Below are 69,194 nucleotides of genomic sequence, written 5' to 3'. Positions count from 1 at the left end.
GACTACCACGGGAGCTATGCGTATTGGCTTTGTAAGTGGGGAGGAGGGAAATAAAGCACAATAGGAGTATCACAGTAAAATGAGAATCGATCTTATTGGGGTTGTTGCTACTGTTGTTGGAGCCTCGAGTCCTTCCAATTTTCCACTAACAAGCTTACCATCTGTTCTCTTTACTAGTTCACCGATTATCATTTTTATGGATACCCCCACCGTGTTTCCTCTTCTGTGCCTGTCGTTAGAGAAGCGTCGATCAAGAGTAATGGATGTTTGTAGGAAAAGAATGTATTTGGCATGTTTTTGAGTGATCAAATATAATGAACTTTGATAGGTTTAGTTGAGAGTTTTGAAATAGGTACCAAACAATTCATTTTTACCAAAAATAGAATCCACGTCCAGACGAGTAATATTCCTTGTAACATTCCATAATTGGCCTAGACGACAAGACCAAGTCTAGAGAGCCACATCAATTGTTTTTTTCCAATTATAAAAGCTAATAATTAACAAACATAACACTTAATCCGAGAGTTATCATTTTAGAAAGTCGAATGTTTTGAAAATACCAAAAACAAACTAATAATTATAAAAGCTAATAATTAGGATGACTGAGCTTTTGAACCACAGACTCGATCAAGTCTGTAGACTACTGGAACGATGGAAATGTGCAAGTGTACACAATCGCAACAAGTAATAAAGTGACAAGTAAATGTCGAGTTATCGTACCCACAGGGACTATGAAAAAAACTATTTATGAATGCAATTTTAAAAACACGTTGGTGAAGAAAAATATTTTAATTTGAGAAGGTGATTAAAAACTAGGATTTTAACTAAGTAAAATAAATAAAAATAAAATAAAAGTTCCAATGCACGATTTCAAAATATGATTTTAATCAAGATGACATAATTGTGCTAGATCAATTACATTTTTTAACTTAGAATTATTAAACTCATGTTTATGTTACGAATGAATTCACGGCAACACTGTAATTTGCTAATTTATGAATATACTTACCTACCAAAATCCATTTATCTCTTGATTAGATCTCTATGTTAATTCAACCGATTAAACAAATTTTAATAAGAAAATATGTTAATGCACATACATACTTATTAAAATAATCTCTTGTACATATCTCTATGCAAATTCAAACAATTAATTCAATCCGATAAGCACATAAAAGATTACGTGAGGTAACAATATATTTCTACCTTGAAACAATTTAATCACAATAATCTTGCAAGTTATGCAAGGCTAATGTATCGTTATATACCGTTGCTAATTTAACCCTCAGCTACCTTAGATGTTTAAACATACATTGATTAAGTATCGTGTCAATTAATTACAATTTCAATCCGTTTAAATAATTAATTTATTAGTCACCTCACAATTGTAACGCAATAATAACTTAGTCATGGTTTTACTTAATCAAACATCTTACCAAGGCCTTATAACAACACAAACACAATTTTAATAAATTAAGTGGACCAAATGCAATCAACCTAACACGAATTAAATTTAAGCCAAATTAATTAAAGTAAATATATCAACATCACAAATATTCATAGACATGTTCATAACAACAACAGTAAAATTAAAAGGATAAGGAACAAAAATCAAATCTGGTGTTTCTCCGAGGCTTGCCTAGTTTGCTCCACTCCTCCTTCTCCCCTTGTTCTTGTTGAATTGAGGCTTCTATAAACACTTGAATGCTGCTCCAAATAGTGGTTGAATGACTCTTTTTAAAAAGATGAAATCGACAAAGGAATAGGGGAGGAAAATGAAGAACAATATAGGGAATGAAGAGAGAAAAGTGAGAGAGAAGTGAAGAAATAAATGGGTTTGAGATATGTTTGAAGTGAGCAGCCAAAGGGGTATTTATAGGTTGAGAATATTGCTAAAAATAGCCAAAATCAGCAGCCAAAGACTCCCCCCATGACTGGCCACACATGTGACATGCTTAAAGATTTCAAAAATGCTATTTTTAGTTACGGGCAAATCTTGAAAGGCATGAATAGTTGGGGGGTTTGAATGCAAATTGAAGGAGTTTTCAAGGGCAGTTTTGCAAGCCAAGTAATCAACCAAACAAGCTGATTGGGTCAGCATGTGGGACAATTTTGGGCTGCCCAGTGCTCGATTGGATCGGTTTTCTCGATTCAACTCAACTGGGCTCCTTTTTATAATTAATTAACCATGATTTATTTAACCCAAATTAAATTGAATTAAAATTGAAATTAATTTTATTATAAATTAATACATATAATTTGGACCGTTTTAGGTAAAAAATTAATTCGCCTTGATGTTTCAAAATTGCTTCTCGGTTTTATGCTTCTAGCAGTGTCTGCCGAGCCATTTTTAACCCTTTGTGCGAATCTATCTAAAATGATCAAAATTAATCAAAATTTATTATAAAATTAAATAAAATTCAACATGTTAATAATTGAAATACAATTTAATTATTTTATAATAATTAAATATTTTTCGACAAGAATTTTACCGAAATTGCATGAATTTGAGTTAAAAAGGCAATAAAAAAGTGTGTATATTTTCGCGTTTCCAACTACCTGCAATTTAAGCAACAGACAAATTGAGTTAGTGTAGCACTAAATGAAAGATTATATAAGTCCAAAAAGTTTATAAGTAACTAGTAAGTTTCCTCATTCAGTATTAAAACCAGACTCAGAGGACAATCCATTAACTTAATAGATCAGAATAAATCAAACTGGTAACCAGATATCTCTTTTTCAGATACATAACAGATCAGAATAAATACAATGTCATGGAGAGCGGATTAGAACAGACACAGTGTCATGCAGAATAGATAATAACAGATAGTGTCATACCCCCATTCGCTACACACTATCTCTGGCCAACCCAACATACCAAACAAGGTATTTAATACCTATTCAGCCCTACACACCACATAGTTTCGGTATTATACGTTTCAATTATCGCAGACTAACTGCCATATCAGATTACAGATATCAGTGGTTTAACCACTAGCTCAGAACATAATACTTCCACCTTTACTCAATTCCCACCCAATGTGGATGCAGATTTCCAATGACAGTTAATACAAAGGCCTATACGACTATTTAGATATAATTCATACTCGTACATAATAAATCAATATCATTAATGATTTTCACATATAATACACATATAGATTTTCAGTACTCAGTCTCAAATTATGGAATAACAATTTAATTCAGTTCATATGGACCCCATAGAAGGCTTGCATTTGTTTCAAACAACGATTGAGGCCTGAGGGTAAAATTCCAAATATTGGTCAACATGCCCATGTCGTTTTACACAGCCTAGACAACAAGCCCGTATGGTTCCACACGGCCTAGCACATGCCCGTGTCACTTGCCAGTGTGGCCCTAATGCACAAACAGTGAGTTACACAGCCTAAATACACACTCGTGTCCTTGGTTCGTGTGAACCCTATACAAAACATTCCCACATACAGTCTAGACACACACCTGTATCTTTAGCCCATGTGTCTTTAATTTGTGATCAATGAGTTACACGACTTGCCACACGGCCTACCATACAGCCATATGACGTCAACAACCATGTTTTTTGGCATCTAAAATTCACAGAAAGTTGGGTTTTTGATACACATATAGTATAGATTTGATGTAGGAACAACGCAGAATAACCCTGAAACCTACAAGAAACATCCAATAACCATATTAACAATTATCATCAACACACATAAACAATAACGCACAAAACTAACTTTCATGTTGAAACTTCTGACACAATCCTCCATTGAATTCCTACACCCACCTTGCTCAGAACGGTGAAAATAGCAGAACTAGCGCGTTAGTGAAATAATTCTTATAAAATCGTTGCCTAAATAGGAAACAAACGTATTCTTACTAAAGAGTTCAAGTTGGAACACCCCTAACCCGTACCCGTCGCCAGAACAGGGTTTCAGAGTATTACCAATACATTTTTCAATTAATTCATGCAAGTCACAATTCATTAATCGAGATTACTCATAACGTCCCTTAATTGGACCCTCGAGGTCTAATACGAGTATTAGAATCAAATCGAGACTTAATCAGGATCTCTAAAATTTTTTCGCGAAATTACAAAATTTTTCTAGGGTGCAAGGCTCACACGCCCGTGTGGTCTAAGGGACACGTTCTTATTAAAGGCCATGTTCGACCCCGTGTAACTCCCTAACTTGCACACACGGCCATGCCACACGCCCATATGCTAGGCTGTATGGTTAATTAATTTAATTCGAATTAGATATAGGTTTCACCCGGCCAAGACTCACGCCCGTGTTCTAGGTCATGTGGTACACACAGCTGAGACACACGCCCGTGTCTCTGTCCGTGTGCTCAATTTTGAACATTCTGTTTCTCAAAATTATGGTGCAAGTGACACACGGCCTAACCACATGCCCGTGTTACCAAGCCGTGTGTCACACACGTCCGTATGGACAAAATGAAGCTATTTCCTAACTTTATTTCTCACCCAAAAATCACCCAAAAACCTGCACTTGAAACTTACAACCAATACCAACCAATTCAAGCATTCCAATTGAACAAATCCTTCATTCATCAAGGCATACCATTTCATGCATACATGGTTTCAAACTCACCTTAACTTAACTTAGGCATTCACAATATTGGGTCACATGAACTTAGCATAACATATGTGGATATATATATACCATAATAGTTTACTAAATCATATCCAAAATGAACCACCACTAGCCATTCCAATGGCTAGGTTACAAAATGACATTTCAAGCCATATTGGCCAAGTTTCCCTATACATGCCATTACGCCAAAATGATTTCACTAAATATACCCAAAATATTAGTTGATAGTGTGACAATGCTTCACGGTCTTCCAACCTTCACGAGCTTCCGAGCACTATAAATAAGGAAAAAATAAAGGAGTAAGCATTACATGCTCAGTAAGTTCGTATAACAGAAACTGAACTTACCAATCTTGTTTATTAAAACCTAGGCATACAATGTTATGTTTCCATCCATTTGGCTAAATGGCCTAATCATATACATTTCATCAAACATGTTAGTCATCAACTATTCATATAAATCAAGTAACATAGATGAGCTCATCATGCAATGTTCTTTCAAGTCATTATCATTTTATCTCAAGATTTTCAAGCCAAGTCAAGAGTTATATGTCGATTGAACTATTGAAATTCCATTGAAGGCTCAAGTAGTACACTCGAGGTGTACGATTCATTAATCTGTCAATTCTTATCGAGGGTACCCCTGAGGGTACTTAACAAAGGAACACATTCATGAGCCACATGTCGTATAACAGGATTACCAGTTTAGGCTAAATCCTTTATTTAGCATATGCTCACAAGAGCTTAATTAGAGTTACAAGTCCAGGCTAAACCCTAATCATATTGTGTGCTCAAGAGGTATTATATCGGGATTACCTGTCTGAGCTAAATCCTTTTTATAACAAGGTCATTAGGATTACTCGTCTGAGCTAAATCCCATCCGCAACAAATACAGGACCTTATTAGTTTCGGGAAAGCATATACATTCATCGGAATTCAATATTCAATCGGGACTTAACCCTTTTTTCATCATTTCAAGCATGTATAAATTTTTCATCATAGCATACAAATAAGCATCAATATAAATCACATTACATACAAACACAATATTAACTTATCATAATTACATGCCCGATTAAGCTACACGAACTTACCTCGACACCTGTTCGCGTAATAATCTACTAATTCGAAATCTTTTCCTTTCCTCGATCTAACCTCGTGTTTGTGTTTTTCAGATCTATATAAATGAATTTAATCATCAATTTCATACATTTCATATTTAAACGGACTCAATATATGCCCTAGGCAAAATTACCATTTTGCTCCTAACTTTCCAAAAATTCTATTTTCGTCCCTAGGCCAAAAAATGAAACTTGTACAAATTACTCTCTATCCCAAGCCTAACCAAAACCCAATTACAAATTTTCCAACACATGTTTACATAAAGTTTCAGAATTTTTCCTTCAATTTTACAAGTTTACATTTTAGCCCCTACATCAAGTTTTCATCAAAAACCACATTGCAAAAGTTGTTTATCTATCAATAATCTTTCATTTTCTACCATAAATTTCTAATTTTCAGCATAATATATCCATGACCCATTTTCATACCTTGATAACTTTTCAAATTAATCCCTCAAACAGAGAGATTAAGCTATCTCGGTTTCAAAAATACCAAAATTACTAAAAACGAGATAAGAAAACTTACCTAATTAGGCCTTGAAAGCTTCTTTTCTCTCTCCTAGGGTTTCCATGTGTTTTTAGGTTGAAGATGATGAAAATAAGATGATATAATTTCTTTTCATCTTTTAATTAATTAAGTATTTTGGTATTTCTAATTTAGTCCATTGTCTTTTTCTATAATTCCATGGATAAGTCACCATAAAAATCTACATACTTTTATTAATAGTCTAATTACCATATAAGGACCTTAAGTTTTTGAATTCATAGCTATTTGATCCTCATGGCTACTTAGAATTTAACTTTCGTATTTTATGCGATTTAGTCATTCTCGTAATTAGGCACTAAATCGATAAAATTTTCATATCAAAATTTTCAAATGTCATTTCTATCATATTACGGGCCACATGGTAAAATAAAAATAAAATATATTTTGGATCGGATTTGTGGTCCCGAAACTACTATTCCGATTTCACTAAAAAATGGTCTATTGCACAAGTAATTTAAGCGGAAAAGTAATTTTGACAAAACAAGAAGAACAACAAGAATTCGTGGAAGCAAAAAGGAATTTTCAACATAACTTACCTGATAACCTTCCAAATTACACAGCGAACAACATACAACCCTCAATTAGTCTCGGTAGTCACTTCACGGACGTAATCAAAAAGAAAGGAAAAAGAATTAAGATAAAAAAATATGAAAAAAAAAAGAAAATAAAGGAAAGGAAAGTTGAATAAAGACGCCCACAAAACTGTTAATTTAAAAAAGGGAACTAAAATCCCCCTAAAAGTATAAAAATATTTCCTATTGTGCGTATAGAGACTCAAACACGAAACCAGAAGATACACAAAAACTTAACCATCAAACCAGCAAGCTCATTCTTGATACAAAATCGCACATAATTAAACTTAAGTCAATAGTTCAAGGATAGAGGTTAATTTAGGATAAAATGGCAAAACTTTCCAAAGAAGCGACTTGAACACCTGATCTCGAACACATAAACTAAGCACATAACCATAGATATAGAGACTTAACTAATATAGAATTTGACAATCAATATTTAAATTTTTTGGGCGTTACATTCCTCTTCGCAACGTTAGTCGATAGAGAGTCATGCCGCGGTGTCGAGTGGCTTGAGGTTACGACGTAATAGACTGTTTGGTGACATCACAATGAGAAGGAAGTGACGTCACAATGTTGACCCTAAATTTTCAAAACTTTACAATTTGGTTCTATTTTATGTTCGGGTCAACAAAAGAGCTTTCTTAAGCTCAATCAAGGCTCGGATTTATTTATGAATCATAATGTGAATGTTTTTATGACATGATTGCATGTTTGAATGATTTATTTACAATGTATTTGGCGGTAGTTGTTTCAGCGATGAATATGACATCTTATATCTCGGACCCAACAATCGGGTTAGAAAAGAGGTGTTACAACTCCCCTTAAGGATTTTAGGAAACAATGACAAAGTTTTGTGATGAAAACATTGCTAGTTTACCAATCAAACTAGAAAAATTGGTTGTTACCTTATAAAAGTTCAACAAGTTTACTTTTAGAACACCTTTCGTGCTAAAAGATTAACATTTGCCAAAATTAATCAAGATATTCAAAAGGTTTTATGCGACAAAGCCAACCTTTTCTTTTCAAAGCTTAAGAAAGAAATAAATATAAGAAAGTTACACATAAACTTTTAAGCATTAAGTGATGTTATGGTTCCAAAATCAAGGGAGAAACAAAAATAATCAGAAGATAGAAATATAAAATTTGCCTACACTTAGAAAAAGTAAAAAATAAGATTGGAGCATTAAAAGAATCAAACAACATTTGAATAGCATATACCTTTTACCTTAAGAAACTTGTGGTGGAACATTATAAGACCTTATTTACTTAAAATATGTCTAATATTGAAAGACCCAACATTACAGTCTATTTTACTAACCTTGACAACTTTCAAATGGATAAAATTCACCAATTAGTCATGGTTGAGGAAAACATGATTACTATGTTCAACATTGCCCTCTATAAAACCATTGGACTTGATAGATTTCAAGATTTTCTCTTTTTAAGAAAATTGGGATATTATGACGGTAGATATTTGTAAGGTTTTTCATGAAGCCTTATTTATACTTGAATTATACATATGGGACTCAACAAAACTCTTATCACCCTTGTCTTGAAAAGCTATTGGCCTAAAAATATGAATCATATTCGACCCACAAATAGTTGTAATATGAATTATAAAATCATCATAAATATTTTGATTGACAAGATTATGATGGTGCTTTTTATTCTCATTGGCCCCTGACAATGTTGTTTTGCTTCGACAAATAAATCATGTATAATATGGTTATTGTTTTGGAAATATTGCATTCTTGGAGGAAGAAAAATATCGGTCTTTTAATGAAAAATTGAGTTTGAAAAGGCAAACGATTAATTGAATTAGAAATTTATCAAAGAAACCTCATATAAATTGGCTCGACTAGCTCTTTTATTTCCTTCATTATGTCCTACATTACTTTAACATACTACTCACTTATTTGAAACGGAGGTAAAACTAAAGAGTTCATATCAATAGGATTGAGGCAAGGGGATCCTCAATCCTCTTATCTACTTGGCTTTGAAATGGAAAGATTATCTCATATCATCCACAACAAATTTGAACCTAAAGAATGGAAAATATAAAGACCTCTCGCAAAGGGTCCAAACATCTATCATTTTATGCTTTGTTGAGGACCATACCCTTTTCTCTTTTACAAAAGGGTGATCAAATTAAAGTTGTAACAACATATTTTTCAGTTGTATAAAAAATAGTGGGTTCAGGACCACAATTTCGATAAGTGAGTATGTAAATATTATTATTTAATATTTTACGGGGCATACATTATGATAAAATGAATTTTATTTGATAATTAGTTAAGTGCAAGTAGGTTATCTCTAAAGTCAAGTGGTTTTGGAAAATGGGGTATTGAGAACTTGTTTCCATAAATCGAGGCCATAATGAAGTTGTTACATAGGTGTATTATATTTTGGTTTAGAAATTTTAACGTTTGCATAATTAATTAAAGAAAAAATGACAAAATTGTAAAAGACGTAAAACTTAATCTCTACTGACTTATATTGATTAAATGGTTTAATTAGTAAATATAAAAGGACTTAGGAGACAATTAGGCCATTTTCATGGTGGGTGGACGGTTAGTGGGGTTTTTGGATTAAAATTATTTGAATAATAATAACATAATAACACTTCATCATCTTTTTCTTCTCCTTTGAAAACCGAATCACCATGGATGAGTATTCAAAAGCTTTCTATCATCTTTCATTACTTTTCATGGTATGAATTTTTAATTCGCTTCTTGTAATTTTTATGTTTTTGAGATCGTTGCAACTAGGTCTAGTTAACTTGTATTTCCGTTTTCAAAACTGTTAAAGTTTGTTAAAATTACCATTGATGATTTTTGGATGTTCTTGATATTAAATGGAAGATTTTGAAGCTTGGAAATTTTTAGGACTATTTTGTTAAGTTAATTTTTGTTAGTTTTGCATTTAAGGACTAATATGTAAATATGTTAAATTTAGCATGAAAGTATTGTAATTTTCAAGTGACGGAAGGCTGATTGTGGATGGAATTAGAATCAATTATGTGTATTAGGGCTTAAATGTGAATTTTAATAGTTTCGATTTTAGGGGTTAAATTGAATAAAATGTAAAATTTTAAGGGTAAATTCATAAAATGTGATTAAAAAGGCTTAAATGCACAAATTTGATTGTTTACGTGGTTTAGAATTGATTTAATTTAATTAAACTATACTTTAGATCAAGAATCTCATCAATTGGAGGACGTATGATGAAAAAGGAAAAAATTGTCGATTAGTCCCTGATAGTTAAATTACTTTGACAGGTAAGTTCATACTATTATATTTGGTTATAATTCGTTAGTAAATGATGTTAATGATATATATTTATGTATATTTAACACTACTGATATGAAATTGATTTATGTGAAAAATATTGAATCTCTAAAATAATTTTGATGGATCAAGTAAAAGTTTCATGCATGAGATTTCTCTCTGAATTGCTGTTCTGGACCGAGCTCCAGCATGTGTTGCAGACTCGGATGTACATGTGACTCGGATTTAGCCTGGACTAGTAATCTGTTGTTGTTTTAAATTTTAGCCTTGACTGGTAACCTTACATGTATACATAGCCCTGGCCAGGCTATTTTTCTATATTGTCATAGTTTAGCCCAGGCGGGTAACCTGACATATTTATTATGTATTTGATTAGCTCTTACGAGCGTTATTTGTTTCTGGACTTATGTATTGAATACTTTTACAAAGATCCATTGGAAGAATAAAAGTTATTTGATACGAAACTGTTTCAATGAAGTAAACAAATTACAAACTCTAAATATTTGTATGTTCATTACTTATTGACCCGAAATTTGTTGAACTATGTCATGATATGAATGAATATGACAAGGATATATGATGAAAGTTTAAATGATGAAAGTGTTGCAAATTGATAAATTAGAAAATTGATTCATGATAAATTTTGAGTTAAAGTTGGTATTTTACCATTTGAAACTATAATTGTGGTTGGGACTAATTCTCATATGGTTGATGTTTTGAATACTATGATAGGTGATTTTGTTTCGTATTGATTCATGTAATTATTGAATGGTTAAGGTAATCTATTTGTTTTTATTGTATGAACTTACTAAGTATTTTATATACTTACTCGTGTTACTACTTTTCTGTAAATTTTGGATGTCTGGAACGTGTTAACTGGATCAACGAAAAGCTCACATCTATCGTAATTTGATTTGGTAGACTTTTGAAATTGGAAAGTTGGTTACTTGTGGCATATATATAAGATGCTTATTTTGAAAATGCTGAACATGTTTTGGTAGTTTAGTTATAAGTATACTAGGATGCAATTTAATGTACACATTGCATATTTGGTATTTTGGTAATGTGTTCTTTATAGTCATGTTTGGATGATATTTTTGATGAATATATGGTAACAAGATATGTGTGTGAACATTCTTGGTACATGAGTCTAAAACAGACAAGTTGAATGAATTAGTTTGATGATTAACTTTGATTTATATGTGGTGTCAATAAGGGCACATTAGTTAGTCCTTTAGGTTGGATGATTTGGTTTATTTTGTCATATTTTCATGCATTTTGAATAGGTAAAAATGATTAGAAATTCTTTGGCTCGAAACATAAGATATGCTAGATGAAAAAGCTTAGACTTAAGGTTAATTCAAATGCACACAGCCTGAGACATGGGCTGTCACACGGCCATGTGCCATACACAGTCACTCACACGACTGTGTGGTTGTATGATTTTAGGTGCAAGATTTTTCACACGGGCACAGTGAGTTAAATGACCTGATGACACGGTCGTGTGACCTTGAGTTACATGTGCACAGTCTGTCACACGGCCTGGCCTTAAGGCCATGTGATCCCTGTTTACACTTTTTACCCAAATTTTCGTATAAGTTTCAATTTAGTCTAGAATTGATTCTTGTTTGTTTTAAATGTTCTATAAGCCCGATTAAGGTCCAAACATGATTAAATAACATGGAAATGATTGGAATTTGTTATGAATTGATCTTTTTGGTTCTGTTTGAGTGGTTGGAAACCTCTGTTTTGTATTTTACTTATTATTTTGTAAATGTTTAAGTTTGGTCCCGATTTAGTTTTGAACTTATTCAAAGGTTTTCTTAAGGCTGAATAAGACTCGATTTTGTTCGTAGTGTGTTTAACATGGAATTAACTTGTATTTATTGATTATTGAATAATAATGAATAAATTGGTTTCGAATGTTTTGATTTACTGTTATAGCATTTTATAGTTCAGGTTCGACGACTGGACTAAGTATAGGGTGTTACAAAAGTAGCTAAATGAACCTTTGAGATGTTTAACAAATGGTTCGGGTAAACGACCAACAACAAATGGTTCGAGTAAACAACCAACTCTGCCAAATCTAAAATCTTTTTTGTCATAGAATATCAAGAAAAGGTGCCAAAAGAACTAACTAGAGGTATAAGCATCATTAAAATTAATAACTTTAACAAATACTTAAGAGTCCTCATTATAAATGAGAGTGTCTCAAAAGTGAACTTACTAGAGCTTATAGGAAATAGTTTAGGCTCAGATCACAGTTTTGGAAGATTAATAACCATTCGTTGGCAGGTGGATTAGTACTTATCTAATTTGCTTATGTTTCCATTCCTACTTACACTATAAAGATGACGAAAGTTTCAAAATTTGTTTGTGCTTTTATTGATGAATTAAATAGGGAGTTCCTTTAAGGAAGCATAATTGAGAAAAGAAGAATCCATCATATAAATTAGGAAATAGTTTGCAAGCCTAGAGATTGGGATGGATTGGGGATAAGGAAAATAAATGAGATAAAGCTTGCTCTCCTTGCCATATTAGGTTGGAGATTGCCTATAAAAGATGGAGCCTTTTTTAGTGTAAATTTTAAGGGAAAAATATTTATGTATCTCAACTAAGCAAAACATTAGTACAACAAGTAGCAACTCTTATACACACAAAAATATCTCCATTGTAAACTAATACTCTAAAATAACCTTTAACTACTTGTTTTCTAATTTTTTTTATTGAAAAGGACAATTGGAGAAGGGGACAAGATTGGCTTTTAGAAGGGAAAATGGATTGATGAACAATAACCTTTAGCTACTCGTTTTCTAGTTGTCTTAGATTCACTTTCTAATAACAAATTAATGTTTAATTTAATTTGTAATGGTATATGGACTTAAAAAAACTTCCCAATCTTCTTCCACAAAATAATCATTAAGCAAATCTCAACCACCCAAATTGGTTTCAATTGCTTGCAACTTGATAAGATAATTTCAAGTTTTACTCCTAATGATAAATTCTCCACTAAATCAACTTATTGAAGTCTCCTTAAAGAAGACATTGCCAATCACACAATGCTAATAAGATATGAAAACTAAAAATCTCTCATCGCATCCAAACCTACATTTGGCTTACCTCAAATGATAGGTTAACAAACAAAAATATTAGGAAGAAAAAAAGATCGATTAATGACAATCAATGTAGAATCTATAATGCTATTATGGAACCAACACTACATATGTTAAGGAATTTTGTTGAATTAAGACACATCTGAAGTAACATGTTAAACCACAATCAACACCTTAACTTTTGGCAAGGGACACTCTCAAATTGGGTAAAGATGGATTGGTTGAATGCCTTCAACGAAAAATGAGCTTAAACAGGTTCTCTGAACACAAAATCAATGTAGCGAGAAAAAATATTCTCCCAATATTTCATCTTACCATTGATTATTTTGCATCCAAAGAAAGTTTAAACCGAATAATGTTGGTTAAGTTGATTAACTTGGTTTTAGCCTAATTTTTATCCCTCTTGGAGAATATAATTAGTTTGTATTTCACTAATCCCAATCTAAAAAAAAATCAAGCACGGGTCAAGAAAAAGCTTGTGATCGAGTGTAATTTAAGACATAAAGATAAAGATGTTGATATTATTTGCAATGATAATGTGACACAATACTTATATTTGATACATATTTAGACATATCAAATAAATAATATTTTCCCCCTAAACCTAGACTAAAAATGAGCTTCCAAATCGATTTAACTTCTCTTATAAAAAAATTAGTAGATGCCTTTATTCAATTTAAAAATAGGGTTAAAGTTTAAAACATACACATTAATGTATCAACTAGTAATTTTAAAAATACAAGCCTTGACTAAATCACATGTTAGTTGACATTTATTTTGGGTTAAATCATTTGATGATCTCTATCCCTACCTCCTATAAAAGAAATTATGTAAACATACATAACAACTTTATTTGTATTTAATTACTAATCATTTAGTGACATTAAATGAACCAAAAAAATTACATTCTCAAATAAAAATAAATTGCATAACATTATCTAAAAATACTTTTTAGTAAATTATATTCATAAATTTTGATCTTTCAGTATTCTTTAATATAGAAATGTTGAAGCTTGTAGTATTTTATTTTACTGATAAATGAATATATCATTCTAGTTATTTATTTTGATAAAATAAAGGAGTAAAACACTGTGTTTTCAATTTTGATCAAAGTGTTAAGGAAAATTAAAAAAGAAGAAAAATACAATGGTTTAAGGCCACCTTTAGCCAATACGTTTTTCTCAATTAATAATAAAAAATATAGTTTTCTTTAGATATAACCTTATTATATGTTTTGATTATTTATATATTTACACAATACCTAAAATTAATTATAACTCTTTTCTAACTCATAAATAGAAGAATAATATACTTTAATGTACTTAAATCCATTCATATTCTCATACATTAATAATAGTGCTCATAATAATCAAGTTAATACTCAATTAACTAGATATTAAGATTTAAATGAGAAAAAGGCGCACTTAAAAAATGCACCAACTTACACCCTCTTAGTTATTGCGATACAAATACAACGTATAAATTGGAAAAAAATAATTGAGAGAAAGATTAAGGCCTTGCCCCAATATGAAACTAAACTAAGTAGTAGACCAAATCCAAAATTCCACAGATCAAAAGAAAAAGTCCAAAATCAAACAAAATTCTACTCCAATAAAATGAAAAATACTCTATTTACCACTGGAACAAGGGAATCCGGATTTGGAGGTGGAGCCATGGAGTTATTTTGAATCACCGTTTTTCCATTTTGGTGATTTACCCAAAGGCCAAAAACAAGTCCATCTCTCTCTCTAAAGAAACCCTATAATTTCGTTGTTTTATTTAAATAATTAAAAAAAAAAAGAAGATTTTTAGTCTCCATTGTGTGTGTATTCTTAAACCCACCCCCTTAAGGCTTCTTGGGTTTTTGGCGGCTGTCCCTTCTCCACGCCTTCCTTCTTTTCTCTTCTTAAACTTTCCAACACTAGGGTTTTTTCTTCACCTTCTCTTTCTGCCTCTTACTTTCTCTCTCTAAATCTACACCCTTGATCTTTGGTTATGGCCACTCCTGATCGTATCCTTGCTAACTTTACTCCTCTGGGTATGCTTTGTTTTTTTGTAGATTTGCAGATTAATGTGTTTTTGATTGGTTTTTAGTGTTTTCTCTTTTGTTCTTAAGTGTTTGCTTCTTGTTTTGAAGTTTTTACTTATCAATATATTTTTTTCTGGAATTATCTTCAAAGGGTCCTTTTTTTTTAAGTTTATGCAGAAGTTTGTATCTTTTTTTCCCATTGATTTATGTTAAATTTCGTTTTTTTATGGATTTTATTTTGATGGTTATTGAAGTTCATGAATTTGAGTGTATTTTATAGTTGGATCTTTGCTGTTGAAATATGTCTTGTGATGTTTTAGTAGGGTTTACTTCTTTTTTAATGGTTTAGCTCAAAATTTTCATCTTCTACAGATCTGACTGAGATTGTTTTTGAAGCTTATGATTTTGAATGTGTTTTTTCCCTTTGGATCTTTGATTGTTTCCATCTCTACAAAGATAAATATTGATTGAGAGGTTTATGTCATATTGGTAGTTTGAAGTTATGGCTTCTTTGCTTGCTTTAAGTGACTGATATGCTTTGGATATATATGAACTTTTGTAGAGTTTAGTTTTTTATATTCACTATTTTTGTGTTCATCCTTTACTTCCTACAATTACAGAAGTTGCAGATTCACTTGAGAACTTGTCTTTGGATTCTCAATCCAAGACCACAAAAGCTCCTGAGCCTGTCAAGAAGGTAGTTCTAATATCTGGTTCTTGTACTGATAAAAGTTTTACTTTGTTATTAGTTAGATTAAATGGTTATTGAAGTTATTAGATTCTATCGATTTGCTTTTGGACCCAAAATGGTTATATGTTAGGATGAGTATGGATGTGTGTGTTTGATGTACTTAATTTCTATTGACAGGATTTTTACAGTGACAATGGCTCTTACATGTACCCGCAAACTTATGGTTACATGTCATATGCGCCGTATTCTATTCCCAGTCCACCTCTTCCTGCTATGGGACATGATGGTCAGCTACATGCCTTGCAAGAGTACTACTATCCAAGCCCTTATTACCAACCACCTCTGCAAACTAGTCAAGCCAATGCTTCTCAAGTTGATGTTTCGAGTTTCGGAGCAACTGATCAATCTTCCTTATCTGTTGATACAAATAAAGGAAATTCAAATGGTATAACAAGTGGTGGATCAGGGTCATTAAAACCAACCTTGAAGAGTTCCTCTCTAAATCCTAATGCTTTTTATAAAGGAGGAGGCTTGCCAACTGGTAATCTATCTCAAGGTTACCAGGATCCAAGGTTTAGCTATGATGGGAATCAGTCGCCAATACCTTGGTTAGATATGTCCATGTCTCCTAATGGGCAATCTGAACAAACTGCAAATGGTGGGTTCTCTTCATATACAAACAACCTCTCATCTGGGCGGAATCAGAACCTTCATCCCTTCCCTCATGTCATGGTATGTTTCAAATTGTTTAGTTTACTTGCATGAGCAAAGATGCAAAGTTGCATAAGTATATTGATAGTAACATAATTTCTTGCTTCTTTCATCGTTGATCGGCCTAATTGTTCTATTGATCTGAATGCAGAATATGCACAACGCAAGACCATCATCAGGTGTAGGCCAATCATATGGATACATGAACCACATGTACCCTAACAATGTGACCTATGGTCATTATGGGAATGCCATTAGAGGCGGTTCTGGGTTTGGATCATATGGATATGATGCCCGGAAGAAAGGTCTAGGGTGGTATAATGTTGGTAACAACAAATCTAGGTTCCGTGGTTATGGAAAAGAGAATATTGATGGTTTCAATGAGCTAAACAAAGGACCCAGAGTAAAAGGGTATAAGAATAAGGATGGTTCTGGAAATGCAACTCTAGCTGTCAAAGATCAGAACCTTCCATTGATCAAGAGCAATGATGAGGACATTGTTTCTCTTGTTCCAGATACAGAGCAGTACAATAGAGAAGATTTTCCCGAGAGTTATTCAGATGGTATGTTTTTCGTCATTAAATCCTATAGTGAGGATGATGTCCACAAAAGCATCAAATACAACGTATGGGCCAGTACATCTAATGGCAACAAGAAACTCGATGCTGCATTCCGGGAGGCCAAGGAGAAGCCTGATGGCTGTCCTGTATTTCTACTGTTTTCGGTGAGTATGATTACATCACAATCTTCTGTCTTGATTTGCCGAGTGTATGATTTGCTTGATTCTTACTAAGTCTGTACCACCTTTTCCAGGTTAATACCAGTGGACAATTTGTTGGATTAGCAGAAATGGTGGGTCCGGTTGATTTTAATAAAACTGTAGAGTATTGGCAGCAAGACAAGTGGACTGGTTGCTTCCCTGTGAAGTGGCACATCGTCAAGGATGTTCCAAATGCTTCATTGAGGCACATAACGCTTAAGAACAATGAGAACAAACCTGTCACCAATAGTAGAGACACCCAAGAGGTACTCTCTCTTTATATATATATGTGTATGTGTGAGTGTCATGTTTCTCCTTTTCGTGATTTTTATCCTTCATTGTAATTTATAAATTGGTTGTTGGTTGCTGTAGGTTAATTTTGAGCAAGGGATTCAAATTCTCAAAATCTTTAAGGATCATTCAAGTAAGACCTGCATTCTTGATGATTTTGAATTCTACGAGACTCGTCAAAAGATAATCCAAGAGAAAAAGGCTAAGCATCGGCTTTTACAGAAACAGGTACAGCTGACTATTACTGAAGATGTTTCCCCATAGCTTATACTATGCTGTTTAAATATTAACCACTTCAAATTCTTTCCAAACAGGTTTCGAATGGGGAGCCTAATGATGATGCTGTAACTGATAACAAACAAAATGCAGCCATAGCAAAGGAGGCTTCGGAAAAATCAACGGCTGCATCGACGGCGGAGGTAGCGAAGGCGAATGGAGATGTTAAACATATAGAAGAGAATGGATCAGTTGTTGTAAACGAAGATGGCCCCGTGAAACCGGTGTGTGCAGCCAGTGCTTGCTAAATTGGATTGGTAGATTTGGAACAGGGTTGTACTTCGGGTTTGTTATGAAGAAGTTAGATAAATTGGTATCAGGTATTGGGACTGGTCTTATAGCTTATTCCTTAGAATGTAGGAATAGGTAAAAGCACCTTTTACAGTGTTAAAAACCATTTCGCTACGGGCAGAATGTGACTGCTCATTAGTCTTTATAAGTTTTTTTCTTTTCTTTTTGTCATTTTTATCTGTTTTTATTTTTCTTTGTTTTTATTAATGAGAAAGAGTTGACAAGGAAAAAAAAAGCTTAAGCAGAAAAGTCTAGTCTTATATTTGCCTCCTGATTTGTCTTGTTCTCTCAGTCTGGCCGACTTTGTTTTATTACTTGGAGGTCAAGTTAATTTTATTTTTCTTACGTTTTCAGTATATAAAAAGCGTAAGTGAGATGGATGAGTGATTTATTGGTATGGGGTACCAATACATTTGCGAAGCAATGAAAACATGAACATGAAAAACAAGATGAATTTTGGCAGAGTTCGAAATTGCCAATTAATATACGAGTCATTTGTAGGGGCCAAAGTATCTCTTGCCTAATTTGTGACGGCGTTGTAAAATTTTGACGAATGGGTTGGAGTTTTAACATATACTTAGCCCTCTACCTTAAAAGAAACTTCTCGTTGGTTTTGATCAGCCAATGTTTTCATTCACTTCTGAGCATTCCTCAAATTATGTTTCAGTATCTCATCACGACCAAGCATGTAACTGTTAGCTAAGGAATTGCCAGTCGAATCTCGGATATAACTAGAGATTGTTGGGGGTTGACGGCCATGTAGAATCTTGAAGGGAGTCATTTGAGTGAAAGTTTGGTAAGATGTGTTACACATTTTCAAATACTTGTTGAAGGCTTCAGTTTGTCCGTCGATTTGGTGACGGTGATGTGTGCTAGCGGTAATGTGTGCTAGTGGTGTGAGTAGTTCCTTACAGTCGATGTTCAAGAGCATCAGAACCTGTCATAATCTCATTTGGAATTCCATGAAAACAAATAATTTGTATCACAAAAGTTGCAGCAGCAGGTTCACTAGTGATAATGGATGGCAAGCCAATGAAACCCCCATATTTGATAAACTGTCAACAAACACCATGATAACCAAGTTGGGAATTGGCAAGGGATGAAACAATCCACTTGGAGGCATAAATAAAGCTAGCAAACTTGACATTCATTGACGAATTGCTCGACATCTTTGCGCATGTTATTCAAGAAAAGAAAAATCGAAGAGAAGTGATGGAAAGTTCAGGCAACCCCTGAATGCCCGCCCACAGGAGAAGAATGAAATTCAACTATGTTAGATGCGAAATGGATGAGGGAATAAGACGACCTTGGAACAACATCAGCCTATCTTTGAAAACATGATCTCGCATATGAACAATTGAAATCTAGTAGATGAATATGAAGCCAGCATATGAACTGTCTCTGAGAGTGGATGTCGTGTTGAGTCCCTCACAATGCCCAATTGTGTAAAAAAAACCAAATGACATATGCTTTAATAGGCTCTAGCTTCCAATGAATCGTAGAATCAACCTTCAAATATTGCTGCCATCGTTTGCAGTGATCATACCAAGTACAACTTGTTACATTAAGGCCACACAGCTTGAGGAGAATGTCGCATAGGACTAGTAATCTACTTCGGTTTGAGTTCGTGTTAGAGAAGGATAGTTCAATTATTGCATAGTCTCCAAAATTGTTGACTGCAGAAGCTGACTAACCCCACTTCTTGGACAGTTTATTTGTGATTGCATCACAATCAAGCCACCATCTTCATTGACATTATTAGTAAAATGATTGTTTTTATTTAATTTTAGACAAACTAATGTGTAAATTGAGAAGATTAATTCTGATCTGACTAGCCTTATTTAATTTTAATTAATATTTTCATAAATTAGCCAGTTACTCTAACAAAACTACTATCCATAAATTTACTCTACCATTTGTTATCAAGGTTTTCTAAGAGTTTTGGACCATACACAACAACACTATATTATCCATTAAATGTGTCATATCTCAATATACTCTAAAAGTATTAGAGAAGCGCTTTATTTAGGAGCGAATTGTATTTCAATTTTTCTATTGAAAAAATAGATAAATTAACTCTTATACATTTCAAAATGTGCAAATTAACCTCTCCGTTAAAATTTATTTGTTAAATGATGACGTGGTATTTTAAACCCATGCTGGAAATTATTTTTTATAGGTAAATTATAAAAATGGTCATCCAACTATTAATTTTTTTCGATTTAATCACTAAATTTTTCGAAATTAAATATTTTAGTCATTCTAAGCTAATGTGGGCTTTTTTACTGATCTAGTAACAAAATTAGCCCTACAATGTTTACACGTTCTATCAACTTGATCCTAAATATAAAAAATTCAACAAATTTAACCCTCAATGTTTACAAAATTTGTCATTTTAGTTCTAATTCTAAATAATCAATAAATTTGGCCATCAACATTTATAAAATTCGTCAATTGAGTCTTAACTCTAAAAATTTAAAATATTTTTAAAAAATATTCATTTTAATTCTTTATAACCCATCAACTAACCCATATGAAATATTAAAATAACAAAAGAGTACCATCTTTTAAGCCACATTTAAAAATACTATAAAAAGTTGAGATAAAATATAAAAAAATCCAAAAGAAAACAAAGACATTAAATGTTCAATTACTTTTAGTTTAATTTATTTATCTAATTTTATTAATTTAAAATAATGAATTCCTTCTACACTGTTTTTTAAAATTCTTATTTTCTCGCTCAATATTAATTCATTAAGAATAGCTCAATACATAATTTTTAACACAAGTTTCCTCTATTAAAATTTTTAACACAGTTAGTGTTTTGGGGTAATTTATATATAATTTAACAAGTTTAAATACCAAATTAAACCTAAAAAGCTTAAGTACCAAATTAGTTTGAATATGAAATGTTATATTAAACCTTAAAAGTTTTATAAAATAATTTTTAAAATTGATTAATAATATACGAAGATAATTTATATTTTTTAGTATTTAAACTTTTTTTAATTTAAAATATGATAACATGACACTAATTCAGGATTGATATGAAAAGTTTTGGAGGTTCCGAATGTATTAACCCTAAAAAGAAAAGCAAATGATCTCTCTCACGTGAACCGCGGGCGCGTGAAATGCGTTCTTCCAGCTTCTAGGGCTTTCCTGGGACTAAAAACCCACTCAAGCACTTGCTACATACTTCGGTATCCCCTCTTCTTCCAAGCCAACAAGCGTAAAGGTTGAATCTTTTCCCCCATTTCTCCACTCCTAAAGTCAGGGTTTCGAGCAAAAATAGAACCAAAATGGGGTTCTCAATGCAGCCTTATGGCATACAATCCATGCTGAAGGAAGGTCACAAGCATCTCTCAGGTCTCGACGAAGCTGTTCTCAAAAACATTGATGCTTGCAAGCAACTCTCCACCATCACCCGCACTTCCCTCGGCCCCGAAGGTACCTCCTTTTCTCTTCTTTGGTTTGAAATCTGCCCAATTTTTTTTTTCGATTCTGTTTGAAATCCCCATCGACTGTTCGTTTTCAAATGCCGCCTCATTTGCTTCAATTGATCGATCTACTGTTTTTTCTTTCTGTAGGCATGAATAAGATGGTAATTAATCATTTAGACAAGCTCTTTGTTACCAATGATGCTGCTACTATTGTCAATGAGCTCGAGGTTCAACATCCTGCGGCCAAGATTTTAGTTCTAGCTGGTAAGGCTCAGCAAGAGGAGATCGGAGATGGCGCTAACTTGACGATTTCTTTTGCCGGTGAGCTTCTCCAAAATGCAGAGGAGCTTATTAGGATGGGCTTGCACCCCAGTGAGATCATTAGTGGATATACTAAATCCATTAGCAAGGTTTGCCCTTTGCTTTACTAAGAACTTGAATGACTTGAGTGTTGCTAATTATGATAAGGTGTTGGATTTGCCATTATAGTTTTTATGTTGTAACATTTGTAGGCAATTGAGGTGTTGGGGGAACTTGTGGAGAAAGGTTCTGAAACTATGGATGTTAGGAATAAAGAGCAAGTTGTTACTCGAATGAAAGCTGCTGTTGCTAGTAAACAACATGGACAGGAAGACATATTATGTTCCCTTATAGCTGATGTAACTTGCAACTTATTCTTTTTATTTATTTATTTATTTTTTTGTCTATGATTGATCCATTAGTCTATTAGCTCTTCACTTTTGAAGGATATCATGGCTACATTTTATTTGTTTCTTTTGCATCATAGGCATGCATCCAAGTCTGCCCCAAGAACCCTGCAAATTTTGATGTTGATAATGTCCGTGTGTCAAAGCTTGTTGGAGGGGGTTTGCATAATTGTACAATTGTTAGAGGGATGGTTTTAAAAGGTGATGCTGTGGGAAGTATAAAGCGTATGGAGAAGGCAAAGGTCTACAATCATTTTTCTCCCTCTTCCCATTTCTAGTTGATTGATTTCTATAACAGTTGTGATATAATCTTTAATTGAAAATATAAGTTTTACTGCCTTCTGATTTGTGCCTTTCTATTAACTTTGTCATAGGTGGCTGTGTTTGCCAGTGGCGTTGATTCATCTGCCACTGAAACAAAAGGAACTGTATTGATTCACTCAGCTGAGCAGGTAAATTAGGAGAATAATACACGTTTTTGTCATTGGCCCATGTCTATGGTGATAAGTAATTGGCATTAGGGGGTTTTCGTTGGTCAAATATGTCTAACCTTGGAAGGTTTTCTCATCTCGCAGCTAGAGAATTATTCTAAAACTGAAGAAGCTAAGGTTGAGGAACTCATCAAAGCAGTTGCTGATTCTGGTGCCAAAGTTATTGTCAGTGGAGGAGCTGTTGGTGAAATGGCATTACATTTCTGTGAACGTTACAAGTATATTAAGCTTCCTTTTTCACATTTTTAATTCTGCTTTTTTCTTTCTTGTTTTGGACCACTTTGTTAAAGTCGGATATATGCATAGTTGATTGATGTGTTGGTCTAGTTTCAGATTCATATATATTTTGCTTTGGAGCTTTTGCAGCCTTGTTTAACATGTCTAGTTTGGAATCCTTTTCTTGCAGGTTAATGGTCTTGAAAATCAGCTCAAAATTTGAACTGAGGCGTTTTTGCCGCACTACGGGAACTTCTGCTCTTGTAAGCATTCTGTCTAGATTATGTTAAAAGAAAAAAGGATCGTATCTTTTGGTTTGTAATCTAATGAACCTTTGATTCTTTCGACAGTTAAAACTCAGCCAACCAAAGCCGGATGATTTGGGATTTGTTGATTCAATTTCAGTCGAGGAAATTGGTGGTTCTCGGGTATGTTTGAAGAGTTTGCTTTACTCATATTTGTTTCTTGTCCTTTTCTCATCTTATGCTGTATTATCTATTGATTGTAGGTCACTGTTGTGAGAAGTGAAGAAGGTGGTAACAAGATTGCCACTGTGGTTTTACGAGGAAGTACTGATAGTATATTGGATGATCTTGAAAGAGCTGTTGATGATGGAGTGAACACATATAAGGTGATTGTTGCCTAATATTTTCCTTGTTTCTATATACTTTTTCATGTATTGTAGTGTTCTCCTCAACAAACCTTATTGAGTTCTGATTTTCTCACCTTCTGAGACAGTCTTTCTTGTTTGTTTTTAGATGTAAATTTCAAGAGAAGTATCATTATCACATTCTTAATGCCACCTTTTTTTTTTTTGGTCAGGCAATGTGCAGGGACAGTCGAATGGTACCTGGAGCTGCAGCTACTGAAATTGAGTTGGCTAGAAGATTGAAAGAGTTCTCCTTCAAGGAAACAGGGTGATCTATTTTTTTTTTCTACTTTTTACTTCCTTTATGTCGTTGGACATAGTAACACACATTGGTCTTATATTTTGCATTTATCATTTATGTTTCGTCTCTCTGTTAGGGATCTAATATAATTCTTGAAATTTATAGTAGACTTGGATAAGTATTAGAAGAGGCTCCTAGTTCTAAAATTGGATATTATGCAGATTGGATCAGTATGCCATTGCCAAGTTTGCTGAAAGTTTTGAAATGGTTCCAAGAACCCTAGCAGAGAATGCTGGTCTCAATCCAATGGATATCATATCTAAGCTGTATGAAAAACATGCATCCGGAAATACCAAAGTGGGTATTGACTTGGGGGGAGGTGACTCCGAGGATGGTGTTTGCAAAGATGTGTCAATCCTGAATATCTGGGATCTTTATGTCACCAAGTAAGTCGCTCTTTGTTCTCAACTTTTCTAGCTCATGAGTTCTCTGCGAAGGACACAGTACACTAAAAATACAATCTTTATCTTATTTTCTCATGTTTTTTCCCTTCTTCCCACAGGTTTTTCGCTCTCAAATATGCTGCTGATGCTGCCTGCACTGTTCTACGGGTTGATCAGGTAAATTAACTTGAAACGAGCTAGAAAATATATTTGGGTTTCAAAAGTTTTCATTCGCCAAGCTTACTATTCTATTCCTTCAATTTTGTAGATTATAATGGCAAAACCAGCTGGAGGTCCTGGAAGGAGAGAGCAGCCTGCAGGGATGGATGAGGACTAAGTCTTCTGATCTGCAACATTATATGCTATTCCTTTTCTCTTTTTTCTCATCAGGGCTGGTTCGGACTTTGTTAGGCATCTTCGGAGATGCTAAAAACACTTTGAAACAAAGTTTTGCTTTTGTTTTGAAAATTGTTATGGTTCTGTGTTTTTTGTTTTTTGCTAATCAATTCTGTAATTTTTCCATCAGTAAATGTGATGAATGTTGTTTCCTTTGACAATTGACATTCTGTTATATCCCGAGTTCTCATATTAATTTCATCATTTGCGCGAAATGTTTCATATTCAAAAGAAACATATATTTTGCTGAAAAACTGATAAATGGTCAATACAAACATTCTAGCTATCCTATTTTTTACTGTTGGGTATAGCACTGGAAACTTTTCAGCATTTTTGACCCAAAAAGTATTGTTCTTTTGTTGAGATGCGAAAGTCCCACTTCTTTATGCTTAGCTGAACTGAATCAGAAATTTTTATCATGAATTTTTGGTTTAGCTAAAATAAATCACATGATTTCTTCCTGATATTTTGAAGACGTAAAAATTAGAATTGATTTATGTCTAATATATTGTATTTTATACACTGTGTTATGGTTTGCTTCTTACTAGTGTATAAATTTATCCACTATCTGATGGTAGTTTGGATGAAAAAAAAGAAGAAAAGTGGGGAAACCTTAGACAAAAAAGTTGAGATAGGAGAGAAGTGCAAAAATATGAAAATCTAAGGCCGAAAAAGCATATCCAAACAAAACGGTTGCCAAAAGGATGAGCCTAACAGCTTAGTTACTCCACTGTTGTGTGGAAGCTAACAAGACTTTTCTTCCTTCAAACAATGACTTCCCTTCTTTCTTTCTCTCTTCCAAAACCAAACATAATCAAAGCTGTTTCTGCTTCTTCTGCAACTCCTACTACAACTACCTTTCCCACTTCAGAGGCTCTTGATGAAAAATTTGGTCGCAAAGGCATCAAATTCTCAGAGTCCAACAACGTCCCATTTGTTGAGCTGACGGTAAGAAATGGAAGCTCACTGAAACTAAGAATACCTGATGCTCATGTCACTTCTTACAAACCTAAAGTATATTGGAAAGACGACGGCTTAGAGGAGATCCTTTACACAGTTCCTGCTGGGGGAACTGACACTACCAAGTTCAAAGGAGGGATTGGTCTGGTCATCAATGATGCAACTGAAAAAAGTTCAAAAGGGTCGCTTCTATCAGGTTATGACTGGACTGTAAAGGATGCTGATAACGATGCCATTGATGCTCTTCAGGTATTTTTCTCACTTGCAACTTTCAAGTTTATTCAGTTTAGAAGTCTTTTTGTACAATACCATTTGTTATTTTGTTTAGAGCTGTAAATGAGCCGAGTTTGAGTGAAATTTGTTCATGATCGGTTCGTGTCCATATAATACATGAAAGTCTGATGCAAAACATTCTATAAATGCAGGCCTTGTATAAAATTTTTGAATGCTTTTTTTCCAGGTTGAGTTGAGCTGTACTGCTGGAACTCTAGATATCAGTTATGTCGTCTCCCTTTATCCAGTAAGCATAGCAACAGCAGTCATAGTAAGGAACAATGGCCGCAAAGATGCGAGTTTAGCCAGTGCAATACTTAGCCATTTGAACTTCAAGAAAAGAAGTCGAACAGCAATTGATGGACTCAGAGGCTGCTCTTACTGCTCGCATCCGCCATTGTCTTCACCTTTCGAGCTCTTATCCCCATCTGAAGCAATGAAAACTGAATCTTCAGGATGGTTTGGTTCTGATAATGAAGAGAAACCGGGTGTATGGACCAAACAAGATGTGCCAATCACTATTTTGAAGGATAAGCTGAGTAGAGTATATGCTGCTCCACCATCAGAGAGACTGAAGCCAATTTTTGACACCCCACCTTCAAAATATGAAACTCTAGATCAGGTAAATTAAACCCTTTAAACTGTTTGATCTGTTACACACATATTCATATACATATACAGACACTGAAGTTTCATCTATTTGTTGGTTATTTTTCGCAGGGTAGAGAACTGTCCTTCAGGGTAATAAGAATGGGGTTTCAAGATATATACTTATCAAGCCCTGGTTCATTAGCAGAGAAGTATGGGAAGGATTATTTTATCTGCACTGGACCGGCTTCAATGCTGGTGCCTGTTGTAATAAAACCTGGTGAAAATTGGAGAGGAGCTCAAGTCATTGAGCACGATAACTTGTAATTATATATAAATATATATATATTCCATTTTAATTGTTCACTTTTTCAATTAGCTGGTTTTTGGAAACCGTTATTGTAGTCTATATTCTATGTAACGTTGCTGCAATTCATTGACTCAGTGATCTATGCTTGCAATAATAAAGCAAATAGATAACAGTTTCTAAGTTTTGCACTGAAATTACTCCAACTTTGGAGTCTAGCAGCTACTTAATTAATGAAAGTGTTAGAAGTAAAAGGAAAGAAAATTGACTCCAACTAGGTTGGCTTGCTTTCTAAATGTTTGATTTTGAATTATATCAAAAGTGGGGCACACTAGGGAACTAAGAACCAAGAAAACCAGAAATCAATCTAAAGGTATAAGCTCATTTCCTACCATCAGAAAAAGATAAGGCTGGTTGCTGGTAAAAATACCATGGAGGTCCCTGTACTAGGAGTTAGATTGCTTTTTGCCCCTTTACTCCAAAAATGAGCAAATTAGTCCCTGTACGTTAAATAAAAGAGCAAACTAGTCCTTTTCGTTAAAATTTTCATCCATTTCTATTGTTGAAGTTTGGTGTGGTTGATGAAATAATCAGTTACATATGGTGTGCCACATGCATCTCATATCGACCCAGTTTGCTATTGGATCTATTGCACAGTAACTAATTTGCTCTTTTTTTCAGTAAAGGCTTCTGTACTTTTGCCGCTGGTTGCTTGACATAGGTAAATAGTAAAGGGGTGATTTCTGTCATAAGAAAACGAAAGAGAAAGCGAAACGATAAATATCTTTCCAGCCTTCAATTAGAACCAACCAAAGATATTTGTTGAATTATCCTAACGGAAATCAAAGGATAAGGGACCACCCTCTTTCTCTCTTGTCATGAAAACAATGAAAATCCACACCTAGCTGCAACTGAGTCTTGTTTCAGTATGGCTTACAGTTCACTTTTCTCGCCCAACTTCACTCATTTTTCATCTGCAAGACCAATTAGCCATCACTTGTATTATCATCCTTACCTTTCTTCTACATCTCTGCAGTACAACAATATCAGGAAAGAGCTTTCACTTCCATATGTAGCTTCGGTTCCTTACCAACCAATCAATGTGGACTATCTAGAAGGAGAATTCAGTGGCCATGGAGTTACCTTTGAAGGTATTGGTGACAATTGTGTTGCTAAAATGGGACTGGATAATGGCAGCACAGCTACTCTAATGCTTCCAAGTGGTTTGATCACATCTTACAAGGCTCCGATGTGGCATGGCAGCACAGTTGAGCTACTGCACACATCGGTTTCGGAGGGAGACGATGGTGAGGCTGTCATACAAGGTGGGGTGTCTTTAGCCCTCAACTATGAAGATGATAATGAAGTTCCATGGTCTCCAAGTACTTGGGTTCTTCGTGATATTAGAGGCAATTCAAAGGACTCTATTAAGGTCAGTTTAATATATTGTTTTGTTAAACATATGGTATTTACATTCAGGAAACTATTCAGAAACAGCATGTAATAAATGCAGGTTGAACTGATAAGCAGTGATACAGACAATATGGTTGAAACAAGACATATTGTGACACTGGGAGAAGACATCTTAACCTCAGAGATTTCAGTCACAAACTCGAATTCATCACCATTACAATGGACAGGGTCTATAATAAGCCACTTAACTGTTAGCAGCCCAGAAGCAACATACGCACTCGGATTAGAAGGATCAAATTTTCATAATGTGCCACCCTTTTTGTCCAATTTTGGTATAATTCCTTCAGATCTCGATGAGGAAAACGATTCCGAAATCGGCCAACTATGGAAGCAAATGGGACTTAAAGGGTTTTTCAGTGGTTTGGGACAAAAAAATAAAAAAAATGCTAGTGAAGAAGAAATGGAAGGTGAAGAAGATGATGGGTATAAGCAATTGAATGAGCAAATGTGCAGGATATACACCTGTGCACCTAGGTTCTTTACACTCATTGACAGGGTAATTTTCATGGAAAACTCAAATGTTGCTCCCATTTTCACAGTTATCAAAAGTATGAGGCTGACACTCATTTTGCTTTGCTTCTTTTTTGTTGGAACAGGGTAGAAGAAACTCTGTTGTTGTAGGAAGAGATGGATTTGATGAAGTGTATATGTACAGCCCTGGTTCAAGCCATGAAATCTATGGAGAGTATTCTTTTATATGTGTAGGTCAGTCAACCATGCTTAAACCCATAATGTTAGGTCCAGGAGAAGTGTGGAGAGGTTCACAACATTTACACAACCCAAATATGTAAATCATCCTTACCATGCTTTTTATATGCATCAAATAAACTTTCATGGTTTTCATGCCTGTGAAAAAAGAAAGGTGTTAGTTACTGTCGAGTATTGAATGCAACAAAAGCACATTTCCTCATTGTTCAAACTCTGAACAAATGAAGGAGATTAAAGTTAAAAAGTTCCACATCAGTGCGGTGTTATCCATAATGAAGATAAAAGAAAGCAGCTTACATTCTCCTTTGGGAAATATAAATGAGATACTATATTTTCAGCTGAAACTGAAACTTCAGACTATAAAATCAATAATTCACCTAACAAGCCATATGGAAACCATTAATGAGCTCATAAGAATGGTAGCGGATCAGATATTTACAATTTTTTGAATTATCTGAATCTGTATGTTACCCACAAATTATTCGAGTTTACCATCTAAATCCGAATCTGAATTAAATATTATTATCAGTTGAATATCTGAACCCACAAAAAGAAAACCAATTTCAAAATCAAAATTTAGATATGCTAAAATTTGCTTTATATATATATAATATCTATTTTGCAACCAATGCATTGAATATCCGAGTCCGAATTTGCTATCCAAATAAGCAATGCAGATTTATATAATGAATATCCGATATATCTATCCGCATTCAGTCTGAATCTGAAGTATCTATTCGCAATATCCGAATCTGCAAAAAATAATAAGATATCATCTATGGATATCCAAATCCACAATCTGAACAAGCTGATGTCAAGCATTGCAGGTAGGTAAAGCAGCGTTTAACACCCACAATAGAAGAGAAGATTTGGTTGTTTTTGTTGACACATTCCTTTTTTTTTCTATTCTTTCTAACTATCAAAATAATGGAAAATGGTTAATCTAATAGGGGAGGCAGCAGATCAAGCTCTTGCAACATCTGATCGTATACAATCCATCAAAAGTTAGATTTCTGCACATTTACTTCAAAGAATCTGAAGCTTTGTCAAATTTAATGGTTCAAAGCTTTGTAACAACACCTATATCCCTTGATTGAATTACAGTTAACTACTTCCTAAACTCTGAAAAGGTTTGCTTAGATTGCATAATGTGCAATTTTACTTAAACATCCCAGATCATGCAATACAGATATATGTCTTTATTGGCATTGTGGAAGCATCCTACAGGTCGGGCAGTACCACTTTCCCTTGAATCTTGTCTCCGGTGTCAGCCCAACACAAGCATAATGGAACCATTCACCTCCTTGGCACTGAAGGAATAGAAACGTTAAATTAATAAGTACCCACCAAATTGTTGATAGTCATAGTGTCAATCATGAGAATAAGTACATATCAAAATTTTGGGGTAACAGGGGAGGTTTGTGAACATCATTGTATTCCATCATGTGTTTGCGCTATATATGCAAATTACTGCCACACCACATTATCCGTTAATTCATTTTCATGATCCATTATGTTGACACTCAGATATGAGAAACTTTAATACCTAAAAGTGAAAATACATAGAAGCCAAGTAAATAAATACAAAACAACTACAATACTACTCGTAAATGATAATATTTAAATTTTAAAAAAGAAAAGGGCAGAGAGGAATGAACTCACATTTTCATTGTCACAAGCAATCATATCTCCAAATGACACCTACATAATATAAAACAAGCCTTCAATTTTGAAGTAAAGCTTTAAAATCAAGAAGGCAGTGAAAAATTATTTAAATAAATAGTTATATCTACAAAAATAATGAGGCAGAACCTGATGGCAGACACAATAAGTAGGTTCATTTGGATCAATGGGTTGATCAACATCAAGAGGGGTAGCAAAATCTCTCTTATGGCTTCCTGGAGGAGGCATCAGTTCAAAATCCCTATCACGCTCTCGATCCCAATCTCTATCCCTATAATCCAGTCTCTTTGATTGAGGTGTTCCATAAAAAAACTTGCGTTTCTCAACCTTTGGAGGAACAATAGGTAGTGGAGGGAGAATGGCAGGCTCATCCGGTGGAATTTTTCCTTCTGATATATTGCAGGAAGAAAAAGCAGGGTGACAAATTGATAATCAAGCAGAAGTTCATCCCTAAAAAAATGCTCAATTTTGATTGCAATTACTATACCTTGCTTTAGATCCTCTGCAAAGTAGGTCAAATCCTCATCAAGACGTTTTACGTGGCTATCTATCTGAAAGAAGTTTCAGGCATCATCATTTTGTGAGCTTTAATTATAATATGATTCATGAAATGAAAAAACTTCCTAAAGCTGAATATAAACACAAATCTGCACCTATAGTTTTAGTTTAGACTAAATTAAATCCATAAATGTGGTTGAACAAGATGCAAAAATTCTATTCTCTTTCTTACAAAGGGTAAGTAAACAAGAAAGCTATCATGTTAGACAGACAAATTGAATTAAATTGAGCACTATGCCTTTTCTTAGCTTGAACCAGATATCTATTGTTCTTCACTTTTCAATCAAACATTATAGTGATGGGAAAAAACACTTAGATGCTCTGCCATGCAAACAACCGCTTGGAGCTTGTGACCTATAATCACTTGAATACACACATGCTAGTTAAAAAGTGGCGCAGAAAATTAGCAATTTCGTAGCTTTCTACACAATCATACCACAAAAAACCTCAATTACAACATAATCAACAACAATGCAAGCTCAAATAAGGACATTAACAAACAAACAAACAATCAAAACTCACTAAATCATAAGCTTGCCGCGCCAGCAAAACCTTCTCAGTGCACAAACTCAGTGCATTTTCTTGACTGGCCTCTATATCCTTCCTCATTTTCTCAACGGTTTCCTCATCTTCATGACCATTATTCATATAACTATTTCCATTCCCTCTGTTCGCCGCAATTCCTAAACAATACTTAGTTTGCTGCCTCGTCTGATTAATCATAGCTTCCAAAGAAAAGAACAAATGGTGTAATTTTAATCAAAATCCCCAATTCAAAACCCTAATTTTAGAATACCAAAAATATGATAAGCTTACATTGGGACCGTTCATCGAGTTCTCGAATTGTATTGAGGAGTCTTTGAAGCTCAGCTGGCAAGGTGCTTGAGTCTATCGGAAATTAAAAAAAAAAAAAAAAATATTTCGAAACTTCAAATTAAACATGAAATTCAAGCTCGAAATCAATTATATAGAAAAATATAAAAAAAAATTTAAATTTTGATGTGATAAAGTGGAGCAATTGGGGACTGTTACACTCCAAATAATCGTCGACGTAGACGCCCGTTCTCGCGATTGCCATGGTAGGGGATTTGAGGGTTTTAGGGGTTTTGATTTGAGAGATCAATGCGATATTTGTTTTTCTAGGTTTTTGGATAGGGATTAAAAGAATAAGGAGAGCGGTAAACGAGGTCGTTTTAACACTGTAAATCGATGTGACCGTTGTGAAGGCGGGGGAGTTTCGGTCAATCGTATATCCCAATCGTTAACCCAACGAACGCCTCAATAAATTTTTGGCGAAATGGTAAATTTAATCTTTAAAGTTTATATATTTTATTAATTTGATTTTTATTTTTTAGTTAAATTTGACAATATCCTTCATATAACATTATTTATTTTACACACCACATCAATAAATAATTTAAAATATATAGAGATATTAAAAAATCACAAAAATTTAAAAAATGACATGAAATACACGTGAATTGTCATGTAAGCTGTCATGTTTAAAAATTTAACATTTTAATAAGTATTTTTGTCAAGAACAAGAATTAAACTCTTTTTGAAAGGTTGACGGTTCAATTCGATTTTCCTTTTAAGAGTTAAGGGCCAAATTTAACTCAAAAAAAGAATAATGAATAAATTGATAAAAATGTAAAATTTAAAGGCTAAACTTGTCATCATATTATTTTTAAATATATATTGATGTTTTAACTTTTATTTGATTTGAATTTAACATGTATCATAACTCTAAACCCTATTTAAAAAAACTTGATCAAATTTAAAACATGTACAACAATTAGATATGTGTTTAAATTTTGATCTACTTGTTTTAAATATGCTCTATGCCAAATTTAAGATGCCATTTAACTTTCAAGTTGACATTAGGATGATAGAAGCATTTGATTGATACAATATTGATATTTTGAGATCAATCAAAACGTTTTGAAGTTTAAGAAACATTTTAGAACCCAAGTCATAGTTTAAGGATGTTTGGTAACCCTAATTTAAATATGAACTTAAATATAAATTGTTATAGTTACACCTCACAAACCCGAGTCCAAGCCTTTGACCTATTTCGTGACTTGTCGAATCAACACAAGAGCAATACGTTCAAGTGGCTCCCTACCTTGTAGGTTGGACAACTAAACGAGCCCTTACTTTGAGAATCACCCTCTGACAAGCATTGGGCATTTGTTATTCGTACATAGCTCTTTGTCCACTGGGTGAACCACTATCAACTTATTGTTGCGAAAATGCCCAAAGACCAGTCATATGGTGATTGTAATAACAGCCTTTTACCTAACTTATTAACAAATGCATTGTTATTATTGTTTTAAGTAATTATTTCTATGTTTAAATAAATCATGTAATGATAATTTCCAAAGCATGATATGATCATTCTTAAATGCCCTTAGTCAAGTATTATTATGGGCTTAGACAACAATAAAGCATTGAGACTAATACATGTTTGATTGATGACAATTGTTGTTATTAATATGTATCAAATCAACACATAAGTATATGTTAGAGAACAATATACTGGACTGACCCGTCATGAGAATGTTCCTTGGATTATTATGTAATAGCCACAACATTTCTCTTAGTGATAATTTTATGTATGATCCTTATACTTGAGATTATCATTGTTCTAACATCGGGAGTCGTATGCTTTGACACAATCAAACGTCTTCCGTAGATGGTTGGACTATAAAGATTGATGTTGGGTATGCCACAATCTATATAGTGGAATGTAAGTGATAAAGATAGGATTTGTCCCTCCTACATAATGGGAGCAATATCTTAGACCTCTCGATTGAGTGAGACTAGAAATGCATAACCATGCTCAAATAAGTTGATATGAGATATTACACTTATTTGTTTATCTTAATATACTCAAGAAATCAAGAAACAAAAAATTGGGCTATACAAGGGTGATTGTTCCATGACTTGTGTTTAATCTAGATATCAAGGATAAATGGATATACTACAAGATGACATTATCGCAAAAATGTTATGTCGAACCATGACTTCTTGGATCTTGGGTAGATGTGATGCATTGCTAGATGACATTGTTTGTAACATTAGAAATATTCTAATATTACCGCCAAAATTGTAGGATCCTACAGGACCACACTCTATTTTTAAAACGATTGGAAAACGTAAAAAGATAGAGTTAAATTTAACTTGATGCTTGAATAATATTAATTATATAAATGTTCTCATAATTAATTTAATTCTATTAAGTTAAATATTAGACATGATTTGTGTGCATGCTTGATGCATATACATAGATGATCCAATTAAAATAAATATAAAATGGGTTTCATATAATTTTTATTGGGTATATGTTTGTCGTAATCATTAAAAAAGGGTTTTAAATAATTTTGGTCAAAAGATACATTCAAGGGAGGAAATAAACTGATATTGTTTTGGAAAAAAGATCACGTTTTATTCCAATCCCTTAAACCACTCTCTATGATTTAGCTATTGAATAAGGATTTCTGACTATAGAAAGTCTTGATTCTCCTTTTATCTTTTGCCCAAAAAATTTATCTAGTCTAGCAGAAAGGGTTTCTAAAAATTCTCTGAAAGGTTTTAAGGAGTTTTTTTTATCGTTTTCACTTGGCAGATACCTTAGAGGTCAAAACTAAACATTGTAGTTGTGGTTTGTTTTTTGCCCAGAATTGATTTTCCCTACTCAGATTAGGAAAGTATAATTTCAAACCTTCCTTACAACTCGAATTCATTCCTCGTACATGGATCCAAGGGTTGTGATCGTTAGAACTAATTTCCAGCTGCACCACGGGGTGTACCGGCATTCCAACACTGACATCATCTCAACATTGTATCAACAATTGGTGCGGTTAGTGTGGACTCACTCCCGACCTCCCTTGGTTTCTTTCCCGTCAAAGATTGGAATGATTATGCCACATTGGATTTTAAGTGTTCAAATAAGGATTACCACCCCTATTGCCCATATAGATAACATTGGCATAGGTTCCCTTTATATTACTACCCCAAACAATATTTGTAACACTCCTAACCTGTATCCGTTGCCGGAATAAGGTTATGAGGTATTACTTGACTGAACAAAACTTCTATAAGGTCAAAGATACTTACCAGACATAAATTATCAACAATGCAAACATGTCTCATTGATTTTCCATAAGAGCTCTTATAAATTTCCAAAATGACTCACTATCAAAACATAATCGAATATCTAATAACAAATGAACTACTATCAAGTTATAACTAAAACATTTCACCACATTAGTTCAATTATAAGGCTTCTCTAAACAAAATGAGCAAGCCATCTCCGCATGGCTATAATGTAGACAAAGTCGAAATATCATTCTACCTATAGTCTATCCTATACATGCCTTAAACCATGATGATATACAACCTTCTCAACTCACATAATGACTCGATAGTGTGATGATATCTCCGGCCCTTCCAACTCGAGCTAAAGTATATACCTATAAGAAATGGAAAAGAGAACACGGAGTAAGCTTCAATGCTTAGTAAGTTTTAAGCAATGCAAACAATTAATTTACTTATAGATCGATTATTCAAATTTTCAAGAAATCATTCCTAGATAATTGCCATTTTGGCCAAGTATCCATGAACATAATGCATATTTAGCAAATTCACCTCAATTGAATCTGAACTCAATTAAAACCAAATATTGAAATTACAAATAAGATCATAAGAACTCGAAAAGCATCTCATTAACAAGTTTTAACCATGTTTGCAACAAAATCACAAATTCACTACAAGCTGTCTTCCTCAGCAATAGTCACTAAATTATTTATAACTAGAGCTAAGAAACTCCAAATCAAGTGCCGTTAATTTTTCCTGAAAATAGACTCATATATCTTCCATCCATAAAATTTTCAGAATTTTTGGTTTGACCAATCAATACCAGATTTTTATTGAAGTTTCCCCTGTTTCACTGTTTGACTAATCTGACCACTCTTCACTACGAATAAAATTTCTCATTATACAGAATTCGAAATATGTTATCGTTTATTTCATTTGAAACTAGACTCATTAAGGAGTCTAATAATATAAATTTTATCTTATAACCATTTTTGTACCATTTATAATGATTTTCTGAAAACAGAACAGGGGATCTAGAAATCATTTTCACTCTGTTCCACGCCACTTCAAATATCTCATTATTGGCAATTCTTTTGCTTACACGGTTTCTTTTATAAGAAACTAGACTCATTAATATTTCATGACATAATTTATTCAACCTCTAGCTCAACTTCCACAATTTATGGTGATTTTCCGAAATCACATTACTGCTGCTGTCCCAAGCAGGTTTATTACCCATTCTTTGGATTCATATTATTTAACATGTATATCACCAAATCAATCTCATATAACCTTTCACCATAACCGAATACACACATACACATATGAGATTTTCACATATACTTCTCATTTCGCATTCATGATTCAATTCCGATCAATCTAACATATAAAAGTATATAATACATACCTGACCAACTTAATGTATTGAACATATTCAATGGTAATTTACTACGAACATTCGAAATCATAATCTTACTCCAATCATCGACATTAAGTCTGCTAGGTTTAAAACCCAAATCCAATCACCACCACAAAGCATGTGGGACTTTAAGCCCGGATATAATACCAACACAAAGCCTGCGGGACTTTAGCCCGGATATAACACCAGCACGAATGCCTTCGGGACTTAGCCCAGATATAACACCAGCTCGAATGCCTTCGGGACTTAGCCCAGCTATAATACCAGCACGAATGCCTTCGGGACTTAGCCCGGATATAACACCAGCACGAATGCCTTTGGGATTTAGCCCGGATATAACACCAGCACGAATGCCTTCAGGACTTAGCCCGGATATAATTCTCCATTATCATGCACACATATATATATATCATAACACATTAGCATTTCATTTACATTACTTGAACACAAGCACAACATGCTTATCAACCATTCCACTTTCGGCTCAATAGCCACATACAAAGAACACGATTTCATTTCGCTGTCCAACATGATTTCTATAACCATTCGGCTACAAGTCATATGCACAAATTATTTATCCCACTACGTAATTCAAGTAGAACCAATAGGTCACAATTTATTTATTATGCTTATATACCATGATTTTATCAAATCATAAGCTAAGTTTCATTACTCAAAGACTTACCTTGACTGTCGTCGAATGACTACGGATATGCTATTCGTTAGTTTAGCATTTTCCTTATCCAATTAGGCTCCTTAAGCTCTTGAGCTAGATTAAACAAATTCACTTGTCACTAATTCATTAATCATGCCTTTTATTCGGTTATATTATAATTCGCTCATAACAAGAATTTCAACTATTACTTAAAAATGCATTCGGCAGCACATACATTTCAAAACCAATATAATTCTTTCATTCATGAACACATTCGGCTATGTTAAAATAAATTTTTAACAATTTAAGCATCCTCTTCTATCAACTAATATGAGATTTCGTACATTAACATTTCATTCAATTGACATATTAAATATTTTAACCCTCCTTCACTACATGACAACAAAACCTCAACCATTTAACATATAACAACAATTTTCCTCAATTCATCTCCTAAGTTCACTTTCGGCTCTTACACAACAAATAAATAATTAACTTTTAATTTCAATATTTAGCAAACTCAAACATTATCTTTCATCCATTACTAATTCAAAACATTAAAATATTCAAGATCCAACACATAGTAGCCAAAACCGAATATCATAAGCTAATGACTTCACCTTAAACTAACTTATTAAGCCTTTAAATCAACTTCTAACCATCTCACATTTAAAATTATCCATCATCTAATCTTCATGCTTACATGCCATAACCATATGGTTCTTATCACGCTTGGACCACAAAATGCATAAATTTCACAAATTCTAATTACTATCATAAGCTCAATTTCGGCTAACACTCAATTAAATACTTACAATTTAGCACTAATTTAGCACTAATTTAGCATTTCAACATAGCCGATTGTCATTAAACAATTAAGCCACAAATATTAAATTTTATCAAACTCAACCAATTCAAGAATTAACAAGCTCAAACCTTATCCTTCTACCATATCTATTTCAAAACATTAACACACTATCCATGAAGTAGAAAACTTCCATGGCCGAATATACATGACAACACCAAACTTAAAATTTACACATGGGCTAAGTAAAAGACTTAGCAACTATCTCAAATTCACTAAAATTTTAAAAGCAAACTCATGGAACATACCTTAATTCAAGATATCTAAAGGACCGAATGCTTAGCTTCAACCTTTCTTTCACTTACGGCAAAGGAAGAAGGAAAATGGAAAACATTGTTTTTTTTTTTTGGTCACCCTTTTTCCTTTTATTTAATTTTGTTTTCATGTTTTAAATTCATTTCATTTAATAATGTATATATATAAAATACATATATTTAACTCAAGCAATCAACATGGTCGGCCACGAATTTGGAAATGGCAAAATTGACATGCAAATTCTCATCTATTAAATCATATAATGTTTGGCCATTAAAAAAAATTTAACCAAGCACATTTTCTAAGTTTCCAACTTAAGTCCTATTTAATGATTTCACATTCAAATGATAAAAATCATTGCATCAATTTTTCACACATGCATTATCTCATATAATAGACATGAAATTTAACATTTAATTATTTGCATGACTCGGTTTTGTGGTCCCGAAACCACTTCCCGACTAGGGTCAAATTAGGGCTATTACAATATTTTCATTTTCCCTGCTTACATGGCATCCCACAAAACAGTGTTGGTCGAGAATATGTGGTCTCTTCGATCTGATTTCGAGGTTCTTAAACCTCTCGACAATTTTTTAGAACTTATCCTCACCACTAACTGCATTCATAGTTGGTGGTTTAGCTCGATATTTGAATTGATCAATGGCCACATGTAAGAATTCATTGTCATGTCCTCAATGAGTTGGCAACCTTCAGCATATGTCTCAGACATGAACGCCCCTACGGACGCTTAATCTAAACTTAACCTCGATTTCTCATCCAAACCATTATAAAATGCTTGCAATTGTATCCAATCTTGAAGACCATGGTAAGGACACTTATGGAGTATAAGTTTGAAGCGTTCCTAAGCTTCGTAAAGTGATTCCCCTTTAACTACCGGAAGTTGGTGATGTCTATTTGTAACTTCATCGTTTTGCTTGGTGGGAAATACTGTGCAAAAAATCGGTGGGCTAGCTTAACTACAATATCTTAAAAGATAAAAAAAATTAATAATTATAAAATTAAATTAAACTATAAAATTAAAACACAATAAAAACAGTAGTAACATTGTAAAAAGATGAAAAAAAAACTTAAAAGATGAACTCGATGCCACGTTTGAAGGATAGATGTTGATAACAATAGTTGTTGATAACAGTAGTAAAATAGACTTATTTTTCACTAGTTAACAAATTGAATTTTAACCTAAATTATTCATATTTAATGTTAAATTAAAAAGTGGCCAATTATAATCCAAAAAAAGAAAGTTGTAATATATTATATAAATATTTAAAACTAAAAAGTTAACATATGTGATATGAAACCAAAAAAAGGAAACATTTTTTATTGTTCAAAGTTGGAAAGACGCCAAACATCAAATCAAAAGGGGACAAACTTTTCAACAGTTAAGGGGTTAACTAATAAATAAACAATTTTATAATTTTAAGGGGGTCATGGCCCTTGCCAGTCCACCAGATTCGCCACTATTTGTAATTAAGTTTTAGCTTTTCACTTATTAATTATAATATTATTCAGTCATGAAGTCAATCCACTAAAGTATTATGACTAGACTCTCTTGTTATATATCATTGCAAAAAATACTTAATAAATAATTGTCCAATGACCTTGTTATAAGTGTGTTACGCTCATAGGATATCATTAATCTCTTTGGGATAAATTTGTTCTCCCAATATAATCTTATATCTCATGGACCGTTACATTTTCCTTCAAGAAAAAGTTAATTACTACCAAAACTGATCTATGGATATGTTTGTTTTTCATCTATCATGTAATACGGATGAGAGGATATTATTTACTCTTTATTGGGTTACGAATTCCCTTGTTATAGAATGATGCTACATATCGTAGAAGTTGTATACCCAACTTACCAGCTTTTAGTTCTTTATCTATTTGAACTTAAGCTTTCATTTACATCAAAGTATACGAGTCAGCCATACATAGTCCATGATCTACTTAGGATTAAGGTATATCATACTATGAACATTACAAGTGAAAGGTTCTATACATCCACCCTTTCTCAACGCATTTCTTTAGACAAAGACTCTTTTTTTTCCGCTTTTCGGTTGGTAAATATTTCTCAGAATATAGAGTGTGAATCAAACCCATGTTTGAATTGAAATTGAGATACTGATGCAAATTCTTTTCTTCTGAATCAGATGGATTCATATCTGAAAGAGGTTGACAATAAGTTCTTTCAAAATTGACTATTTGTCCCTCTGTTAGAGGTGTTCCAGAAATGTCTGCAATCGAGTAAATAAATCCATAAACAAATCTAGGATTTATTCATCTTGGGTCCTGTTCGATTTATTATTAATCTTGTCGGTCACATCTAGTCTCTATCTTTTAAGAGTTATCCGCTTTGATACTTAAGACACTGTATCTCCCTAATTGGGCTTGATAGATGATATATCAATTTTTCAATCGATTTGTTCATTGTCGATTAAACTAAGGACGTGTTTAGATTGTCCACTAATATATACTGTTTTTCTGTATTATGATCAAACCACGCAATACTGTTTAGTGTTATTTAAATGTTAGATAATCAGTAAGTCAATATTTGTTTTCATTTTACTTTGCGTGCAAAAACAGTTGAGGACAATATACAAATATATTACTGAAATTGATGGATATTTTATTAAACCAATTTGTCCAAACCATTGAGGACAATATACGCAGAGTGTTCCCAATGACCTTAAGGAGCCATGCTAAAAGCTGGTACTTTTTTCTTCTAACATGATCTATAAAGTTTTATTAAGCTGAAGATATTATTCACTAGACATGTCAAGACAAAGCTTACCTCAATAACAACTTGCCTTTTCCTTCAATAAATAGGTTAGTGGAGTCATCAACAAGACATGAGTACATAGGTTTCATAGGTTTCATGGACACCTTCTCCGACTATTACCAATTTCGAGTGAATACCAAATATCAATAAAATAACCTCATTTATCATAGAGGACATTTTATTACAAGGTTATGTCCTTTGATTTGAAAAACATAAGAACAACTTATCAAAGATTGATGAACAAGGCTTTAAGAGAACAAATTGGACACAAGAGAAACTTATTTAAGTAAAAGCTTTGTTCATGTCCAACTCAAGCCCACTAAGTAAAAGCTTTGTTCATGTCCAACTCAAGCCCACCTAAAAAACTAAGTCCTTTTTCTTTTTCAATATTGTATGGAGAATATCAAAGCCAGTAGTCATTGAAAGTTAAGAGTCCACTTTTGACAAAGGCATTTTGGTGAGTATAGGCAAATTTAAAGGGGCGAGAAGGGGCCTTGGTCCCCTAAAAAATAAAACTTATTCAATTTAATCCCTCCTTAAATAATGAAAATTTAAATTAATATATGATAAAATTACACTTTGCCCCCTCAAAATGAAAACAAAAATCCATTTAATCTCTTTAAAAATGCTAAAATCATAAACTAATAAATCATAAAATTAAATTTTAACTTGTAAAAAAATTATATTTTAATTCCAACTAAAAAAATTATGAATTCACCTCATTTGTGAGGTGTGATAATATCCTCAATATTAGGTTGGAATTTCAAGTTATCAAAGGCTACTTTAATAATAATATTTCCCACTATTTTTTGGGTGTGATAAGATTCTTAATAATAAGTTGAAACTTCAAGTTAACAAAAGCTACTTTAATAGTAAAAAAATTTCACCCTTAGATGGGAGGGTTAATGTGTTTCATTGTACTTGGGCAATAATGTCGATGTCAATCAAGCTAACATTTAGTCAACATGAATTTTTTTTAATTTAATTAATTAATATTTTTAAATAGTTTATATATTATGATTTTCATCGAGGTAAAATGATGCCATTTTGAATTTGGTTCATAACATTGAACTTTTAAAAGATGAGCAAATTACATTAGTCACACAACTATATATTTTTTTGTTTTTGGTCACTTAATTATGAAAAATTATAAAATGATTATTCAACTATTAATAAATTTAATTTTTGATCATCCAACTATAAAAAGTTACAACATAGTCACTCAATTATTCAATTATCTTTTTTGGTCACCTAACTATCTTGGATTTTTGGGAGTTCCCATTTTTACGTTAGCTAGTTGGCAATAAAAAAAATAAAATTGAATAATTGGTGCTCGAAAAAGGAAAAAAAAAAGAAAATTTGAGTGACTACTAATGTAGTTTACCCTTAAAAAATTAACTTCCCAACCTTAAGTATCACTACGGTAAAATGAAGTTAGGTACCAATTTGAAAAATAATCAAATTTTAGGGGCCAACTAATATATTAAACATATAAATATTTATAAATGAAAAAAATTTGCATCTTTCGCGGAAAAAAAGACTTATATGTTAAATAGGTATTCAAACCATGCAACCTCCACCACTCAAGTACTTGAAAGTTTTTTCCGTAGCCAAAGTATTAAAGTTTTATTTTATTATCACTTTATATGCCAACCATTATCTCACTTAAAAAAAAAAACTCTCTGAACCAAGTAAATTACGACATGCGATGTTTTTAATAAAAGTTTTATTTAATAAATACTTTTAATATTATAATAATTTTGATAATTTTTAATAGAAGTTCACAATTGCTACAGTTTTTAATAATTTTTTTCATAACCATTAACTAAAGTTAAAAAAAAAAAAAAACTCTTAACCATTTTTAATTAAATATTTTATTTAACAATAGTTTTTAATAGGTGAAAAAAAATCTAAAAATAAACTATTTTTCCTATAAAAAACACCCGGAAAAAAACTATCTTTTATCTAATGTTTTCCATTTTCTTTGGCGCCAGTCGATAGAGGAATAAAACCATTAGCAGCAATCCTTAAAACATATACCCAATTCCTTAACTTGTTAAAATTTGATGCTCAATCCAATACTCAAAAACCAAACAACAATCCCATGTTTCTTAACCAAATTTCTCTTCATGGTTCCTCCACTTACTTCTTCTTTAATCACTTTCCTTTCCTTAAACTCAAACCCCACCAAATCTCTCTCAAACACACCCAGAAGAACTTGCAAAAGGTCTTTTTTTTTTTTTTGGTAGCTTTTACTTTTGGATTACCTATACATTTACTTCTGTTATTTCCTCTTTTTTTTTTGTTTTATTATAATCTCTCATTTTCTGTTCCTTTTTTTTTTGGAAATTTTGCAGTATTTTATTAGGAACTGGAGAATATTGAGATTAGATTGTTTGCATACTAATGCGGTTTCTCATTCATTTGATGACCTTTCTATTGAAGAAAATGAAGGGAATTCAAAGGAAGTTGCTTTCTTGCATTGGATGGAAAATAGAGGGATTAAAGGCAATCATCAAACTTTTCTTTGGCTTTTAGATGGTTGTTTGAATTCTGGGTCTCTAGAGGAAGGAAAGAAGCTTCATGGGAAGATTTTGAAGATGGGTTTCAGTAATGAACACTTTTTATCTGAAAAGCTCATGGATATTTATATTGCTTTAGGTGATTTAGATGGTGCAATCAAGGTTTTCGATGGTATGCCAAAAAGAAATGTTTTTTCTTGGAATAAAGTGATTTCTGGATTTGCTTCAAATAAAATGAATGATAAAATACTGGGGTTTTATTCAAGGATGGTAGCTGAAAATGTGAATCCTAATGAGAGTACATTTGCCAGCATTTTAAAGGCATGTACAGGTAGCAATGTTTGGTTTCAGTATGTTGAACAAATTCATGCTAGGATTATTCGTGATGGTTTTAGTTTTAGCTCCTTTGTTTGTAACCCATTGATTGATCTGTACATGAAAAATGGATTTATAGATTCAGCGAAGAAGTTATTTGATAAACTATATGTGAAGGATACTGTTTCTTGGTTGGCTATGATCTCCGGCTTATCTCAAAATGGATATGAGGAGCAAGCTATTTTGTTGTTTTTTGAGATGCATATAGCAGGAATTTTACCTACACCATATGTCTTTTCTAGTGTTTTAAGTGCTTGCACAAAAATAGAGTTCTTTAAGTTGGGAGAGCAGCTCCATAGCCTTGTTTTCAAACTGGGATTTTCTTCTGAGACTTATGTCTGCAATGCTTTAGTTACTTTATATTCACGCTCTGGGAATTTGGTATCTGCCGAACTAATTTTCAGCAATACATTGCTACGGGATGGTGTCACTTATAACTCACTGATCTCTGGGTTAGCACAGTGTGGATATAGTGATAGAGCTCTAGAATTGTTTGAGAGAATGCAGCATGATTGCTTGAAACCGGACTGTGTTACAGTTGCCAGTCTTTTGGGTGCCTGTGCATCTCTTGGAACTTTATTTACAGGTAAGCAACTTCATTCATATGCCATAAAAGCTGGGTTTTCTACGGACTTAATTGTTGAAGGATCTCTGCTTGATCTTTATGTTAAATGCTCTGATATAGATACTGCATATGAGTTCTTTAGTACAACGGAGACTGTAAATGTAGTTTTGTGGAATGTGATGCTGGTTGCATATGGGCAGTTAGATAACCTTAGTGAGTCTTTTCATATATTTAGACAGATGCAGATTGAGGGCTTGGTGCCTAACCAATTTACCTATCCAAGTATTTTAAGAACTTGCACTTCCGTCGGAGCATTCGACTTAGGAGAGCAGATTCATTCTCAAGTGATTAAAACTGGTTTCCAGTATGATGTTTATGTCTGTAGTGTATTAATTGACATGTATGCTAAGCTTGGAAAGTTAGAAACTGCCTTAGAAATTCTCAGAAGACTTCCTGAGGAGGATGTAGTTTCCTGGACAGCTATGATTGCAGGGTACACACAGCATGATATGTTTGATGAGGCTCTTAAACTTTTTGGAGACATGCAGAACCAAGGGATTCAATCTGATAACATAGGACTTTCGAGTGCAATCAGTGCATGCGCTGGTATTCAAGCACTCAGTCAAGGACGGCAAATTCATGCCCAATCTTTTCTCTCCGGTTTCTCAGATGATGTTTCAATTGGCAATGCGCTTGTTAGTCTTTATGCTAGATGTGGGCAGAGGCATGATGCATATACAGCATTCAAAAAAATTGATAAAAAAGATAATATATCATGGAATGCATTGATATCCGGACTCGCACAGAGTGGGTTCTGCGAGGAAGCATTGCAGGTTTTTTCTCAAATGAATACAGCAGGAGTGGAAACTAATTTATATACTTTTATCTCCTCAGTTAGTGCTGCCGCTAATACTGCTAATTTAAAACAAGGAAAGCAGATCCATGCCAGGATAATAAAAAAGGGGTATGACTTAGAAACTGAGGTGTCTAATGCTTTGATCACATTGTATGCAAAGTGTGGTAGCATTGATGATGCAGAAAAGGAATTCTCAGAAATGCCTGAGAAAAATGAGATTTCTTGGAATGCCATTATCACAGGCTATTCTCAGCATGGATCTGGTATCAGGGCAATAAATCTCTTTGAGAAGATGAAACAGGTTGGTGTGAGACCAAATCATATAACTTTTGTGGGAGTTTTATCAGCTTGTAGTCATGTGGGTTTGGTGGAAGAGTGCCTTGGCTACTTTGACTCCATGAGCAAAGAACATGGCTTAGTGCCTAAACCTGAACATTATAATTGTGTTGTTGATCTTCTCAGCCGAGCTGGTCTTTTGTGTCGTGCAAGAAAATTTATAGAGGATATGCCTATTGAACCAGATGCCATCATTTGGAGGACCCTCTTAAGTGCTTGTGCAGTTCATAAGAATGTAGACATCGGAGAATTTGCTGCTTATCACCTTCTTAAATTGGAACCTCAAGACTCAGCAAGTTATGTCCTTCTCTCTAATTTATATGCAGTGGCTAGGAAATGGGATTCCAGGGATTGTACAAGGCAAATGATGAAAGAAAGAGGTGTGAAAAAGGAGCCTGCTCAAAGCTGGATTGAGGTTAAGAGTTCAATTCATGCATTTTTTGTTGGTGACCGGCTTCATCCACTGGCTGAGAAGATATATGAGCACTTAGAAGATCTGAATCAACAAGCAGCTAAAATTGGTTATGTACAAGACCGTTATAGCCTTTTCAGTGATGTGGAACAAGGAGAAAAGGACCCGACTGTTTATATTCACAGTGAGAAGCTGGCTATTGCATTTGGGCTCCTTAGTTTGCCCAGTGCAATTCCAGTTCGTGTGATTAAGAATCTTCGTGTGTGTAAAGATTGCCATAATTGGATCAAGTTTGTGTCGAAGATATCTAATCGGCCAATTATAGTCCGGGATGCATACCGGTTTCATCATTTTGAAGGTGGCTCTTGTTCCTGCAGAGATTACTGGTAATTGGTAAATAGTAAATGATGTACTAAAGTGGCTTTGAAAATGCACCTTGATTTTATCCCAGTGGGTGATTTCATACTTCATTTAGCGAACAATTGCTTATGGTAGGATTCTGCCTTTATTGATTATCTTCATAAGACTCCAGTTATCTGATCATCATTTGATAGTGCTGTTTTCTTTTGCAGAGATAACCAGTCAATTGGTGCTTATTCTGAGCCTCCTTCTGAAAGGCTTGTGAATAATATTTCAGTTTCTAATGATCGCCATTCACTTCATTTTGCTTTGCACCATGAAGCATCAACAGCACATTTGATGTGCTTATTCGATTGATCCTCGCTTCCCTTTTCTGCTTGTGGGTTGAAATTAGAAAAAGTTCAATGTGCAACAAGTTTGTCCTGTAGATCAGTTTATCTCACTTTTTGCTGTCTGTCTGCAATACCAGAAGCTATCTGCTCTGATGTTAGACAATAAGGTAACTTAATTTCCTCTTAAATGTTATGGTTGATGGTTCATGTTGTACATTTTCTTGAGATTACCAACATTGTAGCTTTAAGTTGTATAACACACATGCAAAGTGGCGGATATGGATATGTATCAGACACTTAACATTGAGATGTTAAAATTGTTTTTTAAGTTTACCCATGTACTTTGAGACTCCTCGGAGAGCCATATCCAAATACCAATATCCAGATATGTGCCGAATACGAGCATTTCAAGAAAAATAAAAAGATGGAGTTACAGTTATTAAACTTAAAAATGAAATAGGGAGGGAAACAGCATGTCTATCTTGATTATTATGCTAGTCCATATCTTTTACAACCTCTTTCATCTAATTGTTTGAACATTATGGTATATCTATTTATTTTTCTAATAAATAATGTTGTGCTTCCCTTGTCATATATGTGTCATGGAGTACATGTGCTCACTCGCCAAAGTGCCTTTTTTGGTTTGCTTTGTTTTATGGTGAATTTAGTGTTCCCATCTAAGACATGAAAGTCTGCGATTTCTTTAATGCTATAATAATAATTTTTTTTCCTTATTGCTGAAGTAACATAATGTAAAATTTGTTACGTGTACTCAAATTGAATCTCTTTTTTAACGTTCAATGGTGGCAACTAGACTTTGTTTTTAATACTTCTGTTGTGTGGGACAAAGACTGAATTGTTTAACGTTTGTCTCCATTTTTGTTTCAACACTGGCAATAGGGGCAGTTTGGAAATTATCACTGTAATGGGACAATGCATTTTGCCATAAAATTAAAATCTGCTTTTCTCACTTCGAAGGCTTGACTTTGCTACATACAGATCTAAATATTGTTGGCATCCATCCATTTTCAAGTCCCCAACATATGTCTCTAAGTTCCATCCTTCCCAAACTCACTATTCCATCATTCTTGTGGCAGAAACAAGCATGGAAGTGTCATCATCTTCACTTACTCTTAAGGACTGAGTAGCAATAGTAACCGGTGGCTCTTTTGGAACCACTTTCATTCTCTCAGTGCAAGAGTTGCAACATCTGAGTTAAATGTCATCGTATGTCACTGATCAACCCTGAGCAGTTGCTATCAAGGTTGATGTTTCAGATCCTGAACAAGTCAAGCTACTCTTTGATAGAACTGAGCAAGAATCTGGCTCCAAAATATACCTCTTTGTCAACTCTGCAGGGATAAGGGATCAAAAGTACCCAACCTTGGAAATACAGCAGTGGAGGCTTGGGATATGACATTCAGCATAAACACTACAGGATCATTCCTTTGTAGTCACAAGGTGGCAAATCATTTGACACGCTATGGCTGAGGAAGAATCATAATGATCTTAACATCTCTGGTGGGATCCCTCTTACCTGGATACCATCTTATGTTGCTTCCAAGCCAGCCGTTGGGGCAATGACAAAGATTTTGGCCAAGGAACTTAAAGGCACGAAGATAACTGCAAATTGTGTTGCACCTGGGCCAGGAGCCACAGAGTTGTTCTTTGCTGGTAAAACTGAAGAAACTATCCAGAGATTTGTGGATGTTGTCCCCTTTGGTTGGTGAGCTGAGGATATAGCAGGAATTGTAGGCTTTTTAGCTGGAGATGCTGGAGAGTGGACCAAAGGGTGGGTCATTAGAGTCGATGGAGGAGTTGTTTGAACACTTAACAGCATCATGCTGCGATGTATCTTTCTTTAGATTTTTCTCTTTGAATTTGATGATATGGTTAAACTGGAATTTGTAAATCTGTTCATAAAAATGTATCCAAAAAATTTTCTGATAATAAATTTGGTTAAATGGTGCATCGATAAGGTGTAAATGAGATGGCTATGTTGACAAGCTATGTGGACAATCTAGTTTCTTGGACAGCTATGATTGCAGGGTACACACAGTATGATATGTTTGATGAGGCGCTTTAACTTTTTGGAGACATGCTGAATCGATGGATCCAATCTGATAACATAGGACTTTCGAGTGCAATCAGTGCATGTGCTGGTATTCAGGCACTCAGTTAAGGACCTCAAATTCATGCCCAATCTTTTCTTTCTGATATCAGTTGGCAATGTGCTTGTTCTTCTTTATGCTAGATGTGGTCAGAGGTAAGATGCATATGCAGCATTCAGAAAAATTGATGAAAAAGATAATATATCATGGAATGTGTTGATATCCGGACTCGCACAGAGTGGATTCTGCAACGAAGTGTTGAAGGTTTTTTCTCAAATGAATACAGCAGGAGTGGAAGCTGATTCATTACTTTTATCCCTCAGTTAGTGCTGCTGCTAATATTTGCTAATATAAAACAAGGAAAGTAGATCCATGCCATGATAATGAAAACAGGGTATGAATTAGAAATTGAGGTGGCTATTGTTTTGATCACATTGTATGCAAGGTGTGGTAGCATCAATGACGCAGAAAAGGAATTTTGGAACATGCCTGAGAAAAAAAATAGATTTCTTGGAATGTTATTATAACAGGCTATTCTCAACATGGATGCGGCATCGAGGCAATAAATCTCTTTGAGAAGATGAAACAGGTTGGTGTCAGACCAAATCATGTCACTTTTGTGGGAGTTTTATCAGCTTGTGGTCATGTGGGTTTGGTGGACGAGGGCCTTGGCTACGGCTTAGTGCCTAAACCTGAGCATTATAATTGTGTTGTTGATCTTCTCAACCAAGCTGGTCTTTTGTGCCGTGCTGGAAAATTTATAGAGGATATGCCTATTGAACCAAATGCCATCATTTGGGGGACACTCTTAAGTGCTCATGCAGTTCATAAGAATGTAGACATTGGAGAATTTGCTGCTTATCATCTTCTTAAACTGGAACCTCAAGACTCAGCAAGTTATGTCCTCACTAATTTATATGCAGCGTCTAGTAAATGGGATTCTAGGGATCCTACGAGGTGAATGATGAAAGAAAAGAGGTGTGAAAAAGGAGCCTTCTCAAAGCTGGATCAAGGTTAAGAGTTCAAATCATGCGTTTTTTGTTGGTGATCAGCTCCATCCACTGGCTGAGAAGACATATGAGCGCTTAGAAGAGCTGAATCAACAAGCTGCTAAAATTGGTTACGTGCAAGACCGTTGTAGCCTTTTCAGTGATGTGGAACAAGGAGAGTGAGAGGCTGACTACTGCATTTGGGCTCTTTAGTTTGCCCAGTGCAATTCCTGTTCGTGTGATTAATAATCTTCGTGTGTGTAACGATTGCCATAATTGGATTAAGTTTGTGTCCAAGGTATCTAATCAGCCGATTATAGTCCGAGATGTATATCATTTTGAAGGTGGCTCTTGTTCATGCAAAGATTACTGGTAAAAAAAATGAATGTACTAATGAGGCTTTAAAAATGCACCTTGATTTTATCCTATAGGATGATTTCATTCTTCATTTAGCAGACAATAGATTTTGGTATGATTCTACCTTTATTTATTTCTTTATTTTGATACAAAATTCTGCTTTTTTCAGTTATCTTCATGAGAGTCCGGTTGTCTGATCATCATCTGATAGCGCTGTTTTCTTTTGCAGATGTGTTTATTCTGAGCCTCCTGAAAGGCCCGTGAAGCATATTTCAGTTTCTAGTGACTGCAACTGCCTTTCACCTCATTTTCGTTTTATCTTTTTTTTGCTTTTCACCATGAAGCATCAACAGCACATTTGATATATCCTCACTACCCTGTTTCCGCTTGTGGGTTGAAGTTGGAAAAAGTTTATCCTGCAGGTCAGTTTATCTTTCTTTCTGAAATTCCGATTGCCATCCTCTCTGATGTAACATGATAAGGCAACTTAATTTCCTCTTAAATCTCATGGCTCATGCTCGAGATTTCTGACATTGTATCTTCAAACTATATTACTCGCATGCAAAGTGTAAATGGCAGATATGAATACCGATATCTGAATATTCGTCTAATATTTATAAAAATGAAAAGATAGAGTCAATGTTTTCTAAACCGCACTGGTGATCGAACCGATCAGGTCACCAATTTGCCATTCTGATTAAAATTTATTAAAAATTCAAAAAATTTTAAAAATTTAAAAACCCGAGTTCAATTGATTTCTTAGCCGGTTCAACTGATTCCTGTTCTACCCAATTCAAAGCTGCCTTCCAAAACGGCCCTTGGCCGATTTGTGATCCAATCAATTCGGTTCGGTTCAAACAACACTGGATGGAGTAACAGTTATTAAACAACATGCGTATCTTAATCACTATGCCAGTCCATACCTTTTGAAATCCTCTTACATCTGCTGGTTTGAACATTATGGTATTTATCTATTTATTTATTAATAAAAAAATGTTGTGCTTCCCCAGTCACATATAAGTCATGGAATACGTGCACTCACTCACCAAACTGCCTTTTATTTTGCTTTTGTTTTATAGTGCATTTAAAGTTCCCAGCTAAGCCATGAAAGTGGGTGATTTCTTCAATACTATATTTATAATATTCCTTTGCAGAAATAACGTAATATAATATTCATTGATCTTTCTCGAGCTTGTTCAAAGGTGGCAACTGCCCCTATTTTCAAGCTGAATTATTTAATGGTTTAGGTCCTTTTCTGTTTCAACTCTGGCAATGGGACAATGCATTTTGCCATAAAAATTCGAACCGACTTTTTTCTAGTCAGAGGCTTGACTTTGCCGTATGCATATACAAATATTGTAGCCATCCATCCATTTTCAATACCCCAACACGTCTCTTCAAGTTTCACCATTCTTGCAGCTGAAACAAGCATGGAAGTGTCACCATCTTTGCTTCCACTTAAGGACCGAGTAGCAATAGTAACAGGTGGCTCTCGTGGAATCGGCCATGCCATTGTCAACCACCTTCATTCTCTAGGTGCAAGAGTGGCGATCAATTATGCTTCGAATTCAACACAAACTGATCTTTTGGCATCGGAGTTAAACGCTTCGTGTACCACTGATCATCATCCCCAAGCAGTTGCCATCAAAGCCGATGTTTCAGACCCCGAGCAAGTCAAGCTACTCTTTGATAAAACCGAGCAAGAATTTGGCTCCAAAATACACATCCTAGTCAACTGTGCTGGTATAATGGATCAAAAATACCCAACCTTAGCAAACACAGCAGTAGAGGATTGGGATATGACATTCAACATCAACACCAAAGGATCGTTCCTTTGTTGTCGCGAGGCAGCACGTCGGTTGACACGCGACGGCAGAGGAAGAATCATAACGATCTCCACATCTTTGGTGGGATCCCTCTTACCTGGATATGCAGCTTATGTTGCTTCAAAAGCAGCTATTGAGTCGATGACAAAGATTTTGGCTAAGGAACTCAAAGGCACAAAGATAACAGCAAATTGTGTTGCACCAGGGCCAGTAGCCACAGAACTGTTCTTTGCTGGTAAAACTGAAGAAACTATACAGAGATTTGTGGATGGTTGCCCTCTAGGTCGATTGGGCGAGCCAAAGGATATAGCAGGAATTGTAGGGTTTTTAGCCAGTGATGCTGGTGAGTGGACCAATGGGCAGGTTATTAGAGTCAATGGAGGAGTTGTTGTGTAAACCACCATACAGTCAAGAGGGGTTCCGGGTCGAATTTTAGCTTATGAAATTTTCAAATCCCTTATCCAAGCTTACTTGGACTGGATCAAAGTAAAAATCACATTGTTCGAGGTTAGTTTCAGTCTTATTGAATTTATCGGACCAGTTGAGTAATCAAATCCGTAGACAAGTCTATTTATTGTTGCTACTTTTTCTTTTCTTTTTACTCTGTTCTTGAAGATATGGTTAAATTGTTATTTGTATATCTCATTATAAAAATGTACTTAAAAAGATGTCTGATGATGAATTTAAGGAGTAAAATTTGATTTAACTTAAAAATTTTTGAATTTACCAAATCAGAGTTATTTGATTTATTGTATCAATTCAAATAAGTAATTTAATTTTTAAGTTCGAGTTTAGTTGAATTTTACAACTAACTCAAACAACTTAAATAATAAATTGGTGCAAATATCTTTTGATCCTTATTAATTTTAAAAATAACAAATAATCTCTTTCAATAAAAAGTACTAAGATAATTAAAATAATTTTCAAATTATTTTATAAAAATTTCAAAATCTCATGAAAATATATTTAATAATTATAAATATTCAATAAAAATTTAAAAATTCTAAAGAATATATAAAATAAATAAAATTTAAAAAATCTAAAATAATAAATTTGAGGACAATAAATTTTCGGTTCAAGTTTATCATATATATATATATATATATATATATAGTTTCAAATTTTCTAACTTGAAATTATTTATATTGTAATAATATTTTAAATTGACATTTTAATTTATTTAATTTAACTCGGATAATTTTACTCAAATTTAAAAAATTCAAATTGAATTAAAATAATATAATAAAATTTATCAACTCAATTAACTCGAAAATTTTTCACTCAATTTAATTAGATGCTCGCTCAATCTTACTTAAATTTGATTCTAAAAAAAAACTTAAATCTAAATAGATTACTATCTAGGATAATGACAAAAAATCCTCCAATACTTTAACGAAATTGCCAATGTTGTACCTGAACTTTAATTTCTATCTGCGGATACGGCACCTCCCTCTAACGGTGTTATTTACTGAGATTTTTTTTTACATGTGGCCTAATCATAGTCTGCCATGTGGCACTGTTGGTCAAAAAAAAATTTTAACCGGTCAAAAGAAAAGGACTTCAAAACAATTTTCCCTCTTATATTTATGGCCAAAAGTAAAAAAAACATAATTCAACTTGATTAAATTTTCTCTATTAAACTAAATTTTATTCGGCTAAATGGGGAGGCTTAAAGGGGATTGCCAACACCAGTTGATGGTGAGAAAAAGATATTAGGGAGTTTATAGGATTAAAGGGATTTAAAAAATCCGAAAACTCAAACTCTAACATAATTATTTTATTTTATTTGTTCTTAAACGTAAAAATAACTATTTTGAATAAAAGATAATATAAATACTTAAAACGTAATATTTAAAATAAAATTATTAAAATATAATTTGAGTATTAGATAATTTACACAAAACAATAATTGATTGAAAAGAAACTTTAAGACACCACAATTCTAAGGATATAAAGAGCTTGAAATTCTCAAATCCATTTCTCTGACTCAGAATTCTAGAATGTGGACAACCATTATGACAAATTAAATGACTTTGATTTTAGCAAAAATAATTATGGATTGATTGAAAAAATTATGAAAAAGAGCCCATGTTTAAGTGCGTATTAAAACATTATTTGAAAAAAATTATGGAATTATCCCTGCACTGTTAGCTATATATATAGTGTCGAAAAATCATGAATAAAAATATAAGAAATAATTAATTTCTGTGCTATTTTCTCTCTAGATTCCATGTCCATGGCTTCTACAACCAGTGCCAACTCTCTCCCACTCAAAGACCGAGTTGCTATAGTAACTGGGTCATCTCGTGGTATTGGCCGAGTTATAGCCACTCACCTGGCTGGACTCGGTGCTAAACTCGTTATTAACTACACTTCCAGTGCAGACCAAGCCGATCTCGTAGCTACCCAGATCAATTCTCTGTATCCGGGTGACTCCCCGCGAGTTGTGACTGTCAAAGCCGATGTTTCGGACCCTGCCCAGGTCAAGCTTCTGTTTGATTCGGCCGAGCAGGCGTTTGGATCACCGATTCACATCCTGGTTAACTCTGCTGGAGTTCTGGATCCTAAGTATCCTAAAATTGCTGATACTGCATTGGAGGACTTTGACCGTATTTTCAGGTACTGCTTTCACTTGTACTAAATATCATGGATGGAATTGATTGAAAAAAAAATTACAATATCTTTATTGATTATGTATGAAGAATTGTGACAGATTATTTTATAGTACCAAATAGTTTTATGGGTTGAAAACAGTATCTCTTTTGATTGGCAAGGCTGAAATAATAATTCAGATTATAAAATTAGAGGATTTTAATTTCTCTTTTTTTTAATTGAATAAGTGGCAAGGGCAGGATTGTTACAAATCTTTTATCCTTCGACTTGTTTAATGCTTAGATGAATTGGTTGGTTTTAATTTTAGGGTTTATAATATATCTAATTTGGGTTGTTCATTAGCAAATACCAGAGATATTCCACACTGTTAATTTGGGTATTAAGCTCTTGGTATGAAGAACAAGTGATATTGCTTTGGTGCAAATTGTAGCTTTTAGTAGCCTTTGAGTCACCTTTTGGGTTACTTGCAATTCAGTTATGGATGCAATTTTCATGAATTTCAGTATTTTCATCCTGAAAAAAATCAAATCCAAATAAAATCTTGAAACTCAGGAAGAAATTGCTGAAGTGGCATAAAACTATTGGAAAGAGAGATATCCTGTTCTATACAATCCTTTCTTTAGATGCTGTCACGATGAATTGTGGTAAATATTGACGGTAAAGAGAGTCAAAATTGTAAAATAATGTTGTTAACATTGTGTTATGATTGTTATTCAAATCCATGGTTGTATCTTTTAAATGAACCATCCATGAAAGTTACCGAAAAGAGTCTACTGGTTAAAGATGGTTTATGTAAAATTTTTCATGAAAAACTGTAAAAGTACCCAGTATTCTCTTTAATTCTCCATGGATTTTCTGTGTGTTATGAGAAAAAGTCATATGGTTGCATTTGGAAATTGGAATATATCCAACATGGAAGATTGAATTAGATAGATTCTACATATATTTGAAGCAGTTGCGTATGCAGAGATTCTAATTCGTGCTCGTATTTGAGGCCAAAACGAAACTGGAATTGTTTTCTTGAATACCCTGATTTAGTTCTAAACGTGTTTCAGTGTAAACACAAGAGGGGCATTCTTGTGTGCCAAGGAAGCAGCAAACAGGCTGAAGCGTGGCGGTGGAGGTCGGATCATACTGCTGTCATCATCAATGGCTGCTGCACTGAGGCCAGGATTCGGGGCGTACGCAGCATCGAAGGCAGCTATAGAGGCAATGGTAAAAATACTAGCAAAGGAACTCAAAGGAACTGGTATCACTGCGAATTGCGTGGCACCAGGGCCGATTGCGACAGAGATGTTCTTTGCTGGGAAAAGTGAAGAGGTAGTGCAGAGATGTATTGATGAATGTCCACATAATCGACTTGGTCAGAGCGAAGATGTTGCACCCGTTGTCGGGTTCTTGGCCTCTGATGCTAGTGAGTGGGTTAATGGACAAACCATTCGCGTTAATGGCGGCTATGTTTGATAAATATAAATGTCAATTTTTCAAAGAACAAGAGTATGCAGTTCAATACTGAATATTGTGTCATCCTTTGGGATATTGTTGGTTTACTTGCTTAATGGTTCCTTCTGTTAATTGGTCGAGAAAAATGAAATAATCACACTATTATAACTAGTTTGCAATTTATTTATATTTTAATTTAAAGATATCCAATTTTTAAATAAAGTAAATTTAAACATTAAATTGTTGATTTATCTCGTTTTAAAATGATAAAAATATAAAACAAAATATAAATTATTATTTTTAAATGACGGACAAAATGCTATTCTTTTACATCATTTCAAAACACAATAAATTAATATTTTTAGGGTTATTTTAGCATTTAATCTTACTATTATCCATAAGTAGATTTTATTCAAGGGTAAACTATTAAAATAACCATTTTTATTTGTCTAATGTTATGTTTTGGTCATTTATATTTGAAATATTACGTTATTATATTGTAACATTCTAGTTACTAAGTATTAATTGCGTTAAAAGAGATAGAGAATGAAAGAAAACAGAGGAGAAGAAGAAGAGAATGAAAAAAAAAGTTAAAAAGAAAAAATATGAAAAAATATGGGGACTAATTGTATAATTTACCTTAAAATTTTTATTTGAAATGATTATTTAACGTGTCAGCTTACCGTTACATTGTTCATGAAAATTAATTGCTCAGTGACTAAAATGTTACAATATGTTAATGTAAGTGCCTAAAACAATATAAGTGACTAAAATGTAAATTGAGGCAAATAAAAGTGACTATTTTAATAGTTTAACCTAAAATAAAATATAGCGAAGATTACCCCTAAAAGAAAAAATTGGATTAATTTGCTTTGAAGTGTTGTATATTAAAAAAATACAGATATTTTAATGGTTTGATATTGTCTCTCGAAATCAGAGTTTTATTTCTTGATTTTAATAAGAGTTTGAATTTTAAAAATATCTTACTCAGATATAGATTTATAGAGTGAGAGTATCTAGTTGGGAAGAACAATGAATTGTTGTATTCACTTATGTTATTTAAAGGCTTGGGTTCAAATTATACTAGTGATAAATGATTATCAATTCTTTGGTAAGTGACTCTGCATCACGCATAATCTTTCACAACGAATTACTGTCGGTTTGTGAATTTGCATCTCGGGTAACCTCTTTAGGCACTCAGACTTTTGCTAAAGTTGAGAGACAAATTCCCAATTCAACTCGAAGATAATATTGACCTATTTAGAAGTTATTGCTTTTGAAAGGACGACACTTTAAAAACTTCTCTACAAAGAATTGGCCATCCTACTTTCAATGATAACATATTGGGTGAATTACACCCAAAGCTACTAAATTATTAGTAAATTTATATTTTAATCACTTAACTTTAAAAAATTACAAAATAGTCACTGAACTATTTGAAAGTTTTCATTTAATTCACTAAGTTGTTAAAATCATTTATATATGGCATTCTTTGTTCGTGTTGTCTGCACCAGTTGAGAGTTCTCCTTCTCCTTCCCCTTCTTTTTTACAGTTTGATTTTTTTTTCATGAATCAGTTTTGTACATTACAAATCTAGGAACTAAAATTTAAATAACTTTTTTATCTGATCTTTAATATTGGCTGTCAGATTGACTTCTACTTAAAAGTATGTTCTTTTACTTATTGATGGTATTGATTCACCTATCGATTGTTACTCAAACTTGAAAAACTAAAAAAATTAATAACTTAATGAGTTAAATAAAAATTTTCGAATAATTTAATGATTATTTTATTAAAATTAAATCAAACAAAACATAAGCTTAGTTTAATGAGATTGGTCCCGTAACATATTTTCTACATGGAGGATACTCAAATCCGAGCAGCAATTACATTAGCTGAGGTCAGAGATTTTTTTCCAACAAAACCGGCAAAAGCCGGTAGCTAGAGTTTTTTAACCGGCCAATGAAGTCAATGTCTATAAATAGGAAGAAGTAGAGTACAAAAGGCCAACCTGATTGAAACACGGCATCTCTCTGTGTCTTAAAAGGCAGACGCCCAAATTTCTCATCATCAAAACGAGACGCTCTCTACCCCCTCTAATCCAATCTCTTTGCTCTCTTTTATCTTAAACCAAATCCTTCACCTTTCTTTTATATATATGAAGAAGCTCTCGTTTTCAAACATTTTCCCTCCGATTTTACTAGTTATAAATATATCCTTTTAAATCCCCAAATTTTTTCCGTTGGAAAACGTGTTGAATTTGCTTAGATTTGATTAAACTCGATCTTTCTTTTGTTTTGTGTATTTTTCTTCCATTTCCTCCAAAAATTGTAGACTATACCTTTTAAAAACATAAATTTTGGTTAACGGATTGAATTTGATTAAATTGTAGATTTAGCGTTTTGAAAACCTAATTTTTGGTCAACGGGTTGATTATACTTGGCAAATTCGATTGGGTTGTTTTGGTATTGTGTGTTTAGAAGAAAACCGATACGATTTTTTGGAAAATATTGGGGATTTATCTTTTGAATTTTTGGTGAGCAAAGAAGAGAATGGCGGAACAGGGTGGCTTGGAAGGGAGCCAGCCAGTGGATCTTTCCAAGCATCCATCTGGTATTGTTCCCACTCTTCAGTAAGTCCCTATTTTGCCTCTCTTGTCTTAGATTCTGACTGGTTTATGGTCGTAAGATTTTTCGATGGGGAGATCTTTTAGTTTTAGGTGTTATTGGAGATGGACGTTTAGGAGGAAAAAGAAAAGGTGATTTTGGCATATGGGTTGTAGAATTTTGGGCTGAATGGTAGGTATGTTAATTTGCTGAACAGAGTTTTTTGGATAGGTATGATCTTTCGGTAACTGGACTGGTAGTCAATTACATCACTGAAAAAATTGGTTTTGGCGTATATATATACACATGATAAGATGTGCTTTATTATTAAAAGAATGCAGCAATTCTCTACAGGTCAAGATGCCATTAGCACCACAGTTTTACCAACCTGGTGGGCTTTACACGAATCTATATTTACCGAGTCAACAGCCACGATTCTTGGTCCCATAACCTCATAGATATTGTTTTCTTGATTTTCTCCATAGTTGTTAGCTCTGCTTTGGGACCATAGTATCTGCTACCATACAGTATTTGAGTAGCTGCACCACAGAAAAACATGGTTCTTGTTTTTCTCTGTGAAGTCAGAATAAAAAATGCTCCTTCCTTGGCAGTCCGTTGAGCTAGTATGCCCCTTGTTAGGAGTCTTTTTATTACTGGCACCCAGGAGATTACAACAGGCCTGGAGATGAGACCACTTGGTATTGCTCTGCTTTGGCAGTATTTCTAGCCATGCAGTTGCGAACTCATGCTTGTCCCCTGGAAAAGGCCACACCTGATCCCCTGTTACCTGATTGATGACATGCTGAGCTTTTTGCCTAAACTGCAGCAATTTTCTCCAATTCCAGTTTGGTGTCTTTTTGGATAGGGAATTGCCACACATCCCTATCTTATAGAATGGCCCATAGGGATCTGCCATGCATATATTAGTGCTTTACATTTGCTGATGGTGAGAAGTTTGTCAGGTGGGTTTTGATTAACTTGTGGGAAGGAGAAGAGGGAATTTAGGGATATGCTATGTGAGCTTGTGGTGTTTGCTTGCGCAGGTTGAAAAGAATTTTAGAGAAATGAATTCTGTTAGTATGTGGCTTGGGTACGCTTGTAGGAAATTCTAAGGGCACTTTGAGTCTGTTTTTGTATCAAAATAGTGGAGAGTTTTAATAAGTTAACTTTGGATTAATACTTTTTTGTGTTCCATTTTATGTGCTCAGTATGGTACTAGAGTTCCTTAGATATAGATGGTGGGTAATTTTGATAGGACGTATAATGAATATATTATATAAAGTATTGTTGAATAATTTTGATCCACTAGCCTGCTATCGAATAATGTACCATTTGAGGTATGCTACATATCACTGTTTAAGTCTTGTTCTTAAGAGGGATCAACTAGCCAAATAAGTTGAGGCGCTTGACTTATTTTAAACTCAAATGTCTCACTAACTGATACCAACGGGAAATTGGAACTGGTGATCTTTGGAAAAATTTTCTTTTAGAAGTGAGGCATGGCTGAGGTTTCTTCATGTTTCTACGAACTTTTGGGTTTTACTGTAGTTAACATCCCAATATTACTCTTATTGTGTTTCTAGGAACATTGTTTCAACTGTAAACTTAGATTGCAAGTTGGATCTTAAGCAAATAGCACTGCAAGCTCGAAATGCAGAATACAATCCAAAGGTATGCTAGTGATGGTTAAATACTTGTCATTATATACTTTAGTTTGTGCAGCTTCTGATTCTGCTGCTGTTGTCTGATTGCTAACCTTTTCTATAAAAATAACCTACAGCGTTTTGCTGCTGTCATTATGAGAATCAGGGAGCCAAAAACTACAGCTTTGATTTTCGCCTCTGGAAAGATGGTAATTCAATTCTTATTGGAAATCACAATCATATGCAGTTATTTGACTGCGTGCAAGTTTATAGTGGCAAAATCATTTTTGTAAAGAACTAGTGCTAGTGTATTAACATTGTTCAATTGTTGATTTACTAAACAACTTTCCTTGATTTGTCAGGTCTGCACTGGTGCTAAAAGTGAACAGCAGTCTAAACTGGCTGCAAGGAAGGTATTTTCTTTTGAGATGCGTTCCAGTTTTGTTTTTGAACTATGTTAGTGGTCAGCTAGCTATGTCATAGTTATTCTTATCATTAGATAGATAAAATCATGAAATTGGCATTAACGGAGAATTTTTTCTACTTTCAGTATGCCAGGATTATCCAAAAGCTTGGTTTTCCTGCTAAGTTTAAGGTATTGTAATGATTGATTTCTTTTAAATTCCTCCCATGCAAACAATGCTCATAAAGTCTCACGTATTGACTAAAATCTCATCCTTCAATAATGTTTTTCCCTTCTGCACAGTTGGTTTTTTACATGGTTCTGTTGTGATTGGCAGGACTTCAAAATTCAGAACATTGTTGGGTCATGTGATGTCAAATTTCCCATCAGACTTGAAGGTCTTGCATACTCCCATGGTGCCTTTTCAAGTGTAAGTGGCAGCATCGTTCATTGGGTTGTTTCCTTGTGTATAAGAACATTGATATGCATGTTTTGTAGGTGGACATTTGGGAGATATGAGTGCAAGACTTCCTGTGCCTTTCTCTCTGTGTATGTTCATTTATAAAGTTAGTCTTTTCTGTGAGCCCCTTGGAGTTCACTTACCCTTATATCTGTTAAGTTCAGGGATGGTGGCCAACATTTTTGGTCAAGTTATTTTGAAACATTATATGCTATAAAGTTGACGCTGAGGTTTCATTTGTGTAGTAAACAACCCTTGGGATCATAAAGATAAGTTTAGGCTTGTCATGCTTTGATCCTTTTTTTCCTTGGTTCAAGTTCTAGATATTTGAAACAGTACTTGTCAAGACTTGTTTGTTATGATCAATGATTGGGACTTATCTTCATGTTCTTTTAATACAGTATGAACCAGAACTCTTTCCAGGTCTGATCTATCGTATGAAACAACCAAAGATTGTGCTTCTTATTTTTGTGTCAGGGAAGATTGTGATCACTGGAGCTAAGGTGTGATATCTTGGGCTTCTGTTCAACCTTCATGCATGCTGTTTATCATAGAGTTGCTAATTTTCTTTCTTTGAGAGTTTCAGGTAAGAGACGAGACATACACAGCCTTTGAGAACATATATCCTGTACTTACAGAGTTCAGGAAAAACCAGCAATGGTAAGAAACTACACCCTCTCCTCTCACTAAAGTGATTGATTCATATTAATTTTTCTGTTCATCCCAGAAGAATGTTGTGGATCTCGCCTCTGTCTGATCTTTTAATTTGATGGCAAATAATACCTTGGAATGGGAACTGCCTTTTCAGATATAATTTGGTGGCAAAACACAACCTTCCTCGACTCGTTTGTGGATATTAGGTTTTCCTCTGCCATGTTCAGGAGTTGGATTTCAAGTATGAATATACAATGAATAGAGATTGGCAAAGTAAAGGAGGGGAGTCGGATACATCGGACCGGTACCTGGCTTTTTTGCTGTGGTTGTCATATGGGGTTTCCTTTCCCTTAAAGTCAGTGTGGTGCTTAAATGCTTGGCATATGCTGTAATTAGTAAATTCGGAAGGAAGAACAAACTGGAAAAAAAAAAATGGAAGGAACAACTTGAAGATTATATGTTGGAGACATTTTGCTTTATATTAAAAGTAATAATAACTTAATTAAAGTTGTGGCCCTTAATAGTGCTTTTTTATTGCTCAAACTGTTGATGTCATGGCTTATATGGATTTGTAAATTGATGCTGTAAAATGCAGGGAAACTGTAAATGAGATCCATCTTCCACAATTTCTGTGCATGCCATTTATCCTGAAGCTTGATTGACATATTGAACGTTTGGGATTCTTAAGTTAAAATATTTCATTTCCTTTCACTGGGAATATACCTCTCATTTCTGTGTGGACTTACTATCATCTAAATGGAAGTATATTTAGCCTGTTAGTGACATGATATTTAATGATTATGAAATATATGTACAACTGTCTTCTGCTTGCCAAGAGGTTTTGCTGCTGCTATCTACAGTTGGACTGCCTAGTTGCTTTTGTTAGGGCTCCATATTTTTTTTTTTTTTGGGGGGTGGGGGTAGGGTGTTCATGTTGATGCTTTTTTGTTAGTTCTGATCAGTCTGTCATTTTGAGTTCGTCATGTTATTGATTGATGTTTTTTGAGCCATGATCCACGTACCTATTTTCTTAGGTCAAATAAAGGAACTAGTTACCATTAACTGAAATATAACTTTAGATAAATCATGTTGAAAATTGCTTCTTCAACACATTTGTAGCATTTATTTTTATTCCGAGTTGAGTAATGTTCAGGTCACTTAGAGATTCCCATCTCTCAGGGCCTATAATTTTACCTCAGTTAATGAACTTCAATTATCGAGTCTCGGATAACTCTTTTCTATTCACGGTTGAAGGATAAAGAACTCTACAATCGTAGTATTAACTCTATCAAGAACTCTATTTGGTTGTCCAAAGCTTAAGAGTAGGTCCTTCCATGACATTAAGTAACCATACATGAAGAGGAAATTGAACAGGTTTAGCAATTGAGCCAGTAAAAAATAGAGAGGCACATAAAGTAACAAAAAAAATTGAACTCATTATTAATCAAGTTATTAAATATTTCGAACAAATTTTGAAATTTGAAACTTCCCATTATGGGTTTGATTAATTCTGAATGCTTTGACAAGCGTTTGCCGTGGCAGGTCGTCAACCAGAGGAGTATCTACGGGTGGCAGGGGTTTTAGCCCTAATTAAAATGAAAAATTTTTCATTTAAAATTTTTAAAATTTTAAATTAATAAAAGTAAAATTACACTTTAACTCTTTTAAAAATAATAAAAATTTAATTTAATTTTTTAAAATTATAAAATATAAATAAAATTATATTTTTACTATTATAAAAATTATAATTTAATTTCAATCCCCTAACAAAATTTTCTAGGTTGACTCTGATCCCTACATTGAAGTATCGAGGTTACCAACGAGTCAGTCCTCCCAATTGAGATCAGATGAAATGAAGGAAGGGTCCATCCTGAAAAAAGAAAAATCAAAAGTTTAATAGTCAAGCACCCAAAGGATAAGGAAAGGAATCGTCAGTTTCTTTGAGAATGGGCCTTTCTGCTTCCGCTTATAGCGAATGATGATATGATTGCATGCTATAAGTGGTTTCAGAACCAGAATTCTGATCATTCCGTTTTATATCAGATGAGATTAAACGGGAGAAAATATTACGTGAAATATCCAAATAAAAAAGAATTATACGAAGGAAGGTGGGTAAATTAGTCATTTACCCGACTATGAATAAGATATGATCTCATGGGCAGCGGGAGCACATGCCAAAATATTTGTGGCAACGGTTTTTGCCGTAACACTCAAGCCTTTCCTCTTTCTTAGATTAGATATAAACACTGTTCTTTGTCTCTTTCCTTGGTTGCTAAGTGCAACGCTGAAACTAAAACAACCCCTTAGAAGACAACATTAACTACTGTAATCCCACTTCTTTGAAACCTCAAAGCAAAATCTTTGTTTTAGTTAATGGCTCAATTCACCCCACAAGGACGTTTGAAGCTGCTCTTTCATGGTGATGGGGTGGAACCAAAGGACCCTTTTCATTACAAGCTTGTCAGCAATGTTTTTGGTGGTTCTGGTGGGCTAAAATCACTTCAAACTCATAAGGGCATGCTCAGATTCCTTGGTTCTACTACTAGAAGAAGCCACTTTTCTTCTTCTTTGAAGAAAGGCAGCAAATTTAATGCCACGGCAAGCCTGAATGTGAGTGATGAAGGACTTTATGATGAAGAGGATTACGATAGTGAGTTTGGGACTGATGAGTTGTCTTGTTTTAGAGGTCTTGTTTTGGATATCTCTTACAGGTAAGAAAAAAAAACACTTTTTCAATTACCCATCTTTTCTTGTTTGATTTTTATGCTTTCTTTTGTTGTTTCATTTGGGTATTTGTTTTGGAACATTGTAAAGCTTTTCTTCTTGTTAGCTTTCGTTCTTTGAGATTTGACTTTAGACTAATTTGTTGAAGAGACTGCATTTTTCCTTGTGTTCAATTTGCAACATGAGTTCTCTACCTTTGTAATGATTTGAACTGGTTTCCTTGCAATTTTTTTTGGATATGGGTCTGATCGTTGTCATCCCGACAGGCCAATCAATGTTGTTTGCTGGAAGCGTGCTATATGTTTGGAGTTCATGGAGAAGGTTGGATAGTGTGGCTCACCTTTTCATTTTAGATGTTTGGGTGGAAGCCATGTGAGGCTTTTAGTTTTTCTGCTTTTACACTTGTTTATTTTTTTCTTAAAAATTATGAACCAAAATGAGGAATGCTAGGCAATGTTGATTACCATTTTGTTTTATGATAGCATATGGTGGTAGGTTACCAAAAAGAACAAGAATCTCAAATTTTACAATAGACAATTCATATGTAATACATGAAGTAATTTTTACCTTTTTTAAATAATTTTCTTGAACACATATGAAGCATTACCTCTTCATCTACTTCTTTGACTCTTCATATATGTGTTTGCTCAGGTCAGATGCAAGACTTATACTCACATTCATGAATGAAACATGCATGGAGAATTTATGTTGCTCTAGTTCTTCATTTTTTCCTCAAGTACTTGTGTCATACACATATTTGGACTTAGATATTCATATATGATCCTCCAAGGACCCTCCAAATACATGGAAAAACTTAGACAAAGTTGAACATACTCATGTCAACTCATAACCGTTTATGACACACCTGAGTAGCATATTAGAGAATTCTTCTTTTCAACATTTAAGTTCCTTTTATCTTGTATTTATCCAGGCTGATGTTCTAGAGTATTATGATCAGACTGTGAACTCCCCAAGTGGATCCTTCAACATACCAGCTGTCTTAAGGGTATGAAACCAAGGACGATTCATTATAAATTGTTAACCCCTAACATCTTTTTGTCAATTTCCCTGTTACTTTTTCATTACTTACCTCTTTAAGCCATTTTACTTTCTATTTTTAATGTTCCTCATCCTCGTGTGACGTACTCTACTTGAATTGACATTATTCTTTACCCTCCCAGATTCCCCATCTTCTGCAAGTTGTTAAGAGACAAAGAATCAACATCAATCTAAGTCGCAAAAATATTCTATTTAGAGACAAGTTCACTTGTCAGTAAGTTGTTTACTTTCACACTTACAATAATTCATAAGTGCTCATAAATAATACTCTAAGCCAGTGAGCCTTTCATATCAACAAATAGATATAGTATCCTGTTTTATCTGACATAGTTTACCCTGTAAATCTCTGAGCATGAGAAACAGACCTAAAGATTTTATAGATATTAACCGCTGAATAACATTACTCATACCTTAACTCTATGTATATATGTCAAACTGTGCTAATTATGTTGCTAAAGTATATGAGTTTGCGGTAGAAAATGTTGGACTGACAAGATTCATTTGTTTCATAGAACTTTAGAAAATGGATTTTTTCCAATTTTTTAGTTTAAATATGGGAATGTACCTCTCTATGTTGGACTTGATCTTAGTTACAAATAGATATAGCATCCCTTTTTCACGTGTTACATTTCATTTGTCATCTTTGCATCCTCCAAATACATGGAAAAAACGTAGATAGAAATGAACATACTTGTAATTGACGGTCATCCGAGTCTTAGTTTCCTACTTTTTGGTTCTCATTTTTTCCATTCATGATGTGCTATTGTTATTATAATCTCTGATTGATTCTTTAGTCTTCTTGTTCCTTCATATCTAAGAATAATCTCTCATTGATACAGTTGAACAGAAATTTTCTGTTGCCTTCAAATATTCTTTCAATGGATGTTTTCTTTATCAACAGGTATTGTTCTGCTCATGATAACTTGACCATAGACCATGTTCTTCCAGTTGCAAGAGGTGGTGAATGGAAATGGGAAAATCTGGTAAGACAGCTAATTAAACAGATAGACGACTTAATATTTGTGGATTAACTCCAATGGTTCTTGTTTGAGCTTGTAATTAGTGAATAGGAGTTAAATACCTTGCTGTTAATGTCTTCTTCTATCATATGATCGAGGACTATGCAGAAGTAATTATATAAGAACAAATTATAGAAATGTTTTTTTCTCAGGAACATGTTAATGCTATGCAAAATTATCCTGTATGTGGCAATAAGTAATGCTGATTCATGCTTCAAAGTTTTCATCTTTCCTACTAATTATTTATTGAACATATAAGCAGGAGTGAGGACAAGGCTTCTTGGGGAATCTCTGGAAGATAGCTAGAGGTCTTAGAAGATCTATTATTTATCTTTCTTGAAGCTTTTTTTTTTTTTTAAAGTTAAATACTGAAAATGATTGAAATTGAAAGATGAGTCGTATGGTTACTTGAGCTTGTCAAAAAGTGATAAATATATAGTCTATGCTCTTATATGCTTCCAATATGAATTTGCAGTATATCTGATTTTGAAATATTGACCAGAGGTGGCTTTATGAAAAGCTTGATGAAGAGCCATGTTAGATTGTCTTTACTTTCAAACATTTCTGTCTAATTTGACAGTGGATATTATGTGTGTTTTACTATTTGGAACCATGGGAAACCTGATCAAACAACAGTTTATACTAATCACCATGGATTTACAGGTGTTTATAGTTTTTTCTTTCATGTGCTTGGCATAGGTCGCTGCTTGTGCCGAGTGCAATTCAAAGAAAGGTCGAAAAACTCTAGAGGAAGCAAATATGAAGCTGATTAAGGTCCCCAAGGTATTTCACCTACACTCCTGAAAGTTAAACCATGAAAGCTTTATTTTCTTATAATCATTTATTGAAAAATGGTTTTTTCAGCTATAGATAGCATTTGACAAATAATAATAATTAAAAGAAGGCCATAATGCACAGATTGCAGCACCTTTTCTCTCTTTTCTAGGTGTGAATGAACAAAGGGATGACATACAGCTGATCAAGAAAACTGGAAATCTTAAAAGCTTTTTTCTGTATTAACTATTGAAAAACTATTAGCATGGCAACACTTCACTAAGATACTTCCCCTTATTTGATTTTTCAGGCCCCTAAGGATTATGACATACTTGCGATACCTCTAACAAGCGCCGCAAGAATGATGTTGAGGAAGAGAAATGGTACACCAGAAGAATGGCGTCAGTATCTCTCCTCTTCCATAGAGCCTTAGGCTCCATCTATGCAGCCTCTTGTACATTCTTATATTTTCCTACATATCAGATAAGTCCTCACTTCTAAATTGCATTCAAAACTTGTATCATATTTCGACTTCTAATTCACAAAATGAATGCATTCATTTAGAATTTTCTTTGGCAATGTTTTAAGGCCAAACGCTTGATCCCCTAAAACCAGTTAACTATATCATTGTATCATGTTACCGACAATCATTCTGAGAAAGCTCTGTACTATTTTTACTTTTGTTTCTTTTTCATGTGTGAATGTGCTTCTTGATCTTTGACTTGTAGAATTAGTCATTGATGAGATTTGCAAACACCTAGCTGTAAACCTATGATGTTCCCAACCCTTCATTTTGTTTGAAGTACTTTTGTCTCGCACATTTTTTTATTTGACACTCATACCCAAGTCCAAGTAATATAAGCGCATAATAATTTGCATGCAGCGGCATTGTCCATACTTTCCATTTTTGGTTCCCTTGGAAAGAGGCTAGGGAAAGATAATTGTATTTCTTAAGCCACAAATGATGGCACCTATATGCTTATGACCTTATTTTGCATACAGCTTAAGCTCAACCACATCTGTGGTCACTTGGCTTAAAATATTTAAATGATTTCACATGGAAGATTCAAAGTTTGAACCAAACATCGTCGTTTGTTCTAACAAGAAAATAAGAATCTTTTTTTTTTTTTAATTTAATCAATCATACAATCATGTTATATGTATTTAGGGAATTCCAATCCCTTTCATACTGCTATGGCCTTATCTTTATTATTTCTGA

At 33.8% G+C, this 69,194-nt stretch overlaps 10 protein-coding genes and 2 pseudogenes across 15 annotated transcripts; 11 read left to right on the top strand and 1 right to left on the bottom strand.

The window, feature by feature from the left end:
- Positions 1–14,887: 14,887 nt before the first annotated feature.
- Positions 14,888–18,559, top strand: LOC108473840 (YTH domain-containing protein ECT2-like). Of its 2 annotated transcripts, none has more exons than XM_017775625.2 (7): positions 14,888–15,299; positions 15,911–15,987; positions 16,159–16,713; positions 16,844–17,416; positions 17,506–17,718; positions 17,825–17,971; positions 18,058–18,559. In XM_017775625.2, the coding sequence occupies exons 1-7, from the start codon at positions 15,257–15,259 to the stop codon at positions 18,265–18,267; spliced, it is 1,818 nt and encodes a 605-aa protein (XP_017631114.1). In that variant the 5' UTR covers positions 14,888–15,256; the 3' UTR covers positions 18,268–18,559. The 2 variants fall into 2 exon arrangements, with proteins under 2 accessions (XP_017631114.1, XP_017631115.1); XM_017775626.2 differs by having other exon boundaries at positions 14,889–15,272.
- Positions 18,560–21,336: 2,777 nt separating this feature from the next.
- LOC108473947 (T-complex protein 1 subunit theta-like) lies at positions 21,337–25,054 on the top strand. The gene is made up of 13 exons (XM_017775782.2): positions 21,337–21,757; positions 21,898–22,160; positions 22,263–22,409; positions 22,538–22,699; positions 22,832–22,909; positions 23,033–23,166; positions 23,355–23,427; positions 23,515–23,592; positions 23,673–23,795; positions 23,987–24,081; positions 24,276–24,500; positions 24,617–24,674; positions 24,766–25,054. The coding sequence occupies exons 1-13, from the start codon at positions 21,610–21,612 to the stop codon at positions 24,832–24,834; spliced, it is 1,653 nt and encodes a 550-aa protein (XP_017631271.1). The 5' UTR covers positions 21,337–21,609; the 3' UTR covers positions 24,835–25,054.
- Positions 25,055–25,455: 401 nt separating this feature from the next.
- Positions 25,456–27,218, top strand: LOC108472714 (photosynthetic NDH subunit of subcomplex B 2, chloroplastic). Its single transcript, XM_017774267.2, has 3 exons — positions 25,456–26,102; positions 26,314–26,748; positions 26,847–27,218. Exons 1-3 carry the CDS (start codon positions 25,665–25,667, stop codon positions 27,039–27,041), a joined length of 1,068 nt encoding a protein of 355 aa, XP_017629756.1. The 5' UTR covers positions 25,456–25,664; the 3' UTR covers positions 27,042–27,218.
- A 616-nt stretch (positions 27,219–27,834) lies between these two features.
- Positions 27,835–29,355, top strand: LOC108472655 (protein NDH-DEPENDENT CYCLIC ELECTRON FLOW 5). The gene is made up of 3 exons (XM_017774205.2): positions 27,835–28,453; positions 28,535–28,990; positions 29,091–29,355. Exons 1-3 carry the CDS (start codon positions 27,950–27,952, stop codon positions 29,283–29,285), a joined length of 1,155 nt encoding a protein of 384 aa, XP_017629694.1. The 5' UTR covers positions 27,835–27,949; the 3' UTR covers positions 29,286–29,355.
- Positions 29,356–30,171: 816 nt separating this feature from the next.
- Positions 30,172–32,717, bottom strand: LOC108470952 (PHD finger protein ING2). Its single transcript, XM_017772486.2, has 7 exons — positions 32,476–32,717; positions 32,260–32,331; positions 31,966–32,168; positions 31,373–31,436; positions 31,015–31,274; positions 30,865–30,903; positions 30,172–30,512 (listed from the first exon to the last, which is right to left on the bottom strand). The coding sequence occupies exons 1-7, from the start codon at positions 32,519–32,521 to the stop codon at positions 30,402–30,404; spliced, it is 795 nt and encodes a 264-aa protein (XP_017627975.1). The 5' UTR covers positions 32,522–32,717; the 3' UTR covers positions 30,172–30,401.
- Positions 32,718–43,396: 10,679 nt separating this feature from the next.
- LOC108470734 (pentatricopeptide repeat-containing protein At4g13650) lies at positions 43,397–49,248 on the top strand. Of its 2 annotated transcripts, XR_008274520.1 has the most exons (3): positions 43,397–43,763; positions 43,894–47,093; positions 47,175–49,248. XR_008274520.1 is itself a non-coding variant. In XM_053021919.1 (2 exons), the coding sequence occupies exons 1-2, from the start codon at positions 43,641–43,643 to the stop codon at positions 46,990–46,992; spliced, it is 3,222 nt and encodes a 1,073-aa protein (XP_052877879.1). In that variant the 5' UTR covers positions 43,397–43,640; the 3' UTR covers positions 46,993–49,248. The 2 variants fall into 2 exon arrangements, 1 of the variants encoding a protein (XP_052877879.1); XM_053021919.1 differs by having other exon boundaries at positions 43,894–49,248.
- On the top strand, positions 47,007–49,248 carry LOC108472109 (NADPH-dependent aldehyde reductase-like protein, chloroplastic; annotated as a pseudogene).
- A 36-nt stretch (positions 49,249–49,284) lies between these two features.
- LOC108470735 (pentatricopeptide repeat-containing protein At4g13650-like) lies at positions 49,285–50,847 on the top strand (annotated as a pseudogene).
- A 1,062-nt stretch (positions 50,848–51,909) lies between these two features.
- Positions 51,910–53,291, top strand: LOC108472719 (NADPH-dependent aldehyde reductase-like protein, chloroplastic). The gene has a single exon (XM_017774271.2). The coding sequence runs from the start codon at positions 52,032–52,034 to the stop codon at positions 52,971–52,973; it is 942 nt and encodes a 313-aa protein (XP_017629760.1). The 5' UTR covers positions 51,910–52,031; the 3' UTR covers positions 52,974–53,291.
- Positions 53,292–54,538: 1,247 nt separating this feature from the next.
- LOC108472402 (NADPH-dependent aldehyde reductase-like protein, chloroplastic) lies at positions 54,539–56,804 on the top strand. The gene is made up of 2 exons (XM_017773911.2): positions 54,539–55,196; positions 56,246–56,804. The coding sequence occupies exons 1-2, from the start codon at positions 54,808–54,810 to the stop codon at positions 56,652–56,654; spliced, it is 798 nt and encodes a 265-aa protein (XP_017629400.1). The 5' UTR covers positions 54,539–54,807; the 3' UTR covers positions 56,655–56,804.
- A 1,813-nt stretch (positions 56,805–58,617) lies between these two features.
- Positions 58,618–62,920, top strand: LOC108472401 (TATA-box-binding protein). 4 transcript variants are annotated; one of them, XM_017773910.2, is made up of 9 exons: positions 58,619–59,265; positions 60,823–60,910; positions 61,020–61,091; positions 61,245–61,295; positions 61,433–61,477; positions 61,623–61,715; positions 62,147–62,248; positions 62,332–62,405; positions 62,476–62,920. In XM_017773910.2, coding segments are annotated over exons 1-9 (606 nt in total). In that variant the 5' UTR covers positions 58,619–59,185; the 3' UTR covers positions 62,477–62,920. The 4 variants fall into 4 exon arrangements, with proteins under 4 accessions (XP_052877514.1, XP_017629399.1, XP_017629398.1 ...); XM_017773909.2 differs by having other exon boundaries at positions 62,473–62,920; XM_017773908.2 differs by having other exon boundaries at positions 58,620–59,265; positions 62,554–62,920.
- A 1,320-nt stretch (positions 62,921–64,240) lies between these two features.
- LOC108472400 (uncharacterized) lies at positions 64,241–68,777 on the top strand. The gene is made up of 7 exons (XM_017773907.2): positions 64,241–65,110; positions 65,390–65,444; positions 66,055–66,129; positions 66,305–66,396; positions 67,084–67,165; positions 67,901–67,984; positions 68,286–68,777. Exons 1-7 carry the CDS (start codon positions 64,773–64,775, stop codon positions 68,406–68,408), a joined length of 849 nt encoding a protein of 282 aa, XP_017629396.1. The 5' UTR covers positions 64,241–64,772; the 3' UTR covers positions 68,409–68,777.
- Positions 68,778–69,194: the final 417 nt, after the last annotated feature.

Source organism: Gossypium arboreum, chromosome 11 (assembly GCF_025698485.1).
Source record: "Gossypium arboreum isolate Shixiya-1 chromosome 11, ASM2569848v2, whole genome shotgun sequence".
Lineage (NCBI taxonomy): Eukaryota > Viridiplantae > Streptophyta > Magnoliopsida > Malvales > Malvaceae > Gossypium > Gossypium arboreum.
The sequence above is the reverse complement of the archived record's forward strand: the minus strand, read 5'-3'. Positions and strand labels throughout refer to the sequence as shown.

Bases quoted from the DNA above. Each gene is read 5' to 3' on its own strand.
- LOC108473840 (XM_017775625.2), top strand. From the start codon at position 15,257: ATGGCCACTCCTGATCGTATCCTTGCTAACTTTACTCCTCTGG. The intron at 15,988-16,158 runs GTAGTTCTAATA...TTCTATTGACAG, and splicing joins CTCCTGAGCCTGTCAAGAAG to GATTTTTACAGTGACAATGG. The intron at 17,719-17,824 runs GTACTCTCTCTT...TGGTTGCTGTAG, and splicing joins ATAGTAGAGACACCCAAGAG to GTTAATTTTGAGCAAGGGAT.
- LOC108473947 (XM_017775782.2), top strand. From the start codon at position 21,610: ATGGGGTTCTCAATGCAGCCTTATGGCATACAATCCATGCTGAAGGAA. The intron at 22,410-22,537 runs GTAACTTGCAAC...TTTGCATCATAG, and splicing joins TATGTTCCCTTATAGCTGAT to GCATGCATCCAAGTCTGCCC. The intron at 24,501-24,616 runs GTAAGTCGCTCT...TTCTTCCCACAG, and splicing joins TGGGATCTTTATGTCACCAA to GTTTTTCGCTCTCAAATATG.
- LOC108472714 (XM_017774267.2), top strand. From the start codon at position 25,665: ATGACTTCCCTTCTTTCTTTCTCTCTTCCAAAACCAAACATAATCAAA. The intron at 26,103-26,313 runs GTATTTTTCTCA...CTTTTTTTCCAG, and splicing joins ATGCCATTGATGCTCTTCAG to GTTGAGTTGAGCTGTACTGC. The intron at 26,749-26,846 runs GTAAATTAAACC...TATTTTTCGCAG, and splicing joins AATATGAAACTCTAGATCAG to GGTAGAGAACTGTCCTTCAG.
- LOC108472655 (XM_017774205.2), top strand. From the start codon at position 27,950: ATGGCTTACAGTTCACTTTTCTCGCCCAACTTCACTCATTTTTCATCT. The intron at 28,454-28,534 runs GTCAGTTTAATA...TAATAAATGCAG, and splicing joins ATTCAAAGGACTCTATTAAG to GTTGAACTGATAAGCAGTGA. The intron at 28,991-29,090 runs GTAATTTTCATG...TTGTTGGAACAG, and splicing joins TCTTTACACTCATTGACAGG to GGTAGAAGAAACTCTGTTGT.
- LOC108470952 (XM_017772486.2), bottom strand. From the start codon at position 32,521: ATGGCAATCGCGAGAACGGGCGTCTACGTCGACGATTATTTGGAGT. The intron at 32,332-32,475 runs GTAACAGTCCCC...AATTTCCGATAG, and splicing joins CGTCGACGATTATTTGGAGT to ACTCAAGCACCTTGCCAGCT. The intron at 30,513-30,864 runs GTGAGTTCATTC...CTATTCCTTCAG, and splicing joins TTGCTTGTGACAATGAAAAT to TGCCAAGGAGGTGAATGGTT.
- LOC108470734 (XM_053021919.1), top strand. From the start codon at position 43,641: ATGTTTCTTAACCAAATTTCTCTTCATGGTTCCTCCACTTACTTCTTC. The intron at 43,764-43,893 runs GTCTTTTTTTTT...GAAATTTTGCAG, and splicing joins CCCAGAAGAACTTGCAAAAG to TATTTTATTAGGAACTGGAG.
- LOC108472719 (XM_017774271.2), top strand. From the start codon at position 52,032: ATGCATTTTGCCATAAAAATTCGAACCGACTTTTTTCTAGTCAGAGGC.
- LOC108472402 (XM_017773911.2), top strand. From the start codon at position 54,808: ATGTCCATGGCTTCTACAACCAGTGCCAACTCTCTCCCACTCAAAGAC. The intron at 55,197-56,245 runs GTACTGCTTTCA...AACGTGTTTCAG, and splicing joins GACTTTGACCGTATTTTCAG to TGTAAACACAAGAGGGGCAT.
- LOC108472401 (XM_017773910.2), top strand. From the start codon at position 59,186: ATGGCGGAACAGGGTGGCTTGGAAGGGAGCCAGCCAGTGGATCTTTCC. The intron at 61,296-61,432 runs GTATTTTCTTTT...TTCTACTTTCAG, and splicing joins CTAAACTGGCTGCAAGGAAG to TATGCCAGGATTATCCAAAA. The intron at 61,716-62,146 runs GTAAGTGGCAGC...CTTTTAATACAG, and splicing joins CCCATGGTGCCTTTTCAAGT to TATGAACCAGAACTCTTTCC.
- LOC108472400 (XM_017773907.2), top strand. From the start codon at position 64,773: ATGGCTCAATTCACCCCACAAGGACGTTTGAAGCTGCTCTTTCATGGT. The intron at 65,445-66,054 runs GTTGGATAGTGT...GTATTTATCCAG, and splicing joins GTTTGGAGTTCATGGAGAAG to GCTGATGTTCTAGAGTATTA. The intron at 67,166-67,900 runs GTAAGACAGCTA...TGCTTGGCATAG, and splicing joins AATGGAAATGGGAAAATCTG to GTCGCTGCTTGTGCCGAGTG.